General features: G+C 44.5%; 2 protein-coding genes across 4 annotated transcripts; both read left to right on the plus strand.

The window, feature by feature from the left end:
• Positions 1 to 20,202: 20,202 nt before the first annotated feature.
• Positions 20,203 to 20,772, plus strand: FERD3L (Fer3 like bHLH transcription factor). The gene has a single exon (XM_072851466.1). It carries the CDS (start codon positions 20,203 to 20,205, stop codon positions 20,770 to 20,772), a length of 570 nt encoding a protein of 189 aa, XP_072707567.1.
• Positions 20,773 to 37,974: 17,202 nt separating this feature from the next.
• Positions 37,975 to 41,494, plus strand: TWIST1 (twist family bHLH transcription factor 1). Of its 3 annotated transcripts, none has more exons than XM_072854171.1 (2): positions 37,975 to 38,898; positions 40,903 to 41,494. In XM_072854171.1, the coding sequence occupies exon 1, from the start codon at positions 38,295 to 38,297 to the stop codon at positions 38,853 to 38,855; it is 561 nt and encodes a 186-aa protein (XP_072710272.1). In that variant the 5' UTR covers positions 37,975 to 38,294; the 3' UTR covers positions 38,856 to 38,898; positions 40,903 to 41,494. The 3 variants fall into 3 exon arrangements, with proteins under 3 accessions (XP_072710272.1, XP_072710270.1, XP_072710269.1); XM_072854169.1 differs by lacking the exon at positions 40,903 to 41,494 and adding an exon at positions 39,900 to 40,199; XM_072854168.1 differs by lacking the exon at positions 40,903 to 41,494 and adding an exon at positions 39,564 to 40,196 and having other exon boundaries at positions 37,981 to 38,898.
• Positions 41,495 to 71,754: the final 30,260 nt, after the last annotated feature.

Consider the following 71,754-nt stretch of genomic DNA (forward strand, 5'->3'; position numbering starts at 1 on the left):
TCAGATGGGTTAACTGTACAGAGGAGGATGTAGCTGTGTCTCTCTCACATACCAGTTTGTTTTCTCTCTCCTCCAAGTGGTTAGGCATAAAGCTTCATCAATGGTGTATGTGACTATAAAATGTTGGGTAGAAATAAGAACTGATGTGCAGGGTTTCCTTCATGCTGGTAGCAGAGCTATATCAGCATGGTACATGCTCCCCCTTGTCTTCTTCTCACGTGCTTGCACAAGACTGGCAGAATTTTTTTACAAAGTATGTATATAATATACAGTTCCATGGACATCAGCAAAGAGAATTATATAATTGAGCTCCAGTGGTTATACACAGCCATGCAATTTAGAATTTTGCACTGAAATATCTGAAAGATTAAAATCTTGGTAAAAAGTCAAGTGTTTGTTCCTGTTTATAGAATTATTTTTTTTCCTGGAAGTTTATCTTGAACAATAATTCTGCATTCAAGGTCTGATGTGACTGTTCTACATGTAATCTCATTATCTTCCTAACAGAGAGAGTAGGAATGTAAATATAAAAGAACTATGTTTTTTTACTTAGAAACCATACATTTTGTTGCTTGTGTTTCTGAACTGTCTTGAAGCTAACCCAGTCTGTTGTGAACATTAGAATAGAAATCCATCTGGGCAAAACCTTGCTGTACAGTAGTATGAGACCCAGTTCCCATAAACTCAGTTGGTCTAGTCAGTAGGCTGCTTTTGAAAGCATGGTAGCATGTCTTTCAAGGATAAGCATTTAGAAGTTTAATTATTTAGTCTTTGGGAACAGGCTTGAGAGAGGGAACAGGCTTTGAGAGCTTGGGAACAAGCTTTGGGAACAGGCTAGAGAGCTTGTACTTCATGTAGCTGTTCTCCCTGGCACGATCCTCCTTGATATTTGGTAAGCCAGATACACATTTCTACCTACCTTGTTTACTTGAAGGCAATCCCTAATATCCTGCCTGTTTTAGGTGGATAGTGGATGAAACTATATTTGCTTATATTCTTGCTTGTGCACAGAAAAACTTCATGTGTCTCTACTGATTTGTTTCTTGACTAGATCAATTTGCATTGTTTGTGCTTTCTAAATTCTCTGGCTAGGACTTTGCATGTGTGCCAGTGGCATGTGATGCCCGGCATCCATATGACCAGCTTCTGTGATGTCACTCTGCCGTAAATCATGGAAATAATGGAAAGCGTTTCTGAATTACATCCTTAGCCAATACTAGAAACCTAGCCTACCGTTTTCCATAAAATATAGCAACTTTAGCAATTGAATATAGCAATTGAAATTATTCCTTCTGTGAAAAAGTCATTTCATTCTTGATTTGTCTTACTTTTCCCCAGAATATTCTTATTAAATTCAGATAAGCATCCCTCTGTAACAGGCGGATTACAAGGGAAGAACTGCATTTCATCCTGAGCTCGTGCAAATATTTCCTCAGTTAACACATCTCTCCATTCCCAGTAGGATTAGATCATTGTACCTCTAATATTTCACAAGAATTTGCTGCTGGTTTGATAAATTGAAAAGATGGCATCTTCTCTACCGCAAAGTCCTTTGACCCCAAAAAAAGCCATACTGTAATAAATAATAAATATACAGTACAGCTTCCTTAGACAGATTCCAAGAATTTTATATGCTGTAATTTAATCCTTAGAAAACCAGAGGATATTAAATGAACTAAACTGTCTTAGCCAGAAATCTCTGATTTGGTCTGCTCTTTGATGTTTATATCTGAAAGTCTTTGATGTCTTAAAATTGTTTCAGAAATTAGAAAAAAATCTTGACTTTGTAAATCATTTTGTGATTACATAAATGGCAATATGATGATGAATGGCACAGAGTTTACAAAAATGAATCGTTTCTCTGAATATTAAGTTAATCAAAAAGCCAAGACTGTCTAGTATGAGCTCCTAGTGCCTTAAAGATCCTTTGGCATTCCAGATGCACAATGAAACAAAAATAGTGTAGCCTTATTATGAGCACCTTTCCACATCTGCAATCCTGTTATACAATAAACTCTTGTTCTTTTGTAGCAAGATTGCACTGGTTCTTTTTTTCTTTCTTTTTTATTATTAATTTGAAACATGTGGGGAGAGGGTAATCCAGTAAGCCATAGGCATTTCATATCAGAGCTTTCATGCAATCACATGTAACGTCAACCATCTGGGTGGAAGGATAGATAGAACTTGTTTTATATCAATAGACTGTGAACGATAGCCAGGACCAGAAGCAGTAGAGTTCAAATGAATATTATATATGTATTCACATCTATGAACATAACACTAGTAGTATTCACTTAAACATAGACCTGTTGATGGAATAAACTGGGTTTGCTATTAGATAAAATAGCAAGCACTATACAATAAAAATGTTTGTTGTATTTACAACACTTGGAATGTATGGTATTGTTTGTAAGTGGATGCAAATTATACATATGAAACATAAAAGAGAACAAGTTGTATGCATATACATGTGCAAAAAGAGATTTCTATCAGCAACATATTTTTCTGATTGGTAAATAAATGCTATTTTGAAATTCCACAAAACTAGTGATTAGGTAGACAATTAAAAGATAATAATTTAGAAACCAGATGTCTGCTTTTATTTTGAGCAAAGAGAAAACATTATCTCTGAAAACACATTCGTTTATTGTTTATTTTCAAAGTGAACTTTAAAATTAAATTACAGTGTTTGGAAGAAAAAAAATAAATAGACATCTGAAAGAAATAGAATCTATTTATAATTTTACCTTTTTGATGTCAAAAGATATCCTAGAGGAAAGCCTTAGGGATATAAATTCTCAGACTTACAGTAAAGGCATGCAATTTTTTAAGATGCATAATCCTGTATCAAAGTTTTGTGAAAACCTGATAAAAATTCAAGAGTTCATGCATCTAAAAGATTAAAACCAACAACCAATGCAAACACTTAAAATTATTTACAGTCCTGTGAAATCCAAACTGCATGCATGTGGAGTACTCTGTATGTTGTAAAACCTGCAGTTCAGCCTGGAATTCTGTACAACAGAAGCAGAGAGGACAATATATGACACGAAATGTCTTTGCCTGTACAGTACAAATTAGTGAGTTTCCACTCTATGTTTAGATAACATATCACCTAATCATTAAGACAATTCTATGCTGATGTTTTCTTTTAATGTAGCATTCCAGATGTTTGTTCTCTCTTGTCTACAAGTGAATAGGAACAAATTCCAAGGTGAGAATATGAACAATGAAATTATGTTCTGGTTGGTTGAATGGTTTTGTAAATAAACCATTAAAAGAGGTACTATCTTCCAGGTTAGTTTTTTAGATAGTTAATAGTCTGACTGATGGATTACTTTTGGTTTTTTGGTTGCCTGCTCATGAGTAGTGAGCATTCTACACAGCCCCCTGTCTTTTACATTCATTACTTCATTTTAAAGAAGAACCAAAGCCACAAGCCAGCAAATCACTTAAGCACTTGATAACTTCAAGTTCTCATTGCACTTCAAGTGAATGGCACTACTTCTGTATGGATATCTATGAACACAAATAAGTGTTTTGCCTTTTAGGGACCTAATCATTGACTAAAAAGTTCAGACCTATTGTATCAAAATATTCTGCTGTATTTCATGTATATTTTCTCAGATGCTATGACCACAAATACAATCAAGAGCTTTTATTGGCCACCTATCCTAAATAAACTCTCTGTGGAAACTTTTTCAGAACCTGAGGACAAGGGGATATGCCATCTCCTCCTGTTGGGAGGAAGCGTGCTCTTTCAAAGGAAAAAGGTGTCAGGGTTCAGAACTCTGGATTCCAAGCATCACGGGATCAGAGAAATGCTGTTTGTAGGGGACATTCAGAGGTCTCTCCGACACAAAGTTTACTTTTGCTAGCACTAGATCAAGCCAGACATATCTTAGTGCTGTCCTATCTAGAAAACTTTCAAGGATGAAGATTCCCCATCCTCTCTGGGCAGCCTGTTCCAGTGTTGTACAACCTTTCTGCCACAATTAAGATGTTTTTGTCATCTTTGCATCTCCCCTTCTAGTGGTTGCAAGTTACTAGGTTGCTAATAGATCATTCCTTAGCCTCCTCTTTGTCAGACTAAACAAGCCCAGCTTCTTCAATATCTCTAGATGATCATCTTCGAAGTGCATCACTGTAACCTCTTGTTTCTCAGCATCCCTCAGGTACTAGGAGGTTCCAAACTAGGCTTTGTTTTCCTTATACAGCTTCATCAGTGCCAAGCAGAGGACAATAATAACTTTATTTCATCTGCTCCCATGCTCCCCCTAACATAGTCCAATACATGGTTTACCTTATTTGCAGTTTGCACTACTGGTTTATATTCTACCTGTAGTCCATCAGAGCCCTGTCCTTTTCAGGGGACTTTACTCATTTCCCAACCTGTACGGGTACATGAGGTTATTCTGCCCCAGGCTTAGGATCCTCATGATGTTTACGTCAGTCCAGTTCTCAAGAACCCTTGAATTAAAGTTTTCCCATTCTTCAGTCATTCCTCCTAATTAGTACTATCCACATATTTACCTGAAGACATATCCTGTGTCACCATCTAAGCTGTTGATGGAAATACTGAACAATATGAGTCCTCATACCAAATCATAGGGTACTTTGCTCATTACCAACTGGAACCCAAATCATTGATTTTACTACCCTTTTACTGTGGTGGTAAAGCCAATTTTCAATGCATCTAAGAAACTGTTCTTCCAGTTCATGCCTCCTCAGCTTCCACAGGGAATCCTTTCGGGAACAGTGCCAAAAGCCATCCTGATTACCAGGTATCCATTGCTTTCCTCCTGCCCACTCAACATGCCATCTCATGATAGCAAGCAATCAAGCTGGTCAAGCATGATTTGTCATTGTGAAGTCTGAGCTAGTTATTCCTGATAGCTTTCATGTGTTTGGAGACAGATTCCAAGGGCACATGCTTTACGATCTTTACAGGGATTAATATGGCCTATAATTCCCCGAGTCCTTCTATCACTTTTCTTAAAGATGGGTATAGTGTTATGCATTTTTGGTTGTAACAGATCTTGCTTGATAACCAGTTTTTTTCAGAGTCAGCAACCTTGCAATCACTGCAGCCAGCTCTTTCACTTGCCTTAGATGAATCCCATCAAGCTCCATTATTTTTAAACTTCTCTCAATAATACTTACCCTGTTTCTACTGCACTATTGGGTTTCCCTCCATTTGCCAAACTGCATTGGTCCACACAGAGGTGTGAGCTCAGGCTTTGCCTGTGAAAACTGAGAGAAAAAAGATGAAGTCTACTTCAACCTTTTCTGTATCATCTCTCACTAGCTGGTCTACCTCATCAAACTCACATTTTTCCTGAACTTTATTTTGCAACTAAGGTATCTGCAGAGTCTTCTCTCATCACCTTTTATGCCCCTAACTACTTTTAGCTCTGACTAGATATTGGTCTTCACATTCTTGTCCCTAAATACCAAAGAAAAGTGCTATAAACGTGTTTTTTCGGTTGTTTTCTTTCCACTTCTTGCATGTTCCTTTTGCATTTTAATTCATCAGAAAGGTTCCCGTTTAGCCAAAAGGAGAGCTGGTGAGAGGTCTTAGACTGGTCAAGTGGATGCATAAGGCTACACTGGTCCTTGGTGTTCCAGTCATCACTTTCTGACTTGTGAAGCTGAAAATGAGGAAGGATTTCCATGGCTGATGGACAAAAAGGGTTCCTGTGGCTTCATGGTGCGTTTCTGTAAGCCATCTGCTTAGGAAACATGAAAAGTAAAATGGGGAACAGTGGCAGATAAAATCTGAAAAGTCCAAGTTCTGGAAGGGACTCACTGGATCTTTTTGTCTTCTTTTCTAAGTCAGTGTTAGAGAACTTCTCTCTGCTGGGAAAAAAATAATGTTTATTTTTAAACCTTTGACTTCTTGCCCTCTTAAGTTCCTTTATTTTTCCTAGATTTTGCTGTCAAGCTTAAGACCAGCTATACAGCAGTAAGTTCTATCATTGACTGAAAACATAGCACCTGTCATTTTAGCTGCAGAATGGTATGGCAAGTTTTTTCTTCTTTTTCATCCCTATGAGCAGAACTATTTCGTAAAAGGCCTAATATGCATCACATATGGCCAGTGGGAAATGTTCCTGAGTCCTTTGTCACTGAAAAGAGCACTGGGCTAAATATGTGTCTTAGTAACTTTATGCAACTACCTAGATCTACAGTTGTTTTTATCCAATGATTAATTTTAGTTTAATTATTGATAAGATAATGGTTTTGAATATTAAAAGGCTATTAACTAGAACTCCTTGTTCTCCCAGCTTCTTTAAAACATCCTTGCTATGTTTGTCTTTGAATAATAAACCAAATAATATTAATACTTTCAAAAATACACAATGCAATTGAAACAGATGTGGTTTAAAATATTCTGAAGAAATTAACTCTAGTGCTAAACAGTAAGTGAAAGAAAAATTACAAATGATGTGATTGCTTCAGAATGCATTAAGAAACTCCCTTTCAACACAGGCTTAAAGGAATGAGTCAAGAAATCCTGGAAAAAATCTCTCATAGCAATAAAGACTAAACCAAAACCACCATGGTTAATCTTTAACATCCTAGGACACTCCTTCTGAATGAATACTGTGTACTACTGTATATCAAGGTTTTAATTCACAATGCTGATTTTCTACCTGAGCTAAGTAAAATGAGATTTATATGTGTCCTTTTTTTATTTCTGAAAAGTAGGAAAGAAAAAAAATTTGCTCAATTATTCAATCTTTCTGGAGCTAAAGTTAAAAGGGATTGTTCCATTCCTAACTTATTTTCTCTGGATCTGGTCTCACAAATGAGATAATCCCAGAGAGGTTTAGCTTTGAAAGCAAAAGTGAGTGATTTGAGTTTCCCTGCGTTTGTGACCCAGGATTACCTAGCAATTAAAGAATTAAGCTAGTAGACCAGAGATAGTGGGTTTGTTCTTAGCTTTGCAACTAATGTATCTTGGTAATCCAATGCAAATACTTGAACCTACTTCTCTTCAGTTTACCCCTTCTCTCCTGATTTCAGCTGAGGTAGAGTTAATTTTCTTTATAGTAGCTAGTGTGGGGCTACGTTTTGGATTTGTGCTGAAAACAGTGTTGATAACACACTGAAGTTTTAGTTGTTGCTAAGTAGTGCTTATACTAAATCAAGGACTTTTCAGCTTCCCATGCTTTGCCAGGTGCACAAGAAACTGGGAGGGGGCACAGCCAGGACAGCTGACCCCAACTGACCAAAGGGCTATTCCATACCATCTGACATCATTCTCAGTATAGAAAGCTGGGGAAGAAGAAGGAAGGGGGTACGTTTGGAGTGATGGCGTTTGTCTTCCCAAGTAAACATTACGCGTGATGGAGCCCTGCTTTCCTGGAGATGGCTGAACACCTGCCTGCCCATGGGAAGGAGTGAATGAATTCCTTGTTTTGCTTTGCTTGCGTGCGCAGCTTTTGCTTTACCTATTGAACTGTCTTTATCTCAACCCATGAGTTTTCTTACTTTTACTCTTCCAGTTCTCTCCCCCATCCCACTGGGAGGGAGTGAGCAAGCGGCTGTGTGGGGCTTAGTTGCCGGCTGGTGTTAAACCACGACACCTTCACAACGTGATATACTTACACATTTTGTAGGTGTATTATGTACATGCTTATACTTGCAGTTTAGACCATTCTACATGCCGTTTGAATGGAAACCAATATGAAAAGACAGAGTAACAGAATAATATTACTCTCTAAAATTCACTTACTCTAGTGTTAGCAAACATGCCATAGCCAGGACCCTGTGTCTACTGAGTAGTGGTAAATAATTGCAGGTCCTTTTGTAAGTGCTTACATAATTGCACTTGTGGTCTGGGGCTATTTTAAATGCAAGGATGAAGTTGTCTGTGATTCACCATGTCCTCTGTGCAAATGAATTGGCACTGTTGTTCCTCATCGCTAGCCTGGGGAAAATCCCTAAAGGGGCATGAGACTGCGTTATTCAGGAATTCTCTAAAGTTGGGGAAATCTGGAGCAAAGATGACCTGGGGAGAGGACATGAAGAAACTGTGTTGAGATCAGTGAGTTTACAGAATAGGTGGAGTATGAGTCCTCATTCCTCACTCTCTAGCCTTGAACATTCACTTGGGTGCATTTTTTATTTACTATTTGCTTTTAAAATTTACTACTTATGTATGGTTTTATTTACTGTTGTGTCCTCAAACCACTGTGTCCATGAGTAGCACTACAATAGTTGACACAACTTTTAGGTTCAGTCCTCCTGTGTTATATTTTCCCTTCCCTGGACAGAATTTGGAATTTGAAAAATTAATACCATCTTCAATCCCAAGAGCTCTGGGCTTCATCCGTGTGTGATAACCTTCCTAGAACTAGCTCTAGCTTCCTTCTAAATCTCCAGCCCTGCTGGTGCAGTAGGAAAAGGTTCACCTTCCCTCCACACCACTGCCATCAAGGTAGTGTGTACTCACAATTCCTGCTTCCCCTCCTCCAGCTAAGCTATGACTCTGTTTAACTCTTCCTCCCTTTAAAATATACTTTTTTGTCATGAAATGCATGAAAGATAATCTTTGCCTCATCTTCTGATAATGCTTAAAGAGCCCAGTAATGTCTGGGCTTCCCCTCTTACCAGTCACAGCAGAAATATAAAGGAAGATTCAGTCTCTGCCTGGAAGATCTTCTAATGTAGTATGTGATGGGAAGCAACATGTTTGTGATAAATCAGAAGGCATAACAGAGGAAAGCCTCCCTTTCCTCTTCATGTTGGGGAGGGAATAGGAGAAACATTTCACCTCCACAAAAGTAATGTCTGGTCTTCTTCCTTAATAGTCAGGGCCAGGCCAGGACTTTCCCAGCTATTAACATACTCAAATGCTCCTTATTTAGTTCTAAAAACCTTCTACTCATTCATGATAACTCCTACATTATAACTACTGATAAGCACCAAACTCTGCAGTATACCAAGATTTCAGTTTTGTCACAACCTAAAATACTTAGAAAATAGGAGGAAGGATAACAAGTGATGCAATGACCCACCTACAGTGAGGAGGAGAGACTGCTTTAGTGTGGATGTTCCAAAAAAAAATCCAGCATCTTGACTCATTGTTTATTTGTAATAACCCTAAAATATTAATATGTTATTTTATTTTTACCCAAAACAAATAAAATTGCAGTGTCATATTAACTATGTTGTACAAATTAATGTCTATGACACAATTGCATGTGAGTTTCTTTGTTGAATGAACAACACGACCAGGTACCTGAAAATGAGATATTTTCTTGAATTCTAAGGGAAATAAACAAAGGGAGGTCAAATAATAGTTAAAACCCTGTATGTAAATTCTCCAGTATGTAGTGAATCATGTAACTGGAAAAGACAAGCTTACACAAGATTTTGAAATAGCCGAATTCTCACCTTTCCCAAGTTTTTTCTATCAAAAAGATAGATTCTGTCATCTCAGTTGGCAGCGAGCAACATCTTCCACCACCTTTGAAACATTTTCTAAAGAAAATGCAGGTTCAGGAGCATTCAAAACATTCAATCTCATACTTGCCAAAAATATGAAAAGGAAAAACAAGACAGATGACTACCTTGTATGGCACAGATGATTAGAGATATATTAGACTGGCAATGTTTCTACTGTGAGTTTAGCATGAAAAATATTATAAAAATTCTCAGGTTAGTCTTCTTCCCTGCACACATACACATATGAATCAAATAAATAGGTTTAAAAACATATGATTTAAGAAAATGTGTTTGGGCTTCTTTACCTTCTAGCTGTTGAGCCTATAAAAAGGATATATATAACTAACACCAGCTTAAGTAACTTTAATGTTGATGTTAATATGATTATTACTAATAACATCATGAATTGTTAAAATCAATTACACTGACATTAATGATATCTTTTTATTCTGTAATCCAGTCAAAATGATTGTGTGTACGGCAAAGCTACTGGGAAATACATTGTTTTCCTCATCCTTCAAAATTCTAAAAATCAAATGTTTTTGAGAGCAGTGTACTTCTAGGTACTTCATTGAAAACCTGCCCTGATAGAGCAGATTACAAATTATAAGACTTTAAATATTCTAGATTGCTCATACATTTGGATTAGAGTGGCCAAATTTCTTAAGGATTCTACCCATGCTTGAGCTCACTGCCAGGTAAAGTTAGTGCAGCTCTGAGCTGTTGTGCCAGAGCAAGGCCTGGGGATGGATGCACTAACTGCAAATGAAAATGGGCTATATAGTTAAAGAGAGAAAGAAAAAAACCAGTGAGAAATGGGATTTTGGGGAAAAGACAGCTGAACCTAAGGAGGTAAGTAGAAGACTGAAGCCCAGGGAGGTAAGCCTAAACCATGTTCCACATGGAAACTAAGGTAACAAGCCTCTTTGCCTCAGTCTTTAATAGTAAGACCAGTTGCTCTCTGAGTACCTAGCCCCCTGAGCTGGAAGACAGGGATGGGGAGCAGAACGAAGCCCCCATAATCCAAGGGGAAATGGTTAGCGACCTGCTACACCACTTAGATACACACAAGTATATGGAGCAGGATGGGATCCACCCAAGGGTACTGAAGGAGCTGGTGAAGTGCTCACCAAGCCACTTTCAATTATTTATCAGCAGTCCTGGCTAACCACTGAGCTCCTAGTTGACTGGAGGTTACCAAATGTGACACCCATCTACAGGAAGGACTGGAAGGAGGATCCAGGGAACTACAGGCCTGTCAGCCTGACCTCAGTGCTGCGGAAGGTTATGGAGCAGATCATCTTGAGTGCCATCACGTGGCACGTACAGGACAACCAGGTGATCAGGCCCAATCAGCATGGGTTTATGAAAGGCAGGTCCTGCTTGACCAACCTGATCTCCTTCAGTGACAAGGTGACCCGCTTAGTGGATGAGGGAGAGGCTGTGGATGTTGTCTACCTAGACTTTAGTAAAGCCTTTGACACCATTTCCCACAGCATTCTCCTGGAGAAACTGGCTGCTCATGGCTTGGATGAGTGTATGCTTTGCTGGGTAAAAAACTGGCTGGATGGCCGGGCCCAAAGAGTTGTGGTGAACAGCTTTAAATCCAGTTGGCGTCCAGTCACAAGTGGTGTTCCCCAGGGCTCAGTATGGGGCCCATTTCTGTTTAATATTGTCCTGGTTTCAGCTGAGATAGAGTTAATTTTCTTTATAGTGGCTGGTATGGGGCTATGTTTTGGATTTGTGCTGAAAACAGGGTTGATAACACAGAGATGTCTTAGTTGTTGCTGCACTAGTCAAGGACTTTTCAGCTTCCCATGCTCTGCCAAGTGCACAAGACGTTGGGAGGGGACACAGCCAGGATAGTTGATCCAAACTGACCAAAGGGCTATTCCATACCACATGACGTCATGCTCAGTATATAAAGCTGGGGAAGAAGAAGGAAGGGGGGACATTTGGAGTGATGGCGTTTGTCTTCCCAAGTAAACATTACGCGTGATGGAGCCCTGCTTTCCTGGAGATGGCTGAACACCTGCCTGCCCATGGGAAGTAGTGAAGGAATTCCTTGCTTTGCTTTGCTTGCGTGCGCGGCTTTTGCTTTCCCTCCCTTGAGTTTTGTTCCTCTTTCTCTCTCTCATTGTATTCCTTCTCATTATAATTCATTATTATTATTATTATTATTATTATTATCATTATTATTATTATTTTGTTCCAATTATTAAACTGTTCTTATCTCAACCCACGAGTTTTCTTACTTTTGCTCTTCCGATTCTCTCCCCCATCCCACCAGGGGGGAGTGAGCGAGCGGCTGCGTGGTGCTTAGTTGCCGGCTGGGGCTAAACCACGACAAATATCTTTATCAATGATCTGGATGAAAGGATCGAGTGCACCCTCAGTAAGTTTGCAGACGACACCAAGTTGTGCAGGAGTGTTGATCTGCTTGAGGGTAGGAAGGCTCTGCAGAGGGACCTGGACAGGCTGGATCGATGGGCTGAGGCCACTTGTATGAGGTTCAACAAGGCCAAGTGCAAGGTCCTGCACTTGGGCCACAACAACCCTATGCAATGCTACAGCCTTGGGGAAGAGTGGCTGGAAAGCTGCCCAGCGGAAAAGGACCTGGGGGTGTTGGCTGATAGCTGGCTGAATATGAGCCAGCAGTGTGCCCAGGTGGCCAAGAAGACCAATAGCATCCTGGCTTGTATCAAAAAATAGTGTGGCCAGCAGGACTAGGGAAGTCATCATCCCCCTGTACTCGGCAGTGGTAAGGCCGCACCTCAAATACTGTGTTCAGTTTTGGGCCCCTCACTACAAGAAAGACATTGAGGTGCTGGAGCGCGTCCAGAGAAGGGCAACAAAGCTGTTGAAAGGTCTAGAGCACAAGTCTTATGAGGAGCGGCTGAGGGAACTGGGGTTGTTTAGCCTGGAGAAAAGGAGGCTGAGGGGAGACCTTATCACTCTCTACAACTACCTGAAAGGAGGTTGTAACGAGGTGGTTGTTGGTCTCAACTCCCAAGTAACAAGCAATAGGACAACAGGAAATGTCCTCAAGTTGTGTCAGGGGAGGTTTAAATTGGATATTAGGAAAAATTTCTTCTCCAAAAGGGTTGTCAAGCACTGGAACAGGCTGCCCAGCGAAGTGGTTGAGTCACCATCCCTGGAGGTATTTAAAAGATGTGTAGATGTAGTGCTTAGGGACATGGTTTAGTGGTGGACTTGGCAGTGCTAGGTTAATGGTTGGGGTCCATGATCTTAAAGGTCTTTTCCAACCTAAATGATTCTATGATTCTAAGCCCAAGAAGGGGGGACAGGAGGAAGGACAGTTTAAGAGAGAAGAGATGGGACACGTCAGTGAATCATAACACAGAAAGAGACAGGGCATTGATAAGGGCAGACCAGAGGGGATAAATCAGGTTGGATCTAATTTGACAGAAATGAGAAATGCCAATAAGTCACATTCCCTTAGTAGACAGGAACAAATCATCTTCTTCTTAATACGCTTTTGCTGCCAGCAAATATCTGTGAAATCTTCTAGAAAAGTATGCCATCTTCCCTCAGGTCCTGATGGCAGTTAATGGGGGATAACATTTGGCTTTATAGGTTTAAAGGCAGCAAGTAGCATGATGGATCTAAAGATTCCAGCCCTGCCACAGACACATATGGGGATAATGTGATGGAACATAGGATGGAAGCTTTCATTTTGCAGTTTACTTTAAAAATATCTAGCAAATACCAATAAAACTGGCATGTATTTTAAAAATTACATTTGCAGAATCAAACCCTTTAAGTTACTAAGCAAAGATGTCTCCATGTTGTTAATAAAAACATGTTCCAGATATACATTAATAAACCACTTGATTAACATATATTATATATAATCCATATAAAAATTATATACCACCTATGGAGGGGCCAAGTTCTCACAGCTGAGTAGTTTAATGGGATCTTCTTAAGGTTAAAAGGCTGTGTAAAACAAAAGCTCCCTAAAATTAAATTCTAGATAACTCAAATTGGAGCCGTCAGTTCCAATTTACCATATTGTTCTATTTGCCATATTGTTCTATTTCTGCTTTCCACCTGCAAACAGAGACAATACTTATTCAGTCCACATCTATCAAGCACACTGATATGGCAACTGATAAAGCATGAGAAATGTTTTCGAAAAGCTCATATGAAATTATTAATCCTATCTTTAAATCATGGCTTATAGAGCACAGAAAAAAAGAATGAAGGTGAATCACTGAGCAACAAGAAGGAAAGAAAACACTATTCATTATATTAGCAGCTCCTAATATGTTGAATGGGAATGAAATGAAATTCAGTGGGAAAGATACGATGTGATACTGTAATTGGAGACTATTGTCATAAATATGCATGAAGCCACAAACTGTTAAGAGGGTATTCAGGACTAGCAAGGAAAGAAATTCCGTATCCTTAGGAGAGTATCAAAGCCAGAAGCTAGCAAGGCAGTGGATGGTTGAGAAGCTTGGCAAAGGAGATCCATTCTTTAGAGGTGAGTTTCAGTGTAGGCCTCCTTGCTAGTTGCAGGAGATGCACCTGTGAACTACGAAAAATCATCTGGTAATTCCAGATTCTATAAAATGAAGCAAGTAATGTCCTGATTCTAAAAAATGAAAATAAATTAAAAAGTAGAAGATCGTACCTGACGTGTACTGTCTGTATCAGAAGATCCAAAGCTGAGTAGGTCAAAAGACAAAATGGCTCATTTGACCCAAGGTGATCCCACCAAATAAAAAATGGAGCCTACATATAGGATTCAGGTAATTAATCTTGGTCCACCATCATACATACATTTATTCTGTTGATATATAAGCAAGATCTTCAAGCAACTATAGCTTTCAGACTAACATTTCCCTGCATTTTACAATTTGTGAGAAGTGGAAGAGAAAAAAGCATTAATTAATGGCTCTAGTACATAATTACATAATAATAAAATTAATTAATTATAATAAAGACTTAGAAAAAAATCTAGACTCCTAGGTGAATAATACACATTTTTATTGCATTGGATTTTCCACAAACAATATTTATATAGCAAAATCAAGATGAAATAAGCTATGTTTAAATAACATTACATTTTTTCATGCACGTTGATAAAAAGCCAGGAAATTTAAAGTTAAGGGTGACATTCCAACCTTAATACATGCCCTGTTCTCAATCCCTCCCACCCCTAAGGTTATGATTAAGGAAAAAACTATCATTCATAAAACTTTGTAAGCATGATGAATCACATCACACCCTAACCACAGCTATTCATTTCATTTGTCTATGATTTACCCAAGATTACACTTTCAAACTTTTTCCTCGTCATTTGGTGCCGTATGGGGAAATATCAACAGTTACTTCTTTAAACTCTTCAAATGGTGTGTCATACAGCTATAAATAGAAATGAATTGCGCTTTACTGGCAGAACATACCTAGTTTTATTACAAAATACTGAGTTTTGCTAATGATTTCCTGTGTCAGGGAACAATGATGTTACTGAATGTCACATTTTTGTCAGGGAGAGCCAAGTGTGAAACCTGATCTTTGTAAGTAGGTGCTTGTATTCAGATTGGAGTCCTATTAAAGACAGGCTGTGACGCAGAAGTGCATTCATACAGTCAGATGCACGTAGGATCTGTGTCTGAAATTACTTCTGGGACCAGACTGTGATGTTTTAGCTTCACTGGATATATTCTGGTTTTAAGAACAGAACTGGTCCCTACACTGGACTAGTATGGTGGACTTCACCTGCTTTGTAAGCAGAAGGTACTCACATATATCATCAACATAAGGAATAAAGTTGATTCTTATACTGCCTATACAGGTAAAGTATTTGGGAAAAAAAAGGTTGCAGAGAATTCTTACAGACTCAAATTCTAGTCACTGCACCCAAATATATCCAGCTGTGTTTGCGCACATACTCTGGATATATATCTTACTGGGGGGTTTTTTAGTGTTTATTCATAAACTGCTAATTCTAGAGCCAAGTTTCATCCCACAGGACTGAAGTTACCTGAGTTAGAAGCCAGTAACCCCAAGTTCCTTAGGCAGTCTGTCAGGGGAGACAGACTTCAAGTGGACTGTGGAGTCCACTACAGGTGCTCACATTTCTGCAAGGCTCAGAGTGTCTCCACGATAACCTGATACTCGGATAAGAGCCAGCAGTTCATATGAGCCCATTTCTAGTATCCGTTTCATTTTTCTTAACTGATGGAGTCAATCAATTCTTTCTGCATGTGAGACCTGCAGAAGTCAAAGTGAGGTAACCTTGTCCTCATCTTCTTACACTTCACCTATCTCCAACATACCAAAGCTTTACCAGCTGTTTCAACCATCAAGACACTGCTTCCTCTGGTCTACATTAGGTTTGACTTCAACAGTCTCCTCCTTTCTGGTTTCGTTGCAAGTCACTCAAAACAGTATTGACCAATTCATCCGATACTTTTTGTTTGGCCTCCTTCAGCTTCACAACTGACTCAGACATAAACTCTTCGAACATAAACTCTATCATAGTCCAATGTTCCGTGCTTATATAATCTCATGATGCATTGAGACATCGGTGGTCTCCTTTACCCTTCTAGTGATACCACATTCAATCACATTTTGCTCTGCTTTCATCTGAATTCTACTATATTCTTCTAGTATCAAAATAACCAGTCTTCAGCTAGCTTTGCTTAAGTACTTTCTTTTTGTATTAATTCATCTGTAGTGCCCATAGTGCCTTCCTCTCCACCACTGATTGTGCAAGTGTCAAGATAAGATATTGTACAAACTGTTCATTGCCTTGCAAGTTGGCCCCATCTCCACACATATATACTGCACTGATCTGGTCTGGTCTGTCAGGAATGTAAACTGCGAGCTCAACAGGGCAGGAACTGCCCTGTGTTTTGAGGTAATCATGTCCTGATCCATGGACATCACTGTAGTTTTAAGGTTTAACAAGATCAGACAGCTACAATGTCAGCAAGTTGAGAGAGACAGCATTAGTCTGCTACACGCTACATCTATTTCTGTTATTTAGGCAGAGTTTGAGAATGATAGCAACTCTCTGACTACTAACGGATCAATTAAAGGAGAGAAGATTTTTCCCATTTTACAAGAAAACTGTGTAGACATTTTTTTCAGTTGCATATCTAACTTTTTGTGGTTTCTAGAGCAGACAGTAACTTTCAGCTCCTTGCTTACAGAGTCATATCTGATGGACAATGCCCCCTCATTTCAGCATCCCAGGATCACCACTGACTTCCAGTTAATTTTCCAGTAAAGTACAGGTCACTGTTAAAATCTGTAACATCTTAATCAGTAATGCTAAGTCATCAAAGTGGCTGTCTTCTCCTATGTGATAGTGTGGAAAATTATCAGCACAGGGACTCAGCACACAGGGTTATAAAAGGAGTAAAACTATTTCCATAGAAGTACGTTGAATTGAAATGCACGTTGCCCTCGTTTCTGCTAGTACAAAGGATATTGAATTTGTTATATAGGGAGACTTGTTAAGAGACATTGATCTTCAGAATTGTTAACAACTGGGACATAATTAGGGGTGGGCAGAAGGAGATATATTTGCTTTTCTGATAGGAGCTGTTGTGGTTTGGGTTTTAAACTCAAACCCTACAGGAGCATCAAGAATCATATAATAGATATTTCTGGAGAAAAATAATTACAGAAATAGCTGCAGAGCAGCTTGAAGATGTAGCCATCAGTGCTCAGTATCTGTAAGCATCTTGTGAGCAAATTTTTTTGTGATAAACAAGTGAAATGAAAAGGTAAGATAAGAGGCGGGTGAAGGAAGGTAAACAATCATAGAGCAAACCATATTCTTAGTTAAAACAAATCTGGAACACACGTTTGAGCACCTAATCTGGTCTGAGAAGATTTTGGAGTATCAAGCAGCCTCTCATGAGAGTTTGTCCTGCTTTCCCTACATTGTTGCATTGTCTATGCACTGAAAACCTGTCCTCTGCAGCACTGGATAGTCATTATGCATTTCCTCAGCTCCATGCTTTCCCCAATGTGATAAAAATCACCAAATATGAAAAAATGTTCAAAAATATACCTCAAATCACAGTTAATTGAGCTTATTATACATAATTTAAAATAGCCAATACTAGAGAACAATCAATATTTTAGAAAAAATAAGAGGGAAAAAAAATACAGGAAACAAAGCAGCAATTAAAAAGTCAGCTTGACAGGAGGATTCACCTTGGCTACAATTCTTCATTTTCTGCTAGGACCTCCCAGTCCTGGCTTAGTCCTGGCTTTGGTGCTTCCTTTAAGGCTTCAGTGACAAGCATACCCTGCATTAGTCTTTTATGGTTTGTTATATCGCTTGTGGTGCAATACAGACTCAACAACCTTCTCCCTTTACGTTCTTGCAACATAAAATGCTTCTGGTCCCGGTTGTCTTTGCAGTTTGTGTCCTGCAAAAATCTGAAACTAAGAGATGTGAGCAAGAGTTTCTGAAGAGACCGTGGTGAAGGGCTGCTCTATCCTCTTCTAAAAGCCGGTTTCCCACACGACGGTAAATTCGTGTGAAGATTGACACAGAGCTGACGAATTCACATTTCTCTATTCATTTCTTTCATTATCTGAAGTATTTGTATTTCCCCGACAATTTTGCACCCCATGTTGCCACATCTTTGCTGTCATTTGTCCTTAATTTATACCTCCATGTCTCTAAACCAAATACTTGCCACCTCACCTAAAAGGAGCTCAAATGAGTTACATTCCTTTGCGGATAGATCATAAATATTTATCTGACCTTTCGTCCACCGAGCGTTTTTAATATTTAGAGCTCTTCAACTTACTTTCGGATGCTCTCTAGTCAACGCTTCCCTTGACAGATGTTTTACAGCTCCTCTTTGCCTTATTAGTTCATTCACCGGGTGCTTTAATGAACGATGTGCATCACAAATAAGCACGTCTCTGAGCGACACCCTCCCTGTTCGCTAAGAAACCTCGTAGCGCTCCTAAGAATAAAAGCAGTCTCCCCGCTCCGTGCTCTTTATTTAGCCTCAGGCATGCCATTAGCTCACTAAAGCAGAGGCAACGCCGCCGATCACTGCCGCAGCAGTGGCAATGGTGGCGAGGCGACAGGATGGGGAGAGGCTGGTTGTCGGCCCGGCGGGAGGGTGGGGAGGGAAGGTCCCCCCTTGCCGCCGGGCACCTGCAGTGCCGCCGCCGCCGCTCCGGAGCTGTCCAATGTAGCTCCGCTCCCGCTCACCTTCCGCGGCCCCCCGCGCCGCTCCGCGCCGCGCCGCGCTGCCAGCGCCCTGGCCGCCCCCCGCCTCTGAGAGCCCGCGGGGCCGGGGGGAGCTGGGAGGGGAGGCGTCTTTCCCAGGAACAGGGGGTGCGTGGTTCGCTCGCTGTGTTGTAAACGGCGGCAGATCCCGGTCCGCCGTCGGAAATGTTTGCGGTCCTGTAGGCAAACAGGAAGGATTTTGGCCGAGCGGGATCCTTCGGCCGCCCCCACCCGCCTCCTTTGATCTGACGGGCTTTGAAATCCCCTTAGAAATTAGAGACTAATTAGCCCCAAAGCGAGAGTGGCAACAATGCATGACAAAGGCGAAGATTAGGCTTTAAGAAGGCAGTGCAAGAGTAATGGCCAGCCACCCCTAAACGAGCTGTGTGCACAAATCGTGTGCCAAAGAAAATCGATCCGATTCAACCTGGGTGTGTCGAACACTGCCAGGGATTGCCAGGGCCACGCAGTTTATCTAGAGCCAGTCTATGGTGTGGGAGGGTGAAGACACAAGCCCTAACCTCTTCCAGCCTCCCAAGACAAAAGCAAAACAATCCCCAACGCCCGTCCCCAAGGAAACCTTGATCAAAGAAAGGTATTCGGCGGTGTCGGGTGTACGGGTGTGTTTATATGCATTTCACGGTATTTTGCGCTGTGTATCCAGCGTTATCAGTGCGTGCAGTCAGGTTGATTCCTCTGTGCACCGCCGGTGACCGGGCCGGCTCCACCAAAGGTGTAAGAGCAACCGCTGCCCTGAATAGGACCAGCTTATCCTCGTCTCATGGGCGGGAGGAAGGAGTTTCAAAGCAAGTGCTGTGAGATTGCCTGAACCGAAATGAGCTTTACGAAGCAGCCTTTGACTGGAAGGATGTTTGAACTCTAGTCGAAGGGGGTTTAGGGGGAATGGAGAGGCGATTCCAACAGTTACTACTGGGAATGCAATATCGGGTCCCCTACAATGCTTACTTAGGCTAATGGAGGTCCTGTCATTCAGCTCCCATTGCGCTGGGATACAGGGTAAACATTCCCCGGTGACCCTCTCCGTGCAGGTCCCCTCTTCAGGACATCATTAAAAGCATACATGCACTTGCCTGACATCAATTGTCAGGCCGGCTCTCAGGGTTCAGAGATCCCGACAGAAAGCAGGAAAACAAGCCCAGTGGAGACCCGGCTCTGCGGCTGCGGGCTTTAAAGAGCCTGAAAATCGTTTGGTTGCGGGTGTGTAAGAAGAGACAAAAGTGCTCAGCAGGTAAGAGCGGAGGGTTTTGCCAAGAAGGAACTGTCCTTGATCGCTGTGACAGGATTGACTCGCTGGGGACTCCTCTCTCGGGAGCATCCACGCGTCCCCGAGGGGGCTGCCTGTCTCCTCTCATCAGCATCACGGCGAGAAATTTTACAGCCGCTCTTTCTAGTCCTGCTAATCCTGTTATCCGGGGGGTTATAAATATTAACGCCGCTGGGGCTGGGGATGGGGCACCAGATTAAGCCCTCTCTGAAGTAAGATGTCAGCCAGCCTCTTCCCAGCCCACCAGCGCCCGGGGCTGCTGGATGAGCTGCACGGCAGAGCCCCGCAAGTGCCCTGCCCAGAGGGCTTGCTGGGCGCCTCGGTGCTGGATTTCGTGGCCGACCTCTCCCTGGGCACCCCCCAGGGCCCCCCCCGGGCCGGCCCGAGCCTGGGGCTCTGCGAGGTCACCTCCGGGCCTCCCTTCGGGGACAGAGCCCTGTCGCTCCGGGAGGGGATGGCCCGGGGGCTGCCGCTGGCTGCCTTCGGAGATGGAGATCCCGAAGACGACGAGGAAGAGGAGGAAGAGGAGAGGATGCGGAGCGCTTCCCTCCTGGACAGACCCAGGAGAAAGCGGGTTATCACCTACGCCCAGCGCCAGGCTGCCAACATACGGGAGAGGAAGAGGATGTTCAACCTCAACGAGGCGTTTGATCAGCTGAGGAAGAAGGTGCCCACCTTCGCCTACGAGAAGAGGCTCTCCCGAATAGAGACATTGCGCCTGGCCATCGTGTACATCTCCTTCATGACTGAGCTCCTGGACGGCTGCAGCAGGCAGGAGGCGAGCTAGGGAGCGCCGGCGGGACAGGGCTGGGGGCCGGGCACCACCCACGGCACCGAGCAGGTGGCCCCGGGCGCTTCCCTCCTCGGGGCGCAGAGCCGTGCTCCTGCCTTGGCTTCTCACACCGCAGCCAGGACCGTGTAGGTGTAGGATGCAAAACGAGGAGTGTTTGGGGAAGCGTGCGTTGGGGGCGGGGGAAAGGAGGGGGAGAGGAGGGATGGAGAGGTTCAGTATGTGTAGATTTGCTAATATATATAATTGTTGTAAAGGGAAGGGAAAAGAAGGAAGGTCTGGGGACTTTTGGTTGTTGCTGCGTCGCCTGCTTGCTTTACAATTTTGCAGTTTGTTGCCTTGGAGAAAGGCTCGGCCGGGGCAGCAGAGCCGGTCCAGTTTGCGGAGTGGGTTTCCAGCGGATTCAGTTGCCTGCCCAGCTGCCTGCCGGGGACTAGGAAAATCTCGGCGTGTGCATTTTAACCTAGCGCTTTCTGCTTTTTTAAAAAATAAACAACTCCCTTTTCTTTGAAATCCAGACTGCCAAGTCCATGCCGTGTGTCACAGGGCCGGTAAAGCGCAACATCTGGACACAACCGTTTGTTGTCACGGTTTTCTTCCAGGGACCAGCTCTGTCCGCCCCGCAGCCTCCCGCCGCCCCGCAGCCTTCCCGGCAGCGGCCGGGCCGGCCTGGGAAGCCGTCTGCGCCCGGCTGAGGGAGAAAACTTGCGGGCTTTTGGGCTGTGATTTTGGGAGGTCAAGCGGAGACCTTTTCTCTCTCACTGGACCCCGCCCCCATGTTTCCTTGCTGCAAGGAGAGAAAATAAATAAAGGAATTCTGAAAAGCCGGAGCAGGAGGGAAGGGGGAAGCCCGGGCCGGCCGTACCCTGGGGACGGGGACAGGCTCCACCGCGGGGACCGTTCTTTTAGCGTTATCTGCTAGCGCCTGGCAGCCGCTTGCTAGCGGGGGCGAGAGCCAGGGAGAGCGGCCGCGGAGGGGGCAGCCGTGGCCGGGCTGGGCGTGGGGCAAGGGGCCCGGGGGGCTCCCCTAGCAGCCTCTCCGGCCCTTCCTGATGTGTCTCTGCCCTCCCGCTCCCCCCGGCTCTCCCTGCTGCTGGCACCTTCTCTGGCCGCTGCCGGGGGAAGGCCTGGGTCTCTCCCCGTATTTGCAGCAGCCGGGCAGCAGCCAGCCCGTTCCGGGCCCAGTCCTGCCTGCGTTCAACTTGGGAGCAAATGTCCCATCCAGGCCAGTGGTTCTGCATGACTTCGCAGGACAGATTTTATCTCCACTATATAAAATTTTTGTGACATTAGTGACATCAAGATTTACCCTGGATTCAGGCTAGCATGGCTGGGATCTAAATCCCACCCTAATATCTCTTTGATTTCTTCTCTTATGTTTTTGTCAGCTCCTGTGGTGATTCTTCTTTTTCCTCATTCCATTCACTTTAATATTATTATGAGCAATCTAATATCCTGTATTAATACTCTAATATTCTTTCTCTTTTCACTTGTTTCCTTGGTTTCTTTTTCCACTTGTTTTTGTTGACCTCCCTGACTCCACACATTGCATCTGCTCTCCAGTTGTCAGAATGCTTTTTTTCCAAGAGGCAGCTGGATAGTTAACGCAGCTGGATCCTCTCTAGAAACTGGGGTGTTTCACCTCTTCAGATGGTTTTGTGTTGGTTTGGGGGTTTTTTTGCTAAAAATAAAATGAGAAAAGGAACTAAGAATGAACAACATTCCAAAATCAACAACTGTTCACATGACCCAGACACATTTTACTGTTACAACTGTCTCAAGCAAAATGATGAACACAAATTCTTTAAGGACAGTGAAATATGCAATTCAATATTCACTTCTTAGCAATATTTCTCTATGATCTCTGTACAACTGCGCTTTCCACAGCATGATTATATATCTTTTCATATTTTTTCTTGCTCATGTCACTGGATAAAATTAGAACTCCATAGCACACAAAGTCTTAAGTTAAGAGATTCATAATATAAACATGCCTGTGACAGATAATTCAAAAATTATTGGTTTTCTCTTCTTGGTTTAATAACAAAACATTGGAATTTGTTCAAGATCCAAGGTTTTTCCATACTTGTGTTAAAGGCTAGAGAAAAGCAGAAAGAAAGTTTTACATTTTATTTTTAAATACAAATCAAAATCTGGATCTTGCATTATGAATCCTGATTTTTAACAGATCACTGGAAATTTTGCAGCAGCAATGCAGAACAGTAGTAACTTTCTTATATGAGTCACTGATTCTAAAAATAACATTAGAACTTCAAAATGCAGTTGCGGTATAAGCCAATGAACACAGTAGGCAAACAGCACAAAGTATCGAGGTGCCGTTTTGTGTTGTGTCAAAGACTTTGGAGGAGCCTCTTGGCCGCACATTGATTTATACGAGCTGAGAACCTGATGAAGAGGGCTTTAATTTTTTATGTTTCATGCCTTTCTAAAACAGGCAAAGATTTACTGGAATGGTAGTCTAGGTGCAAATTTTTCTTAGACACCTGTGTTAAAAGTGAAGCATGCCCTTATGCCCATGAAGTGTTCGGTGAAACGGCGAGATACTATACTATCACTTGGCCCATGTGGATGTGTTGAAGTCCTGAAAGCTCGGCCTGCTAAGAATATAAACAAGCTTCTTGCTGGAGCGCGATCCCATCTCCCTGAAATAACAAGACTGTGGGGTCCCTTTTCCCCTCACCCCTGTCTCAATCCAAGATAGCTGCATCCTAGTCTGTGGAGTCACAGTGCAATAAAACAGCATGTCAGGCTTGGGAAGGCAGTGAAACCCTGGCCCTAATGAAGTGAGTGCAAAACTGCAGCTAACTTCAGTGAGGCTAGGATTTCACCCACTGTATTTGAAAGGCCTTTCCCTTGCTCGGAAACCCTGCTGCCACCAAGGCTGAGGCCAATCTGTCCTTGGTCTCCCCAAAGCACCATGCCATTATCACTGCATTAAGAACACAAACTGACAGTGTCAATTACTTCTGGGAAAAGATAATAAGGGGGTTTTTAAAGCTTTAGAGCTGTTTGATCATAGCCCATTTTTAGATCCTGGTCTGAGGCGGGTTTGTTTATATTCTCTTTGCCCACTGAAGGCTGCCTTTTGGTAGAAAGTTGAGTTCCCTTGAAGCTATCGCATTACAATTAGTATTCAGACATGTAAACCAAAAAATAAGTCTAAATGAAATCATATTTGAGAGACATTTCCAAGCTTTCTAAGAGAAGTATAAATAATCAAATGATTTTGCAATCTATAGTCAGTCTGATCTTGTTTTACAGCTGCTCAACCTGAAAGCAGGTTTAAGCAAATTAGCGCTGGAAACAGAACAAAATATTATGATAGCACTGCAAACTCCTGCATCCACATTCTGACCAGCTACTATGGCCCCATGATTGGTGTTTATTATCGCATTTGTCAGCGTTTCCATTATAAACACTCTAGTGTGGAGGGTTTATAACTCAGCTATAAAAATTCCCTCCAGGATGAAACTTGATAAGTGAAGTCTTAGTCCAACAACACTTTTTTTTTCTTTTACAAACTTTAAAATAAATTAGTTTTTGAAGTCATGGGGGTACTATGCAAAAGTGATGGAAAAGAGTTTTTGATTTATTTTTGTTCTCCTTCAGATCAGTGGTGCTTCTCAAAGAGATTTTCTATGTAGCCCTTTTGGTCCTTTCAATGAACTTGGACCTTTTGGGGGTTTTTTTTAATAAAAAATAGCCAAAATACTGAGGCTTAAAATGTGACTGCTGTGCATGCTGTGTCCCCATTTTCATAAGAATTTGTTGTTTTTACTAGGCTTCAATACTACCAATCTGCAACAATGACAACCAAGCTTTTCCTATTATATACACCAGAACAGTTACAAGGATGGATAAGTATGCTCATTATAATCTTTTTGTAGCACAGGAAAAATTGTTGTCTTTTCTAAAAAGTTGCTAAATATAATCAGTTCTAATTATTTTCTCTTTAACTTTACTCCTAAAAAAGCATGCTTGTTTCAGATATTGAAATGAATATTCACATATTGAAATGAATATTCATAAAAGAATTGACCAAATAAAAATATTCAACTGCAATTGCCTTAAAAACGTAGCTGTTCAAGAGTTGCAGCTCAGATATTGTTTCGAAATTTGCCTGTATTTCATCCAGATGTGACTTCTTCCCTTCTTTATCCTAGTTTCAAGAGTAACTTTCAGTCTGGTTGGCACTAAATTTTAAGCCCCTAAAATTTTTCACAGCCACCACTCCACTGATCACCACAGTTCAGTGGTCCTTACACACCTGAAATTCCTATTCCTTCAAAGAAGTCAAAGTAGGGGAGCAATCCTATAATCTTTAGTTTTCAGTTCTGTAATGTCAATTTTCACATAAATACATACTTGTAAGGATGTAATATATTCAAATTGTTGTGTGCATTACATTATCTTAGTGTGGCTTATACATCTCTCAAAGGTTTCAGTGCCATAACTGTGACTCAGACCATCTCCTCCTACACTGAGGGATTTTGAATGGTTCCCACATAGAGTAATTGTAGTGCAGAAGGACAGGCTTTGCTATTGTCACACAGAGCTTTATTTCAAACCAAAGTAATCAGGCACTCTGAGATCCTAGGCCTGTTTATGCTTTTGTCTTACCGCTGCCATCATTTAAAAAAGAGAGATAAAGAGCCTCCTGTTGATTTAACTGCCTCTCTTTAGCTCTGAAAGCAGAAGAAAGATAATAGTTGTCCGTGTACAAATATACTACAGCAAATACTATCACTGCCTGAAAATTTCAGGTTCATGTCAGATAGATTAAGTCTCTGATCTGGATAAAAGGTAGCTTAACAAAGACTTGGAAAAGACCCAGTGATTTAGGATCATTCACTTTTTGTGTGACCAAGATGAGATATCATACCTGATGTTTTGGAGGTCACTGCTGAAACAGAGGACATTAAAAAGTTGTGACCTGAAGCCATAGCCATTATTTTGGTCTTTGATGGTGAAATGAAGGTGTGCAGCTCCACTAGCCCTTTTCTCTTCAGCTGTGAGTAATGATTACAGTGCACTTATTGCTCATATCCAGTATTGCTGGAAAACTATACTGCATTTTACAGTGCCCTGGGATTGCTACTCAAACTCTCGGGTGCTTGGCAGGGCTGCTTCTCTGTGGAAATTCGGGTGCAAAGGAGACACCAGGCCTTGCTCCCTCAGCCCTGCAGCGGGAAGGGGCCATGCTGTCTCCACGGGGTGTTTCTGGGTAAAAGGCCAGTTGCAAAAAGCACCCTCCCTAATAAATACAATGAGAGATTAGAAATAGAAATAAAAGTTTCAATACACAGACAATACACAGAAACTTTTGCAAGTGTAAGGGAAGACCCAAGAAAGCCTTGACACTCCGCTCTGACCCTAGAGCCGGCAGCTCTTTGAATTCGTCTTTTACCCCTCCACTGCTCTGCTTCTGTCTCTCCTGGTGAACAGAGGGCCCTTGCAATACAAAGAATGTCTCTTTTAAAACACATTTGTTTGAAAAATGAACGCAAAACCCGGTAGAGCTAGATCCAGCCACAGCACATCAGATTTCATGTTGCAACAGTGTGCTACATTTTCTATTAAAGCTGGCGCCAGTGATCACATTCTGCCATTCAGTCCACTCTGTGTGGTTGTATATTTTCTTAATGAGGATCTGAAATCAGCCCCTTCACTTAACTGACAGTCTGCCAGAATTATGCCATCTTTCCAAATGCAGAGATCATATGATCCATCTGTTGTCTGCAGCCATGCAGGGGAAATATTTTCCAAAGAGAAATGTGGGTTGGCCCCAAAAGTATGTAATTATCCAAATGCTGAAGTGTTTCAGATGTTTCAAGGTGCTCTTGGACCTGATCTTGGCCATCTAAGCTCCTATGAAGTCTTTTAGAATAATGTACATAACTAAGCCATTGAGTTGGCAGGAAATTTTCAGAGTACAGGAATAATTTAAAAATTATTCTTAAATAACTTTGAGCTGAATCAGAGATTTAGGACTCAGCAATATCATCTGGAACACTTGGGAGTGCTTACACTTTTAAGTAGTTGACATTTTCATTGTTAATATTATCACATATAAAACAAAAAGTAAAGAGCGTTAAGTGAATATGCAGAAAGATATTTTAATCTATTTTTAATAATATTTTAATGATATGCCGAACATTGCAGTAACTCTGCAGCATCCTTGAGTCTCATAAGTCTGCAAACTACCAGATGCAAGAGAGGTTATAGGATGATGAATAATAGTCATGGAGAAAAAAAGAAAGAGGAAGAGGAAGAGGAAGAGGAAGAGAAGAGAAAGAGAAAGAGAAAGAGAAAGAGAAAGAGAAAGAGAAAGAGAAAGAGAAAAAAGAAAAAGAAAAAGAAAAAGAAAAAGAAAAAGAAAAAGAAAAAGAAAAAGAAAAAGAAAAAGAAAAAGAAAAAGAAAAAGAAAAAGAAAAAGAAAAAGAAAAAGAAAAAGAAAAAGAAAAAGAAAAAGAAAAAGAAAAAGAAAAAAAGAAAAAAAAGAAAAAAAGAAAAAAGATGATTGAGAGACTGTGAAATGAAGGGCTATCTCACATCTTTCCCTGCCTTACTTGAAGACGTGTGGAATTAATTTCATATTACATCTGAGCCAGTTTAAATTTTCTTTGCAGATATCTTGAATGTTGCCAAATATGATTAAACTGATAGTTTAGGTCCTCATCAGGTGCCACCTCTTTGACATACAGAGCCCAAATTTTAATCATGAGCAAATGGAGCTTTCACTGAAGTATGGATAACTGTGCTTGAACTACTAAACCAAGCCTTGGTAAGATGGAGTTCAAGTCCTATTGCTGAAAACACCTTTACCAGCCCCAAGGTATTAAATTCGGAGACATGCACATGTCCATTACTTTATTCTGTCAACCATATGTGGGTTGACAACAGCATAAGTCAATTCTCACAGCTATATGTTCCACACATCCAGGAACTGAATGATTACAGTATCCCCTCTCAGATCACAACTGCCATACCTATAGACTGAACCACATTATACTGAGGAAGTTCTGCGATGTTACTAGCAAGGGGTTTGCCCTTGGAAAGAAATTAGTTCTACCAAAGCTATGATGAGAACATATGGTACTTGTCATATTTAAAATATACAAGCATATTTCCTGAAAAAAACAGAGATTTCTCATATTCTTTTTGAGAGCAGTAAAAGCATGAATCTTCAGTGTCCCATTGGCCAAATCCTTTGAAGGATCCAGGGCATAAGCCAAGTCTTTGACTGGAGAAGATTTTTGAGTATAAGGTCAGTGGCTTTTTCCTCTAAGCTGAAACGATATACTAGGTAGCTGAGAATGGCACAGAAAGTGAAAAGTTCTAATGACACGTCCTTCAACCCTGCTTCCCCTCCCAAAACACAGTTCTCGTGAAGCTATGTGTCATTAGCATTATTTATTGGGAGGGTTCCTGAATCACTTCCATACCACAGAAGCCCCCAGTATCACCCCAAAGATGCAGTGTGACCTCAGGGATGAAAAGAGGAGGCTTTATGTCCAAAGTCTTTTCTTTTGCTGAAAACATCCAATGACACATTTTCAAATTACCAGGAAGTCTACATGGAGATTCATAACGTTTGCCCTGTAGCAGCATGGTGGAAATACTGGTGGCACCGTGGACGTTTCCTAGTCAGTGAAAATCTAGGGAATTCAAGCTACGTTGGCTGTGGTTTCTTTCCACTCTATGCATAATGCTACTACTACCTGTAGGGCGCTGCTCTCCTGATGTTATCTGGTGACAACATCTCCTGATGTTATCTGGATGGTGATGTTATCTGCATCCTTTTCCATGCCACTGCTGTTATTGGGGAGTCACTAATCCATTCCCTTCAGTTTTGGTGTCCTTGCAGTAGCACCTATTCCAATGTGGATTTCAGATACCATTTCCAAATGCTCTTGAGCAAAGTTTAACGGCAACTTCTTGTCATGTAATATTTTGCTAACCTCTATGACTTAGGGAGCAGTGGAAATCCTTTTTTGCCTCAATGAACAGTTTGGGAGGTTACGTGTGAAGAAATACAATGGCTCCCATAACCACAAGGAACGAAAAAGCATCTTCTATCTCTTTATAGCAGTACAGCTTGCTTCTGATCTACAGTAGGTCTGTGAGAATATGAAGGGCTGTTTCTTGTAGTGATAGCTGAGTGATTGTACCGCCTTTTTCCCTCCTGTCTATACGCCTTTGGGTTGGCCCCTTACCCTTGACGTGAGCAATTATGAAGTACCTCCTATTATACATCTGATTTAGCATTAAGAACTTAATTTCCTAACAGTGTGTCTAATCTTTAAACATGGTTATTTTTCTTCTTTTTTGGATGAAATTTACTACCCACAGTGAATTCTGTGCGGAAATGGTAAGAGTTAGACAGTTAACCTGCCAGCTACACTAACAAATCAGATAGTTTGACATTCAGACCAGACTATTAGTTCCTGCAATGAACTGACAACATGAAACCACAGATGGAAGGATTTGGTGTTGCAAAATTTTACCTGCCAAATTGGAAGCTACGTTGTCCTCTCAAAAGAGACAGCCCATTCTGGGATGCGTCTTTGAGAAGGAGAATGTGGCAGCTGTTTCACTTTGTACTGCAACATGACACAGTGTTATAGGAAAGAAAATACAGAAAATTATCTTAGTTGATTGAAATTAAGCCAAATGACAGTGTGCCATACCACAGCCACTCAATTACATACGTTGAATGTAGATAAAGTTGTAGTTACCCATAATGGAATCTGGCCAGAAGACAACATCATGAGTCTTTCCAAGACACTAAAGGATCTCCACTGACCAAAAGTTTAACATGTTGGCTGATAATAACTAGGTTGAAGGCCATTTGGGGATAACCAAAATAGATAATAAATGTCACTGTAGATAGCATATGGCTGTAAGCCATTGCAATATAATTGATCAAACTTCTATCTCTTTGAAAGGAATGACGACCATTTTACTGTCAAATAATCCCCATTCAGCAAAAATTCCTGCAGACATACATCATTCAAATTACCCAAACCTCTGATACAATGACTACAAGGAAGCAGTGCCGTAAATACTGTGAGGCTGTAGTTTGTTTTTATATTGCCTGCTTTTTTATTAAAAGATATGCTGTTAAATACTATGTATTGTTGTAGAGAAAAGGATCACCAACTGAAGGTATAAACCCACTGTTTTGTAATAAAGCCCTTGCTATATTCCACTGCATATTCTCTGCCTTTAAATTAATTACATCTGCTGTCACCAAGAGCTGCATCAGCCCATTTGCAAAATGTGTAACAGCAAAGAATAACATTAGATCAGACATCAGAAAATTTCATAAACTTCTTAAATATGAATTGAGACATAAACCTGAACATATTCTAGTCAGGAGAGTATTTTGGAATGAAGCCTCTGCTCTGACTTTGAAAACCTGAGCCATATCTTACTGCTTAGGGTCCAGCCCATAAATGTACCACCAAGCTCAAATAATCTTTGTGCTTACTAGGTCAGCGTACTTTAACAAGATTTCTACCGTGAAGCAAAATATGGATGTTTTGAAGACTGAAAACAAATTAAAACCTTCATGCAAAGGATTATTTTTTAATCATGGAAAATCCCACAAATTCAGCGTTTAGGATTCCTCACATTAAGGAACAATGACTGACCCTTTACTCCAAAGGCAGCCTCTCTTAAATATTTCTTTTTATTCAACAATACTCTCAGGCTGGACCTGTTTTCATTTTTACTTTATTTAAAGTTTAATTGACCGATTTTAGGGCTTGATCCAAAGCCTACTGAAACACTCCCCTTGACATCAAAGGACTTTGAACCAAGTCCTTAATGAATGCAAGTACAAATGTTCTAAAAGGAGAAACGAATATTTCTCTGCTTCTGACATGAACTATTTTTAGTGCTGCAAGGTCAGATAGTAGATTTTGGCATGAGAATATGTTTGAGATAGATACTTTTCAAGGCAGAAGCTGAAACAGTGTGGTATTATACAGCATAGATACAAATGCAGATGCTTGTCTGGAGGTCAGAGTACATAGATAGATGGACACATACATACATATATGCATACACACATGAACAGTGAATGTGTGTTAATTTACTTTAACATTGTAATAAACTACTGCCTCTTCTGGAAAACTGCCCTCGGAGTTTGGTAGCAAAGATTTGTGCGCTAGATCAGCTTCATTGTGTGACCTTCTGTATAATCTTTGGTCAGAAATTAAAACTAGGATATGGACCTATGGACACATCGATCTCTAGTGACCAAGGTGCCCTGACTAATCATCATCCTGTTTTCTAGAGGTGTGTGAATGAGACTGGGGCTGTAAAATGAGTAGTAATGGTGTACAGTAGAACTTTAAGCATCATAGCAGATAGTCCACAGCACAAAATAATTATAACCTCCCCACTTAGAAAGAAATACGTAGACTTTTATTCCACCCAGACTGCCTTTTTCTAAAAGGAAATGCAACCTGGCAGAGATGGAGATAAACCCCTGCTCCCTCAAAAAGTCTTCTAGCTCTAGGTAGTGTCCTTGGAGGTAAGGTAACTGTGGAAAGAATGAGTGTTCACCTCTGTGAACCTTCCCTCTCCAGGGTCCCCTCCTCTGCATGGCTACAGTCAGCCCCTGTGTGGTCTCGAGGTGGGAGGAGGAGGAGATGGATGGGTTCCAACTTGCAGACCTGGCATTCAATCAGGCTACCAATCAAAAAAACATTTCCATTTGCCTAGGAGAGCATATGTGTATGTTAGGACAACCTTCCAGGCCCTTTCCCTCACACCAGGCTTTGCTGCCTGCCTCAGAGGTAAAGGAGAGCCTATTACCTTGTGTAATGAACTCCTATGGGGCTCTTGTGAGTCATGGTTGTTTCTTACATGACCCTTTTTTCATCTTCTTCTCTGAGATCCCAAGAGCAGCTGCAAGTCTAAAGGAGACCACACTGAGCAGGAAGCACAGGGGGTTCTTCCCCAAGGTGCAGACATGGCTAATGAGGGAAAAGCCCACTTCCATGCTGAAATTCTGGCTCTAGGATTCTAACTCGAATTGCATGAGCTGCAGGAAGAGTTTGAGTCCACCCCTAGGAAGAAGGCTTTGTGGAATGCTTTATCCATCATCTGTGCCCGAGGTGCACCCTCCCCCACCTTGGAAGAAAAAGCAGAGTTTGTGGCTAAAAAGGCCTGAAGTTTTATGGCATTTCCACGGGCCATGTGTACTGAAAGATTGAATATATAGATTTGAGTAATGTGTGGGAGCAGGAAGAATGGAAAAAAGTTCAGGAAAGATGGAAGAGATGGAAAAGCCAAAAATAAAAAAAAAATCAAAGGAGCTGAAATAGCAAATAAGCTCCATTATTAATATAAATAACTATTATCCCCTGGAGTGTAGATAAGCTTGTTTTACTAAGCAGTCTTTTCAGATTTAGACATGAAACCACATAAACAAGACCCAGAGCCGTAATTAGGGGCAGAGCTCTACCACAGCATTAGATATGTTGATCCCTTGCAATGGGAAGGACTGGTCTTCTCTGGGTTGGAGGAGAGGATACCACTCAGGCTTCCGCCAAGGTACTCATGCTCTTCTTAAAAAGCCCCATCCACTGCCATGAATTATTTCTGGAGCTGAATAAAACATATAAAATAAAACATTTTGTATTAAAACATCTGTCGCAAATCATTTCAGATCTTAATTTATTAGGCCACCTGTCTCCAGTGTGGAATTGCTTGTTTGATAATGGGACATCGGTATTTTTTGGCCATGCACTGAGGCGAAAATTGGGAAGAACGGCCGATGCGGAGCAAACCGAAGCCCTGCGCGCCGGGCGGCGCAGCGCTCCCTGCCGCCAGCGCAGCCCCGCGGCCGGGCGGGCAGAGGCGGGGGCGGGCTGGGGCGCGGGGCCGGCCGCGCACCGGCGGGGCTGGCAGCACTGGAAGCAACGACGCTGCCCTTCAGGGCCGTTAAAAAAAAGCCACTGTCACATCCTCCTGTGCCAGCAAGCCGTCAGGACTTCTAGATGAACGCCCGCATCACAACGAGCTTAAAAAAATATATATATAAATGATTGTAGTCGTTTTGACAATGAAACTGATTCCTTGAAGGATTCCCGTGTTGTCCTTCTGTTTTCCAGAGCTTCCAAACGAAGCGAGTGGCAAAGCGCCGCGGGCTAGAAGCACACCAGGGGGAAGTGTCCGTGTGTCCGCGGAGCATCCGTGTGCCGGTTCGCCCCCGCTGCCCCGGGGGGGCGGCCGTGCCGGTGCGGGGGGCGCAGGGCGGGCTGCGGCGCTCGCGGGGCTTGAGCCTGCCTGAGCGAGAAAAAACACTCGGGGCTCGCTGAAACGCGGAGGTTTTGAAGGAATCTGCGCCAACAGATCCGGGAGCGGGCGGGCAGCATCTCACGCCGGTGAAACTCGGGTGAAGGGACTTGGGCTGCTGCAGGAGCACGGCGGATGCCCGCCTTGCTCTGCCCGGGGCGGGGGAGCGACGTACCTGGGAGCCGTGCCCGCCGCCGCCGGCCGGAGCGGGGACCGGCGGGGAATCGTGCCCTCCGGTGGCCGCCGGCCGCACAGCCCCGCGGCCGCGCTCCCCCGCGGCGCGGCCCCGACGGGCGGCCCCGCAGCCCCAGCCCCGCCGGCGGAGCCGAGCAGCACCGCGCCCACCGCCGCCAGGCCCAGGTAGCGAGGCTCCGTTAAGTGGCGCTTGGCAGCGCTTCCGCGTCCCTGGTTGTATGAGCTGCCGCGGTGAACAGGAAGAAAGAAGGGAAAAGAAGCCGAAAAACGGGTCCCGCTCTCAGACCCTTTATATATTCTTTCTGCCCATTTGCTGTGGCGCTGCACAAGTTTGTGCCGGGCACGGTGAGAGTTCTGAGCTCGTCTCCTGGTGTGCGTTGAACACCGAGCAAATTACAGCATAAATGTCAGTGTGGAAATCTGCTGGGTGCTCTCTTGTTGGCCCTTTTGAAGGGACTGGGTCTCGACCAGGCTTTCACCTAGCATCTGTAGGAATTAAAATGCCTGGCCATGGAAATTAGTGGGGAAACTTCAGTTGATTTCAGTGGGCTTTGAAATAGGTCTTAAAGGTACAGCTTCTGAGGAAACTCCAGACTGAAAGCTTCCACATCGAAAACAGTCAAGCAGCCTGTCTCTAAGTGTGCACGTAGGTAATAGTACATTGCTGAATATCCCAAGAAATCCCCACCAGTGAGAGAGTTTGGCATTTTACCACAGTGAACAGCCTCTGAGAGATAAATTACAATGTGTGTATGTGCATGCCGTATGGGGAATGCTGAACAGCCTATTGCAACCCAGTTGTAATTTTTGTATATGCACATAACACATTGGTGAGCAACATTGTAGATGTAACCACCAGATCTTGTGCACATTAATTCTTAAACTTCTGCACTGATTTGGAGACAGGCAGACAAAATCAGACCTTTCATTCATTCTTAAACAAAAATCAAAGAAGGAATCAAACTGTTGGCCTACTCCCCTCAAAAGCTGTGATGTTTCTGCCTGGCTAAGGCAGACCCTGCTTGTCCCAGCCTGAGAGTGACTCAGCTGACGGGTGCCTACACAAGGACCAGCATATAGTTGGGGGGATCCCTTCCAACTGTTTCCCTCTGATCAGCCATGACCACAATGATCATCACAGCCCAACTTGTTCTGTCATTCTGCTAAGCTTATTCCTCGTTTCACCTTCCCAGGAGCTTGTCATTTGTTTAGCTCCCTGTTCACACCCATACCTGTAGTCTAGGTGGTTATTTTACCAGTGTTATACATTACTGCACAGATGACAAAATGCTGGAGTTATCTATGTCCTGACAGTGCCCCATGTAAGGGCTGATCCCACAGCACACATTTTCCTGAGCTGAGGCCCAGGGAAGCTTGCAGGAATGGATCTGGAAATATCCCTGGAAAGGCCCTGGAGCTGCTTGTAGCTTTGCTTGCCACCTCCAAAGAGCGAAGCAGGGTTGAGAGCCTGCTCAAGGAGCCAGGGGAATCCTCACGCAAGACATGCCTATGTGTAGCAGAGAACAGGACATGGCATCCTTCATCCCATGCTCCAGAGTGATCTGTGGGTCTACCTTAGTGGCTTTTGGGGGTTCAAAACAGATGGTTTAACACTGTATGAACCACACACTGATTACTGTTTTAGTGTGGAATAAAAAGCCTCCACCTCCAACCCCACCAGAGCTGTATATTTCAAAATAAACCAAAGTTGAACTGACTTTCTTTCAACTCTGCACAGTCCCTGCTCCCCTTCCCTCCCAACGCACGCATATGCATGCACACTGCAGAAGACCAACTGTACATGCACACACCCCCACAGAAACATACCTCACACATAAACACAACAGTATGTCTTTCTCTCTCACACAGACCCCCAGACATGACTCTCTGACACATCCACCCTCCTCCAGACACACCTCTACACCCCAGCACAAGGCAGGGTTGCTGCCCACCAGCAGCCCTGGGGGATCCAGGCGGGCTCCCACAGCCAGCCCAGCAGCAGGTCCCCCAGGCCAGACCGCTCCCACCACAGCTCGCCTGGCCTCTGCACTCCTGTGGTGGGTCTTGGCAGTAACAACGTGGGCTTAGTTTCCTTTGCTCCAGAGCACGTGAGTTGTGAGTCGAAGGCAAATCAAAAACCGAAACTAAAATTATGGGGTTTTCTATGTAGTCATGGCTCATACAGAGTGTGCAGGTCCCAGGTAGCACCATATGTGTTCTGCTAACTGCTGCTGGTTGCTTTTGCTGCAGTTTCCACGAAGAGTAACTGACCCTAAACCCAACCATCAACCCCTCTTCTCTCTCTTCAAGGTCACTCCCTCCCTACATTTCTCTGTGTTTTCTGGTTGTCCAAACCATTAAACACTCCCTCTCCACCTGTCCTTGCCTCTCCCGCACACCGCACACCCTCTCTGCACACCATCCTCCTGCCCCATGGCAAGCAGGTGATGTCCTGCATCCCACTCAAAGTTCAGCTGACCCAGACAAGCTGTGCCTCCTCCCGTAGCACCAAACCCTCAGGAGACACTGGCCCTCCCTCCCTTCTTTCAGGCAGTGGCTTGCTTCCCTTGATTTTGCTGATACGGGGCTCCACCATCCAGGCATAGCCCCAGCGTCCTGTTCCCAGCAAGGTAACAGTTCCCAAAACCAGATTTGGTTTTGCACTTTGATGTTTTTTTTCTGTAAGAAGCAGGGAAGAGAGAGGAAAGAGGGGAAGAAGGAAGGAAGGAAGGAAGGAAGGCAGGAAGGAAGGAAGGCCCCCAGAGCTGCCTACAGATGCTCACCACCACTGTTTCCAACCTTTGCTCTGTAACGACACTGCTCAACACCCCGGAGGAGCACCAGGGCTCTGGGCACAGCCAAAATTATTGGTGAGAGGGAGGTGGAAGGAGATCCAGCTCTTCTTACCTTGGAGGCAGCAGCTACTGCCAACACATGGGAACCCCCGAAGCTTCGTGGTGTCAAGGTGAGAGGAGAGTCCTATGGGTCGCAGCACACACAGCAGGGACAAGCTGAAAGCCGGGGAAGCTGTGCTTGCTCACCGTGGGGCTGGGGCCGGCATGCCTTCCCTTGCCTGGTAAGCCAGTGCCTCTTTCCTCCCCTGGTCCTGTTTCCGGCTGTTTCCCAAAAGACAAGGTTTAGGGCAGACTGTTATTTGCTCTCATCGCAGGATGGAAGACTCAAGGAGGAAAGCTCACCCGGGGAGCGGCGGGGCAGCTCCGCCTGCGGCGGGTGCCCGACGGGCGCTGCGGCGGGGAGCGGGGCCATCGGCCGCGCCGGGCCGGGCCTTCTGCCCCTCGGCGGCGGCTGCGCCGGGGTCCTGGCCCCTCGCAGCGCCCGGGATGGGAGGCCTCTGGCCGGAGGACAGGGAGAGCCCAGGCAGAGGGGAGAGACGGCTCTTTTCCCCGCAGCAGATGACAGCGCTCTTCCAGAAACCTCGTCTTTTTCGTCCCTGGGATTTATCCCTTCTCTGCTATTTCGTTCGCCCTCTCCGACCGCCCTCCCACCTCAGGCACAGCCGGGGACCCGCGGCGCTGCCCCGGCGCTGCCCGCTCTGCCCCACGCCCGGAGGTGCCCCGTCTAGGCGGCCGCTGCCAGGCCGGCAGCGCAGGCGTGCAGTCCCCTCGGAGGGAGCAGCAAAAGTGCATCTCCCCATTTATTAAAGGATGGCAATTTCTGGCTTTCCCTCCCAGGCGTTCCCCGTTTGAATCTGAGCTGTTGTTCAAAAGACACACCACCTGCTCTGTGCTGCCAGCGAGCGGGGAAGGAGGCACAAAGGCGGGGGATGGGGAGAAATAGCTTTGGCTGCAAACATGAAAGACGATTTAAAATAAATAAGCTCGGTTCCCAGGAAGTGCCGGACTCGGGCGCCTTCAGGGAGGGCGAACTGAAGTGAGCGGTCGGTAGGCACAGAGCGTGGGCAGAGAGGTCTGCACACCCTCCCGTCTCCCGGTATGCCAGGTTGGGGACGCGGATCCTCCCGGGTTTCTCTTAAGACGAGCTCAAGGACTGGTGCGTATGTACGACGCCAGTGCTTAGTTTCCCCGCTGCTTCCACCTCTGAAGATGGCTTTCTCCGAGCGCAGTCCTCCAGCCTGACAGGACAAGGCTGTGCCGTCCCCCCTCCCCAGCCCAGAAATGTGCGGCTCCCTCGGAAAACCAGACCCCGGCGGCGCTCGGTGATGGGAGCGCGGTGTGTGCGAGAGCGGGACAAAATTAGGATGTGCCTGGATGCTGCCCCGCGGGTAATTTCCCTTTCCTCCCTTTCGCTGCAAGCCGTGCCCGCTGCGGCGGGGAAAGCCCGGGAGATGCGGGCTGCCCCCCGGCTGCTCCGGGCAGCCGCCCCCCAGCGCAGGCACTAAGCGGCCCGCCGGCCCCTCCGCAGCAGCGCAGGGGGGGCACGGGCACCCCCATAACCTCCCGCCCCGGCCCCCCAGCACCACCCCAAAGCCGAGTGCGAACCGAAGGAGCCTGAGGGAGAAACCGCGAAGAGGGAAGCCGAGAAAGGGGTTGGGGTAAAGATGTATGTGTGTGTGGGGGGGGAGGCCAGATCACTTGTGAATGGCTTGAAAAAAATAATTGGGGGAGGGCGTGGAGGGGGGGAAGCGGAAACTTTCCTATAAAACTCAGCAAAAGTCCCTCCTCTCCACGTCAGGCCAATGACACTGCTGCCCCCAAACTTTCCGCCAGCAGGAGCTATAAGAACCTCCAAGTCTTCAACTTTCTCCCAATCCCAGACACCTCGAAGGGGCTCCAAGGAGGGATCGGGAGGGATTTTTTTTGGTTGGCGTTTTTTTTTTTTTCCTCTTGGATCCTGATGCCATCCCCCCTCCCCCCAAAGTGAGGTCCTCCCTCCCTCCCTCCCTCCTCCTCCTCCTTCTCCTCGCAGGCCAGCGAAGCAGCCGATCAAGGGGGAGCTGGCGGGTTAGGTGCCCCCCTCTTCTCCCTGCCCTCCCCCCCCTCCCGGCCCGCTTCTCGCGTCTCCCCCCAGAGATGATGCAGCAGGACGAGTCAAACTCGCCAGTCTCCCCCGCCGACGACAGCTTGAGCAACAGCGAAGAGGAGCCGGACCGGCAGCAGCTGCCCAGCAACAAGAGAGGGGGGCGCAAGCGGCGCTCCAGCCGCCGCAACGCCGGCGGCGCCGTCGGGGCCGCGGACGAGCCCTGCAGCCCGGCCCAAGGCAAGCGGGGCAAGAAGTGCGGGGCGGGCGGGGGCGGCGGCAGCAGCAGCGGCGGCGGCAGCCCCCAGTCCTACGAGGAGCTGCAGACCCAGCGGGTCATGGCCAACGTGCGGGAGCGGCAGCGCACGCAGTCGCTGAACGAAGCCTTCGCCGCCCTGCGGAAGATCATCCCCACGCTGCCCTCGGACAAGCTGAGCAAGATCCAGACCCTCAAGCTGGCGGCCAGGTACATCGACTTCCTCTACCAGGTCTTACAGAGCGACGAGCTGGACTCCAAGATGGCAAGCTGCAGCTATGTGGCCCACGAGCGGCTCAGCTACGCCTTCTCGGTGTGGAGAATGGAGGGCGCCTGGTCCATGTCCGCATCCCACTAGCAGGCGGCGTCCCCCACCCGCATCCCCCCGGCAGGAGCCCTAGGTAAGGCAGGGACCCCGAAACCGGCGGCGAGCGGGGCGGGGGGGGAGCTGAGGGGCCGCCGGCTGCGCCGTGGGCCGGCCACGCGTGGCCGTGGGGCGAGAGGGGCCCTCCCCGTCCGGCGGGGCCTGGCTTCCAGGGCCGGTCGGAGAGCAGGGCGGCTGGAGGTGCCCCCCCCGCCCCCGCCCCGGCGCGGCCCGAGGCGCGCCCCCGGTCCCGCGGGGCCCACGCGTGGCGGGGCGCTGCCGGCGGGCGGCGGGGGTGGGCTGCGGGCGGGGAGGCGGCGGCGGTGCGGGTGTGCCCCAGCCAGATGGGGCCGGCCTGAGGTCACTTTTTCACCAAACGCCGCGGAGCCAGCGGGGCTGCTGGGACGGTTCCTGCTGCTGCCGCTGCTGCTAGTATTTTGAAGTGAATCCATGTCCGCCCGTGTGCTTCCCGACGAGCGTTCCCTACCGCCCCAGCAGCCCCCTTCCCTCGGCTCTGACACCGCTGGCTGCCGGGCCGGGGTGTCCCACGGTCACCGCGCCGCCCGCACGGCAGAGGCACGCCTTTCTCCCGCCTCTGTTCATGCCCCATGCGTGTACTTCCAGAGACAGAGAGGTGTAGGTAGATGCATGTGTATCTTTCATTTCAGTAACGAGTTTTCCGCCCTCTCTGGGTTTTTGCAGATGACATTGTTCCCACAGAAGGAGAAAATGGACAATCTAGAGACTCTGAAGTTGGATACGATTTTTTTGGTCTTGTCTAAAAAAAAATGTACCAAGGATTTCTTGGAAATTAGAAGAGCAATATCCAAATTCAAAGCAGGGCGTGGGGAGCACTTAAGGAAAGAGAAAGAGACAAGGGCTTTGGACAGTGACTACCCTTTGGGCGTCGGTACAATCCACACATCTCTGCATTCTGATAGAAGTCTGAATCGTTCGATTTTTTTTTTTAATTTTGACGAAGAATGTTGGAATTTAACTTTTTTTTTTAATTTGCCTTTTTTTGCATGCATTCCCAAGAGGTCGTGCCTATGAGCCACTGATGAAAGGAAATACATTATTGTGGACTTTCTTCATTCTTGAATGAAACCAACCAACCAACCAAAAAATATCCCTGTAGAGATGAAAACCTTTTTTTTTTTTTTTTTTTTTTTTTTTTTAGGGGGGAATAAGCTGGGCTCAAGCTGTTATATACCCGGTTCCTAACTTTTTTATTATTATTATTTTTCCTCTGAGAAAAAAAATAAACATTTTATTTATTTATTGATGACCCATGTTAAAATGCAAATAGATCCGGTGTCTAAATGCATTCCTATTTTTATGATTGTTTTGTAAATATCATTGTATATTATTTTTCTGCAATAAATAAATATGATTGAAATTTTAATAACCTTAAAGTTTGGTCTCTCTGAGAGCTCAGGGTTGGAACTGGAGATAAATACCTGCTTGTTGAGCTGTAAAGACACCCAAGAGAGAGGGGGCACTAGTATAAACAAACCAGGCGAAAAACGCAAATAAACTAGCTACTGACAGACACAGGCATGTTATTTACTGAGACAGCTTTATTATTCTGTGCTGAAGCTCACTGCGTTTGGGGGGGAAGATATTCTCTCTTCTCTCTTTCTCTCCCTCTCCCCTTTTAATCGTAATGCCAAGCGCCGCGGAGTTCCGCGGGGAGCGGAGCTTTCGCCGCCGAGCTCCGGCGCTGCCGCTGTGCTTTGCCCCCCAGATGTAAGGCAGGAGCAAGGCCCGTTCCCCAGCCCCCGGAGCAGGTATTTTTGCTGATATGCCTGAGAAAGAGGCATCGGGTCTAAACAGGGATTCGTCCCTCCACAGGCAAAGCGAGAGAAAGTGAGATTTAAACAGGGAAGTGTCTAGCGAGTGGGGTTTTCCGGTGGAAGTGATGTTTGACTGCTCTGCTCTCTGGGGTTTTATATAATATATAGACTAGCGATCACATCTTTCGTTGTACAAAGCACGGAGGGGTACGCTAACCCTCCCTCTTCTCCTTTTCTACACGTAGGGCGCATGTTGCCTCTGTTTCTTCTCACGATGCCCTCCGCGGGGTCCCAGTCTGCGGCGAGACCCCAGTTGTAAGAGAGAGGAGACCTCCAGCTCTGAGGGCTCGGAAGGAAGGTGAAAAGGGAAGTTGTTCAAACCAAAACAAACCAACCCAAAGCCAGCCCAAGCCCCAAGCCTTACAACCGGGCAGCCGGTTCCGCCTCTGCTGACACTTGCTCATCCCCCAGCGCCTCGCAGCCGGCCCGTGCCCGGGGAGCGGCGCCTCCTGCCCCTCCGCGGCTGCGAAAGGTGCGCGGGTGCGCAGGGGCGTCCGCCGCGGAGCGCCCGCCCCGGCGCTGGGAGCCGAGCAGAGTCCCCCGCGGAGACAGGGACCCTGCTGCCGGGATTCAGCCGGTGTCTAGGGTAAATAGGATGGGGTGTTTTTTCAAAACAGAGCCTGTTTGCATAGCCCAGGTTGAGTTGACTTTATTGCCTGAATGTTTTTGTTTCCATATCCACATATTACCGTCTATTGCTGACATAACAGTATTATGAATTTAATATCGTGCATATTTTAGGCCAGTGCGCAATGTTTACAGTAGAGAGCCCGCAGCGCTTGTTTGCACTGCCGGATTAGCGAGGACTTGGAAATTGGACGGGGGCTCTGGTGGTCGCGGCCCTCCGTGATGGAGAGGAGGGGGAGCCTCTGCGAGCTCCTGGGGGGCCGCTGCCTCCCCCCGCCGCCCCGGCACCCGCAGATCCCTGCTCAGCGACTCGCATCTCTCGAAAAACCCCGCTCCGATGCGACCCGGCTACCGAGGAGGAGGAGGAGGTAATGTCTGTCCGCGCTACTTCGGCTGCAGCGAAAGCGAGGGGCAGGGGGAGCCGACGCGGGGCTTTGGCCGTGGGGATGGGGGGGGTTGAGGGGTTGGGGGTGGTTTCGGTTGTTCCTTTTGGGGGAGAAATCACACCGGGGAAAGGGGGAGAACCGCCCCACGTGTAGGAAGAAAACAGGTTCGGAAAAACCCGAGATGAGCTGCTCGGTGCTGAGGGGAAGGCGAGTTTCGTGGACGGGGATACCTGCGAAATCTAAACGAGGAATCAAGTGCATTTTAAAAACCCTGGGCCGAGAAATCCGGAGCAACTCCGCTTGATGGACTCAAACCTGATCGACTCTGTTGCAACCAGCGAGCGGCCTCTGGCCCAGACTGTGCTAGCCCTTTCCAGCAAACTGAAGCACCCGGGTGAGAAAAATCCCCAGTTCCTGTCCATGGGGCTCATGCCACCGTCGAGTCTCCCCCCCTCACCCCTGGGTCCCCCCGGCCGGGTCCCTGCGGCCTCCGCAGCCCTCCCCGAGCAGCCGGGCGCTCAGCCGGTGCGCTTTCCCGGCTCCTAACCGCTACCTTTGCTTCATTTTAAAAAAAAAAAAATCATTAAGAGGAGATAATCCTGATTTAAAAATACAAACGTGCCCTTTCCTGGGTTGGAACTGGGGACTGCAGAGGCCTGGTGCTCCTAGGGCTAGAGCCAAAAGCGATTAAGTCAGAGTCAGGCTTACTGGAGGAAAAAAAAAAGTATATTAATTTGTCTTTTGGGAATTTTAAACACTCTTGCAATCAGAAAATGAGCTCTGCCTTTGGAAGTCCTGGCTGATTTTGCTTCTTTCTCCGAGACATCAGTATGTCCCGTTTGTTCGCAGACAAGCAACCCCGAGCGGAGAAGAGGTCCGGCCCAAGCAGCTCCCTCGTCTCATCATCGCCACGGCCCCGGCCGCGCCGCCGGGCCCCGCGGAGCGCGGATCTGGCGGAGCGCGGAGCCGGCGGAGCGCGGAGGCGGCGGGTGCCGGCTCTGCCCGGCCGCCGCGGGTGCTCGGCGCTGCGCCTCCTGCGGGGCGGCGGGCGGGGGGCGCCGGCCGCGGGCCCTCGCACATTCCTCGGTTTGGCAGGGGCCGCCCCGCTGCTTTCTCCAGGCCGGTATCGGGTTCCTCCCAGGCGTATGATTTCACTTGAAGTCCTGCCCAGGAGCCCTTCAAAGTGCGCGCTCGTCCCGCTCCCATGATGTCAGGCGGTTTTCCCTGCATCTGTAATTTTAAGCAAAACAAACAAACGCGCGGTGGGGGGGAAAACGGGGGGGACACAGAAGTCACGGAAACGCCGGGGAAAGCGCGGGGGGAGAGGGGCTCACCTGCGGCGCCGGCATCGCGGGCACCTGCCGCCCGGGGAGAGCCACCGCGGGGCTCGGCGGCTCCGGGAGCGACTCCCGGGGCAGGGGCTCAGCTCCCGGCGCCGGCCCCCCCCCGGCCCGGCGCCGCTCCCAGCCACCCTCGGTGGCTGCCCCCGCCCGGTTCAGACGGCTCTCCCTTCACCTGCCCCGCTCCGGGGAGAGCGGGAGCGCTCCGCCATAAATTAGCGTCTTTGGGAAGAGGTGGTGGTGGTGGTGACGGCAAGTCCGGTCCACCCCGTAGAGGGATCCGGGAGGCTAAGGCGAAAAAAAGAGGCGCACACATCCACATCCCACCAGGACTTGTTTTATTTGCTGCACAGCATAACCTGCCCGCAGTAAATATGGCACAGGATGTATTTTACATTAACTTCTGCACCAGCTTCTTTCGACTTCAGTCCACTTAGTGTTCTTGGCAAATCAAAGCACGTGTCCTTTGAAGAAGGTGTGTAATTGGAGTTTAAGGCATGTATGGAATTCCCAGATGTCTATAAAGTAAGAAGGAGCATTTGGCAGGTCACTTGAAGGTGGAGCAGGTTAAAATCACTTGTACAAAAGTCCCCCTTTTCTTTTGTAAAAGCCAACAGCCGGCCATTTATAAGGACCAAGTGATCGAGATTGCGGGAGGCTTAGAGCAGTTTTACAGAGCAGGAACAATAAAGCTCCGGAAACATAATGATGATGATAACACTCGCCTAAAAATCCGAAAGAAAACGCAAAACAAAACCAAATAATCAGATCGGGGGAAAAGCTCTCCGTTCTCCCAGTAATTCCCCGACTCCTCCGCCCGCTCAGGAGCTCTTGCACCCCTCTTATTTAGGTAGTCGTCACGTCTTGGGTAGCCGACACTTCCCTGCTCTTTTCATAAAAAGGTGGCATTAAATTTGTGGGAACTTTACGGAAATTCTCTTGTTCCCTGCATGGACACGGGCAAAAGAGGACGCGTTTCACTCCAAAATAATCCCGACGAATCACACTGGAATCAAGACGGCTACAACGATAACAGTAGCAACTACTAATAGCAGAAATAATAACGGAATCGGTTTGGGACAATTAAGCGCTCATCATCTGGCTTTGGGAGCTTTACCAGTGCTCGTGCAAAATATCAGCCCAAGCAAGACCGCGGGTTTGCTTGGGGCTGCAGCAAATCCCGTTTGCTGCCGTGCAGAAGTCCCGCCGCGAAATGCTGCGGCGGGACGGGGACCCGCTCTGCCCTCCTAATGCGGGGAAACCGGGAGGTGGGGGGGCGGGGGGAGGATGCTCTTGGGAAGGGTCGGGGTCGCCCCCGCATGTTTAGGCTTGCTTTGTTCTGTTTGGGACGAGGCAGAGTCGTTAAAGAAGCAGTCAAGAAAAGAGCAATACACACGGCTGCAGCCGTGGGGGAAAGGGGAGCTTCAGAGGGGAAGGGATTTTGACATGTGAAAAGTTAAGCAGGTACCTGAAGGGGGTTTATTTTGACCAGATGTTAGAGCTTTTATGAAAATGTCACGTGAAACGAACAGATGTACAACTTGCAAATGGAGCCCCGCCTTGTAAATACTGGGAAGAGAAAAGCTCACAGAAAATCAAGCGTAAATCATTCCTGCCATTTTCTATATGTGTGTGTTTATACATAGATATACAGTATGTAGGTTCTATTTAAATATTGCTTTTTATTCCTCTGTTTGCGGAAAGGAAAACGCAGCTGTTCGGTCCAAACTTGCTATCCTCTTCCAGTGTGCCTAGCCAAAGTCACTTTCTCCCTTCCTCCCTTTTCTTCCTTCCTTCCTTCCTTTTCTTCCTTCCTTCCTTCCTTCCTTCCTTCCTTCCTTCCTTCCTTCCTTCTCTTTTTTCCTTCCTTTTTTCTTTCTTTTCTTTTTTCCTACTTTATTTTATCTCCCTCTTTCTTTATCTCCCCGTCTCTAGCTCTCGCTCTCATTCTTGCTCTTGCTCTTTCTCTCTCACTTTCTTTTCCTGTCTCTCTTTCACTAAGCCTCTCTCCCTTTTCTTTTCTTTTCTTTTCTTTTCTTTTCTTTTCTTTTCTTTTCTTTTCTTTTCTTTTCTTTTCTTTTCTTTTCTTTTCTTTTCTTTTCTTTTCTTTTCTTTTCTTTTATTTTCCTTTTTTTCTCTTCTCTTCTCTTCTCTTCTCTTCTCTTCTCTTCTCTTCTCTTCTCTTCTCTTCTCTTCTCTTCTCTTCTCTTCTCTTCTCTTCTCTTCTCCTCTCTTTTCTTTTCCTCTCTTTTCCTCTCTTTTCTTTTCCTCTCTTTTCCTTTCTTTCCTTCCTGTCCTTCGACCCCCTCCTTTAGTCTCGGGTCCGTTTGATCCCAAGGAAAGTATCGGATCTCTGCTGGGAGGAGAAACTGAGACTAATCAATTGCCTTCTGTTTGAAGGTGGGTAGAGACTTCCTAAGAAGAAGAGCAAAGGAGAGCCTGGGCTGGCAGCCCCGAGACCTCCGGGCGGGCGAAGGCGGGCGGCTCTGCCCGGCTCTGCCCGGCCCTGCCCGGCTCTGCCCGACGCTCCCGGCCCCGCACCCGCCGCCGGGGAGCGGGGCCGCGGGCGGAGGGTCCCCCTGCCCCGCTCCTGCCCCTGCCCCTGCCCCTGCCCCTGCTCCTGCCCCTGCCCCTGCCCCTGTCCTGCCCCTGCCCCTGCCCCGGCGGCGGGGAGAGCGGCAGCTCCGCGACTCTCCAGGAAACGAGAAGCTGTCCCCGGCTTGACGTTTTCAGCAGGGCGCAGTCAGTCCTTCGCTCGCTGCAAGCCCTGCGTTCCTGGGTGGGTTTTATTCTTTTTGTACCACTACTGCTGTTTTCCAGAAGGTCCTCTGGCTTTGTAGTTTCAAAACTGTGGCTCGCCTTGCACCCACGATGCCCGTGGTTACCACTGTCGCGGCACGCTGGCAGGTAGGGGGGCGGAAAGTAGTCCCTGTGCAAGCCCAGCAGCCCGGAGGCACCAGGCAGGTCGGCGAGGCGCAGCCATTGCCAGCAAAAGCCCCCCGCTGGGGCCGGGGGCGGGCTGGGGGCTCTGGGGCTGCTGCAAACACCTGCCTCTGCTCTGGACGTTTCCTTCACAAACCATTTCGATGAGCTGTAAACATGCCTTGCTTATTTCTGCGAAACTATTTGTGCAAGTGGGTGTCCAGCTATCTTTTGATGTATTAATTTTGAACTGCGGTGGAGGCTTTTATAATAGGTACTTGTATTAATTAATAGAAGAGTTCTCACTGAACTTCGCCAGACAGAAATTAATTCAGTCTTTATTTTTCTTTTTATGCAAATGTTTTCCAAGGTAAAAAGGCTGATAATAAGCACACTAGTTTTGAGAATGACAATGCAGGCATATATAATGGAGATAAATAGACCGAGGTGCTACCCATAATCTATAGCATCAGTCTAAAAATCCCTAGGGATTCTTAATCTAGATTTATTGCCTTTGAGTCCCAATCACATGATCCTGTAAAAACGTTTAAAGTGAATGCAAATGGAATTTTTTTAAAAGAAAAGACTAACCGTGGAGTCCTTTTTCCTTTCTATACTGGATCATTATAGATCATCATTGATGACCATCATCGATGCTATAAATGACGGACTCGGGATATTCAGCTGATACCACAATTCTCAGCAAAAGTCGATCTGTCTTGTATTCTTTCATGCAATTCAGAAAACAACGGGAGAATGGTTTTTACATTTGTCTCAGGATTTGAAAAAGAGTAAGGCGTGTGAAGTACATGTTCTGGGCACACAGACACCATGCACACGCACATGCACACTCGCTTCTGAACCCTGGAGCTATCAAACATGTTTAGTGACTGAGTGAGATGCTGTCTGCGGAGAGGTTGTTGATGTAGGAGCCAAATTAGTGTTAATTTCAAACAGGCGGCTAATTCCTCCACGGAACCTCGGCACTTTCAAAGTGCTTTGCTGTGCTTCATATTTAATTACTTGCGATAGAAAATATATCCATTTCCCACGTAGAAAGGTTAGCTAATTAATTAGGTCTTTCTTTCTTTCTTTCTTTCTTTCTTTCTTTCTTTCTTTCTTTCTTTCTTTCTTTCTTTCTTTCTTTCTTTCTTTCTTTCTTTCTTTCTTTCTTTCTTTCTTTCTTTCTTTCTTTCTTTCTTCTTTCTTTCTTTCTTTCTTTCTTTCTTTCTTTCTTTCTTTCTTTCTTTCTTTCTTTCTTCTTTCTTTCTTTCTTTCTTTCTTTCTTTCTTTCTTTCTTTCTTTCCTTTCTCTCTCTCTCTCTTTTTCTTTCTCTCTTTCTTTCTTTCTCTCTTTCCACCCTCTCACTTTCTCTCTCTCTTTCTCCCTCTCCAAGCATCCTGGAACACCTTTCAACTTCAAGGTTTTACACCAATATAAACCAGATCCAGAACAGACTCCCTTCCCCCTTCCCCTCAGTCCTCAGATCTGAACTTAAAACATATATCATAGATCAGTTTTCATCCAGCGAATTTAGGCATAGTCCTCGACCTGTATTTTCAAAGAGATTCTGGGCTGGAGTCTGCAATATTTAATCCAGTCAGCTATTAAATGTCCTCCGGCTTGAATCAAGAATTTAAACAGGCATCTGTGCTGGGGATAATGACAGTTAAAGCAGTTTGGGGTATAGTGTGTGTGGCAGAGGGGGGGAAACGGACAGAAGGACAACGATTATGTCTTTGATTTGGAAAATTCCTGAGTTTTAGGAGTTCTGTCAGAGTACTGGTGGGGGAGAACATGAAAGAAACCCCTTTGCTCAAAGGCATGGCTTTAATGGGGAGAAATAGTCCTATTAATACCTGACAGTGCCTGACACTCGCCTTTTCTTCTGCCTGCCCAGCAGTAACGTGATACCCGCTCCCCCCAGTGATGGCCAGGCCCGGTGCGGGCAGCCCGCTCCCCGCGGGGGACCCGGCTCGGGCGGACGGGGCGCTGCGCCGGCCGGAGGGCTCCGCCGGGCGCCGGCGGGAGGGCTCCCCGGCCTCTGTCCCCGCCGGGAGGGCTCCCCGGGTCCATCCCCGCCAGGAGGGCTGCCCCGGGTCCATCCCCACCGGGAGGGCTCCCCTGGTCCATCCCCGCCGGGAGGGCTCCCCGGGTCCATCCCCGCCGGGAGGGCTCCCCGGGGTCTATCCCCGCCGGGAGGGCTCCCCGGGTCCATCCCCGTCAGGAGGGCTGCCCCGGGTCCATCCCCGCCGGGAGGGCTCCCCGGGTCCATCCCCGCCGGGAGGGCTCCCTGGGTCTATCCCCGCCGGGAGGGCTCCCCGGGTCCATCCCCGTCAGGAGGGCTGCCCCGGGTCCATCCCCGCCGGGAGGGCTCCCCGGGGTCTATCCCCGCCGGGAGGGCTCCCCGGGTCCATCCCCGTCAGGAGGGCTGCCCCGGGTCCATCCCCGCCGGGAGGGCTCCCCGGGTCCATCCCCGCCGGGAGGGCTCCCCGGGGTCTATCCCCGCCGGGAGGGCTCCCCGGGTCCATCCCCGTCAGGAGGGCTGCCCCGGGTCCATCCCCGCCGGGAGGGCTCCCCGGGGTCTATCCCCGCCGGGAGGGCTCCCCGGGTCCATCCCCGTCAGGAGGGCTGCCCCGGGTCCATCCCCGCCGGGAGGGCTCCCTCAGGCGCCCCACCAGGAGGGTTCCCCCGCCCTTCCCCTCCTCGGGGCCTCTTCTTGAGACCTTGGGGTGGACGGGCTTGGGAACCCGACGGTACTTCAGGCAGATAAATGTTTTGCTTTTTTTCCCTTTCCTTTTTTTTTCCTTCCCCTGTCAGCTCTTGAGCCGATGGCCAGTTAGACTGAAAGATGGGGTTAGGGATTGGGTGGATTCCTAAAATCCTACAGGGTTTGAACCCAAGAGCAAGAAGAGAAGAGCAAGGCATGGGGAAGAGGCTCAGCTTTTGACTTGATGAAGCACGTGTCAGATTCTGCAGTTCAGGCAATTAAAACTCGCTTCTGATCAAAGGGCTTCATAAATCACCAGGAGAAGTGAACTGGTCAGAGACAGCTGTCTGCGTGAGCAAGCGGGGGGCAGCTGCCTATCCCCACCTTTCGGACACTGTCATCCACTCCCACTGCCTCCGAGGAGTCTCGCTGGGAGTGGATTTTTCCTGCTGTTTTATGGAGGCTTGTTTTATTTATGGAGGCATTTCAGCAGGAAAAAAATATATGGAGGGAGTTCACGACCACTGATGACTATCCCAAGGGCAGAGGTGCCACAGCATTTTCTTTTCTGATCAGAGAAAAAATGCTGGATGCTGAGGAAATAGTGACAAAAAATATTTCCCTTATCCTTAAGAAAGAAGCACGAGATGTCTGATTCTCTGTGCTGGGCTCAGCCCCAGGACAGCCCTGAGCACAGAGAGGGGGAACTCATGGCCAGGAGCTCCTGCCTCTGCCCTCAGCTGGCTCCACTGCTAGGACCTGGGCAGTGAAAGGGAGAGGTGGAGGGGAAAGGGGAAAAAGGAAAACGGTTTTGTACTTGAGTGAAGGCAAAGCCCCTTAGTTCTTGGAGCAGGGCACTGGAACCAGGGAGTTCATGCAGCTCTGTGTGTGCCAGCCCCTGTCTGTGAGTCCTGGGGTGTCAGGAACAGTCCCGCCATTCAACTCCCCACTAATACATCTTCTCATGTCAGACTTGGTGTATTATAGGAGTTTACAGCTTGAGGGGCTGCTCTTTGATATTGGAATTTAGGGGTGAACCTATAAGTGGTCTCAAGGCGCTTGTCAAATTTGAGTGCTTTTTGGTGTGATTTATGGCAAAAGGCTCCTTTCTGACACTTCCAGATGCCAAACCTTTCACCTTGCAGAAAACGTGCTTGCAATAGCCAGGGTGAGTTTATGCCTGCTCTTTAAAACAGCTGGTCTGGGGTAATAAGGTGGGATGCAAGCCCAGTAAGGAACCTTTTTATGAGATTTGCCAATGGTTCAAATGGTTTCTACCTCCTTCCAGCATCCAGGCTATTCACTGACATGCAACACTGAACCTGTCCTATCCATCCGGAGGAATGCAAGACACCCTTTCTCCCTCCAAATCTTTCCTTCAGATTGACTTCTTAAGTTGCACTTCAGTCAGCTTGTCAACCTTCCTTTGCCCTGTTTGTCATTTGGCCAGCTGAGTCATCAGGAGTCTCTGGAGACCCTTTTAAATACAAGGCTTTTCAGAGATTTCTCTGGACAGAGGGCAACTATGGAGTGAGAATCTGAGACAGGAAAACAGGGGGCATTCATCTTCAGAGCACATCAATCACCATGAACTCTCCCAGGCTACTCCAACAGGCTTGGGATTCCCTCGCCAGAGATGAGTCACAGATAAATTACCAATGGCCCACAGAGAACAAAAGGTTTGGCCAAAAACTGCAAGGGGATGGGTGTTCTCCAAGAAGTAGCGGAAGCCTTGCTAACACATGCCTCTCGATGGATGGTGGAGCCTGATCTGCATTCCTGGTTCTCATGAACAGCAGGAAATAAAAACAAAAATAGATTAAAATTCACTATGTGGTGACTTCTTCCTTGCATTTCTTGGCAGGTGGACTGAGATGTTTGGTCTCACTAAGACACAGAGACACTTTTCCATCTGAAGTTGAAATAGCCCTCCTCCCAAACTGAATGCATCAGCAAAACCAATTAACATTGAGCTTGGCTAGGGCTAGGTGGGGAAAGGACTATCACCACGTTAGAGTTAGCATTGCAACGGCAGCTAACTGGCGTCTGATCACTTCCTCTATGGAATGTCAATATGATCCAGTAAGGCTTATTTGCTAAGATTCTTCATTGCTGTGATCAACTTATGCAATATGGAATAAAAACAACAAAAGAGGAAGAGAGAGAAAGAAAAAGTGAGAGAAAGAAGAAGAAAGGGAGGAGGGAAAGAGAGAGAGAGAAAGAAAGAAGATGGAAAGAAGGAAAGAATGAGAGAAAGAGAGAAAGAGATAAAACAGAGAAAGAAAGAGGGGAAAGAAAGAAAAGAAAGAGAAAGAAAGGAAGGAAGGAAGGAAAGAAGGAAGGAAGGAAGGAAGGAAGGAAAATAAGTTTTTAAGAGATTTTCCTGAATACAGAATTAGCAGTGTCTGGTGCATGATTGTCAGCATTTATCTGAAAATTCCCAGATAATACTTGTTGCCTGCGTGTAAGGTTAATGGGAAGGGGAAAACAGACCCCTCTGATTGCATCCACATTATTTCAATTTACAAGTGTATCTGCTTCCTGTGGATGATAAATGGGTTGAACCCATTTTTTGTTTTGTGCAGAACTGATCCTGTTGCTTTGAACCCTAATCAGAACCCCGACAGAAACGTTAATATATGTAAGACTGGCAGTTTGACAATCTGCTGTTTTAACGAAAGACAACCTCGCTCCTCTCTCCTATCCTCTGTTGGCCAGCCATATCGAAAGACTTAAGATTGCCTTTGTCCTGCTGCATGCATATTTTCCATGGAATGAAAAGAAACTTCCCCAAAATTCAAACCTATCAAATGTTTAGCATCTGAAGGATATTCATCTTTAGGAGCCAGGCCAAAAAGTCAATAAAAATTTAATTATTTCTGTAGCATATGGGAGCACTTACAAGACCAAAAATGTGATACTGTGTATTGGTATTGGGAAGAAATTCAACCATATATTTCTATATTTGCTGGTCAAGACAGTGTCCCCACCAAAAGGCAACACAAGCCCCTGAAACTGCAGTTAATCTTGATAGAGTTTCTAAAACTAGCATATAAACAGGTCAGTGATCAAGGGAGTGATTACCTGCACCTCACTTAATGATAGAGTGGTGCTGAACAACTATATGCAGGGAATAACATGTGTTTATCATTTCTTTGTATGGTCAACAGGAAAAAGAATACTTGTATTGATAAGATTCTTGCTGTCTGAAATGAGTTATCTCCCCTTGTAGATGCAGCTATGGGAAGAGAGCAAAAAAACCCCAAACATTTTCCTGAAGAAACAGAAGGGAAATCACCAATTCTAAAGTTAAAAATAGCTTCAATATATTAATCATTAGCAATGTCAGGCAGAGGGATGCTCCTTGGAGGGCTGATCTAATGGCATCAACTCCGTGAGAGTCCTTCATTTCATTTCTTGGGGCAATGGAGCAGGCTACTACTGAGTTATTTTAGCATATTCCAAACTAGGTGTTAGATAAAGGATAATTCAATCTGATAGAGGTAGGGGACTGACATGGAACAGCCTGAGAAGGCCTTTCTGTTATTGTCATATATGACTCCTTTAGCAAGACTTGCCATTAATCCCAATCTAAGCAGTGACAGTTTTAAACGTGAGAACCACCGTTTCAAGTGGTACATACCAGAATATGCTGAAATAAAACCACACATCCATGCTGTCACTTTCATTATTTTAATTAAGAAGAATAACTATATGAGGTACCTAAACCTATATACATTTAAATTACACCCTATTTGTCTATCTAACCTGAACACATTCATACATTCAAGGACTCAGCCTTTGTTCATTTCCTTTGTCAGTCTCACCAGCTCTTTGGTCACCAATCTGCTTTCTCTAGGATGATTTGTTCCTGCGTTTATATATGAAATAAATCTCTTCTTCTTCTTCTGCCTTCCCTTTTTCTTCTTTCCCAATATGGAAGAGGATATGAAGCAAAGTTCTAAAAAGAAAAATTCTGGAGCAGGGCTAGATTTATGTCACATGAGGGTAAAAAATACAGTTTTCCATTTTTTGTCCAAATACACCACCTGCTTCTCTTATTCATAGGTCCTGGATAGCAGGTATTCAAACAGTTATGTCTAACTGGAAAGGACATTGGCTACTGCCTGGTTACTAACTGGTTATCAACTTCTTATTCTATGGAGACTTGTGCAGTTGGAGGTAGGGCAACTAGAACATTTTGGCTTTATAGGCTCTTAGGTATAAAAAATAAACTCTTTTTTTTTTCTTTTTTTCCTTGCACTGTTAATCCCTTCCTTTCCCCCACCCCAAACTTGCTTGGTGGTAGAGTGTAGTTTAAAGGATTTATAGGTATTAATTTGTAACCTTTTACTTCATTCATACACAGCTTCACCATCACTGAGTAATGCAGACATCCCAGATGAATACCAATACCATCATTACACTCCACCATAAGTTTATGTATGTTTTATGCCCTAACGGCAGACAAAACACTTAACATCAGCCAGGAAAATGAGGCAGTCCAAGCTTTTTCAAAGTTGAGTCCTATAATTCCTGCAGAATATAAGCAAGTTCTTATGGATTAATAATACTCGCCCACTTTGCAGGATTGTGGGAGGCTTACTTCGTTAACCTCTAAATATTCTGAGTATATCAAATGGAAGATGTTACCTAAGTACAATGTATTAAATTTTTTGTTTCATTGTATAGCATTATATATACACCATATAGTTTAACTGCATATAATTACATCTCTATAGAACACATATACACCTACGCCATTGATTATATTCCCACTGGTGTAATATATGAAGATGATTTAAACCAAGCAGTCTTAATAGATGTTCATAGCAGACCGTGGAGAAGAGTGTGCCTGCCATTCTTAATATTTGCTTTTAATTCCTCATCATTAAAGATTTTGAGTAAACTAGATGCCTCTATATTAATATTACATTAGTAATAGTAAACATGTCGCCCCCTTAAAATCGACAATATTTAATTCTTTCTTTTCTCTCAAAACAAAATGAAAGCTAGTTCAGTCTGAGCCAGCTAGACTCTGTTAAGGTTACCTTTATCTGTATTGCTTGTAAACTAAATATAACCTAATGGTCCCAAGAAATTATGGACTATTATGCCTAGATTTTTTATGGGAACAGTCAAGCTGCATGCTACACTTACTGGGTCAAGCACTGACCTTTTTGTTCACATTGAGTAGCATTTCGCTCTATAAATAGTCCCACCAAAGCCAATGGAGCCATTAATGAAGTAAGGAGTTACTCACTGTGAGTTGGGATCCCAGAACCGCCTGCAGTAGTTCTTGTTTTTAAAAAAACCTATTAGTATCTGCAAGCAATGGTAGGCTTTTGACAAGGCAGAATGGATTTCCAGTGTCAGTGAGGAAAAAGGATTCACAAAGTAGAATGTGACTCGTGGAGTGAATTTTGTACCACATGCTGCCAGTAATAATATGTCTTCCAGTCATACATGAAGTGAATAATTTTTGCAAACCGTGATGTAGCAAGGGAGATTGTGACCTTTTTAACTTCTTTCCAGCAAAAGAACATGGCCTGTCAGTTAGCAACATTGGAGCTAATTGTCCATGAAATGAATTTTAAATTAACTGTTAATTTTTAATTAATTTAGTAATTTCTCTTGGGAAATCTTCAATAATTCAATAAAGTAACATTTATGTAACTTTCTAGACTGGACATTTTGCAGCCTCATCAAATACAGTTAGTTTGCCTTTTCCAATGCAGACTATAGATCTCACAGCTGTGTTAACAGAATAACATCCCTCTCAAAAGCTGTAGCTGAGAGATATGAGCTGGTGTTTATTTGAAAGTCCATCCACTTCTTTTCTGTTTTAAACCTCTTCTTCCCATCGCCACTGTTAGGGCCAAGAACAGCTGTATTGTGAAGAGAAGGATCACAATCTCAAGGCAATGTGCAGTTTTCTTGACAACTTATACACTGCACATCTTTATTTCATTCAGCTCCAACAGAATGCATGGGAGAACAGTGCAAACAATCTCTTCCTCTATTCTCACCTCTCCTTTAATTTATGGTAACATTTCTGGAGTGAGGCACCTACAGAGCAGTCCTGAAGATGTCATTGAACTAGTAGAATTTTCTCCTGTACTATCCCAGGAAGTATCTCGAAAATGTTATGAGAAGACCAAGCAAATTCATTTTCAGTCCTGCAGTTTAATGCTGATGCATTTGGTCCCTCTGGGCATCAGTCAAGGTAAATCATGCCAGCCTGTCTTTCCCAAGCTAGAAGCCAACAATTGCTTCTGGAAATCTGCTCTGAGAGTGATGCAACCAGAGTTTTTAAATGGTGCTGAGAACAAAGCTGGTATGAACAATCCTCAATATATCTGACTGTCAGTACTGCCAAAAGATTTAGCCTCCTGAAAAAAGTCTTGTTTTCTCAACACTTACTCTTCTTACCCAAATGTTCACAAGTAAGGAAACAGAGACTTTGCTATTCCCAGCAAAATAAGCTCTTCCCTGGGGCTATGACAAACCAATGACAGTTTCTTTTCATTGCACAAGCCTGGGTTAGGGACATGGGCAGGAGTTTTGCCAAGGCCACCTGCCCCAAGTCAGTTAGCCAAGCCTTGGGGACCTGCAGAGAAATGACCCACTGACTTTTGTGGGGTGCACAGTAGGCGTCAGGAGGCACACCACTGCTGTAGGAGGGACTCCACAGGTTCAGTAGTCCTAATGCCTGCATGGTCATCTGTCCCACAAGGGCTGTAACTGGTGCTTTCAAGCCTTGCTGTCAAACCAATTACTGGAGGAGACTGGTCTGGGATAATGAGTCTAGCTATTGTCCAGCCACACAAACTGTGAATTTCTAAGCTTCATGGATTTTATCTGACAATATCAGCTCTTCACTCAATTTTAGTAACATTTCTGCTGCAATTTCAGGAATCAGCTCACCCCTCTTTCCCCTCTATGTGAAAAGCCAAGTAAGAATAATCAATTACTAGTGGAAACAAACCATTTTTTGATGCAGCATTTTTGTTATTGCTTGCTAGTTTGGGACGTCTCCTCACAAGCTGGGATAAATTTGTTATTCAGCAGTTCATTTTTATGGGATGTATATAAGGGAGTGGGGGCATTGTTTCAAAGTGTTTGCTCATACAGCAGACAAAAAGCTTTTTGTACTGATATGCAGAGATGATGGGCACAGGTTGTGTTTATTTGCTACTATGCTTTGTAAAGGTATTAATCATCAGCCTCATACTGAACTTTCTTTTTCTGTGTGTAACATCAAAAGGGAGGTTTAAAGCTCTATAACCTTTTCTCAAGAACCCTACTCTTGAGTATTTCTGTTTCTTGTTTTGCTTTGTGGTCACTAACCACAGGAGAAATTTGTCTTTTTTACATATGCTGGAAATAATTTACTGCCCTTAGAAATATTAAACCACAAGAAACCCCCTACATTAAAGTAACATTAAGGGCCTGCCTAAAACCCACAAAAAGCCAGGAAATTGAGAGTTAAAGCTGAAGCTCTGATCTGATACTCCAGCCTTAATTTACCTCATAGGGTATAGGTACATCTGGTGTCTCCAGTGAGGGAGTGAATGTTGCTGGGTGGAGTAGTAAGCATTTTCTGTAGCACCTAGATGCAACAGCCTGAGTGAAATACAAATTGACTAAGAGTGAATTTGCTAAGGGTGACCCCGTTTTATACTCAGATTAATTTAGTAGGATGAATGGCCACATGGAGCCTCTCCACAGCCACTGCTAACTTTACCTCCATAGCCTGTTGGCTAGCTTTCCTCCTTTAGCCTGCCCCAAACAGCTTTTGGTCAGGGCATTCTCCTAACTTTAAACATGTTCTGCTGGGCAAATGATGAGCTACTTCTAAGGTTTGCTTTGTTGCTCGCAAGGAGATCTCAGCAATCACTCAGTTGGATTTGCTCTTACCCTTCTCTCCTGTTCTGGTTCCACTGTACTTTGTGTGCTCCACAAGCCTTTACCTGCCTGAAACCCTGTCCCATCAATAAGTGCAACAGAATCTTCTGGACCAACCACAAAAAGCTGAAGGAAAAGGATGTTGAAAACACCCAGAACACCTATGCACACTGGTACATGCAGAATTAATAGCAATAATCAAAGCATAGAGATGTAAAACATAAGATTAAGGTCTAGGGAGCTGTTGGAGTGCCATGTGATGAATCCATGGAAGTTAATGCAGGGCAGTGAGAGACAAATCTTTGTTGTCTGGGTGCTAATGGGTATTACCATTGTCTTTTCTCACCAGCTGAACACCACTGTCAGTCAACAGGAGGTACCTGACCAGGTAGTACCTTTAGGCACGTCCTTAACTTTCTAACAGGACAGATGATTATTGTTAAAAAGGAGGGGAAAAGCTCAAGGTAATTTCTCACTTGAGAAATTTTCAGCTCACAAGGCTTTTTTTGTCACTACAGCCTAACTTGCCTTCTGGAATTTGCTGGCACAGGAGACTGTGGAAGCAGACAGTATCAGTAAGTTCAAAAGGATTAGACAAATTCACAGACAATATGTCGGTAAACAGAAACCTGGTGAGCGGTGTACCTCAAAGATCTCTAATAACAGCTGTGGATGCTGAAGATGTACAAGGCATATGTGTGCCAGACTCACAGTTTTGTTGTCTCTGACATCAAAAGTAGGCTGGATGGACCACTGCTCTCACCCAACAGGGCTTGACTCATCTTATTATTATTGAACTGTCCAAAATGGTAACAAATGATAGTTTCATACTTAACCCTTATTTATTCTTCTAATTTCCCTTGTGAAAGACTTTTTCTTTTTGATAGATCAAACCTCAGGCAAAACTACTGAGTAAGAGCTGTCATAACATTGCTCTGCCTCAGGAGCTGTGCCACAAGGAAAAGAGCACACGGCCCGTGCTTCTCTTATTCTGCTGAAGAAACACTACCTTGCTCAATCTGTTTTGTATTTAGATCTAGGTACAGCACAGTCCTGTCCTGCTGCATACACCAGCTTTGCTTCTCTACCAGCAAGCAAATAAGGAGAGGGGAGAGGCAGCAAGAAAGTGGAGCTTTGCTTCTTGTCTTTCTTTGCCAGTCAGCCAGAGGAAAAATAAACTATTTTGGGAACCATAATCTGGACCCACCATGGAGTACTTGATACAGTTGTTTCAGAAAAGCAGCTTGTTTGGACCTGATAATAAGATAGTGCTGCTCATATTCCTTTTTTCAAGATTAAAACCACCAGTTCATTGAATGGTTCAGCGAATTGGGTAGGTTCATCTTCAGATTATGAGGTAGTCCTGGGACTCTTGAGCAGGTACCGAACTGTAGCTACCTTCCTCTTTCTGTGTTGCTAACTGAGAGCAAAGTCTCAGTTACATGGAAAGCTGCCCCTCAGAAATACTGATATAGGAAAGGAAATGTCACTGTAAAACCAATTGAGACTCACTGAGTTCTTTTTTAGTATCAACAAAAGCTGTTAAACGACATATGTATCTATTTAGGCCTATAACCAGTTAAGTCAGGGGCAAAAGTTATACTGTGAACACAGTCTAGACCAGTGGAATATTATAACTCTAATATTCTACCCGTGGCCTAATTTGCAGTGAAGGATGATTTTATTAATGAAGTGAGAAGTGTGGGAGAATTACGAGAAAGCTGACAATTACAAACCAAAATTCCATTCTTTTACAGCATTTATCTTCTATAGTATATTTTCAGCAGCTTATCTGTGACAATCAAGTTGCATGAAGCTTTTTCACCATAATAGTGCAACTTTCCCAGATGTTTGACATGGAAGTCACCAGGGCTGAGAGGATTTAGTTGCTGAGATCAGATGAGATTGGTGCATGGAATGTAGCCAAGCTGGAAGAATTTGTAATACCTTATGCTATCAATGACATTACCTCTGTGCTCTCTCAGACTAGGAGGCTGCTCACTATTAGGGTAAAGGTATTCACATTATTAGTTTGAAGCTTACACATTTTGCCACACACTGATAATGGAGAGTATGCTCACACCAGTGCTTTAACTCTTCCTCTTAGCATTATCTTCTGCTGGGTTTTTTTTAAGGTTTTCAAGAGGCAATAATCCTAAATACCACGCATGGAAACGATAAACTGCTTGTTGTGACTTTACTTTGAACAAGTTCTCCTGCAGAGTATCATATTTAAGTAAATTGCCATAAAGTGCAGCGAGCAACACAATCATTCACATTCAAACAGAGCCTTTTGATCATATTCTACAATGCAATCAAGAATCACATGAGAATTCAAGTACGCACCAACCTCATTCAATGCTAACTAGGTGAGAGAGAAAGGAGGATTAATTGCGGATGTCAACTAATTGGCTGATGCATTAGCATATAGAAACTTGCACTAGTTATATGTAATAACTGTATATAATTGTAAAAGGCTCATGTTCACAGTGCTCTGCAAATGTATGGTTACTCACAGCTGAAAGATTATTAACATTGTTTCATGTGGGTACCCCCCCCCCCCCCGCCCTTTTCTCAGATCAGAAAAAGATTTGGAGCTTTTAATCCACAAGGCACATTAAGGTCACCAATCGAGAATTGCTAACTGATGGGTTAATTAGGGAAACTTATAGACTCTGTTGAACCTCAGCCAATAATTTAGCTGATAGACTTAAGCAGGGCAACAGATGTGGAGGTGGAACCTCTGAAGGAATGCATGGCACTGGCAGAGCACTATCTCTGCCCCTATTTAAGTGACAAGTGGAACAGCAATACAACAAGGAGGTGAGAACTGACGCTGCCTGAAAATATCCCTTGGTTGAAAAAAATGTGCACATTAGAAAAGAAATGTTTGTTAGGGAGAGTATTCATCCTGAATTCACACAGACACAGGAACAGCCGGCAGTTATAATCTTGACCACTGTTACTGCCACTCATTTGCAAATAGCTTTGTACACTCCTACACGAAGTCCCTTCTTCAAGTGCTTTCTCTTCACTCTCCTGGAAGGTAGTTCTCTCCTTTCTTCCAAACCCAGTCTCCAACTTGTATTTTTCAAATTTGGTTGCTGGAAATTAGCCACTTAATGCTGTTTTTGTTAAAGTGAATCTGGAAATAACAGTTGTGTCTAATGCTCAAAGTAAAACCTTTGACTACATGATTCTATTTTCCCTACATTTTACTTGACATCTCCAGTTGTGCAGGCTATGGATGAAATCCTGAACTAATGGGAGTCACTAGTAGGACTCCCATCAACTTCCACAGCTGGTAGAGTTTGGACGGACAGCGTGAAGCATTGATGAATATTCTAGTGCAAGGAAATAGCATTGATGGGCTCTCTTCTCCCATCTTTTCCTTACTCTTGGATATTGTTTGTGCCAGTTTGGGAACATGTGCTTTGAGCTCCAGCCTTCAGGGGATAGGAAGGCAGCTTCCACCATCCTGAATCCTACCTGAAAACAAACAGAAAAGAGGGATACCTTTCATAATGTACTCTTCCTTCTACTGGGCAGTGAAATAAAGTTTGTAAAGGAAACTGCCCATCTAAGAAGCCTGGGCTGCTGAAGTGCATCATCCCCCTGAACTCTGCTGGAACAGCCAATTACTATGATTTAGTGAGTTACCTGAAGGAGACACATATCCACCATTGCTTTCCACTAGTTCTTTGCTTTGTAGTGTCCTTGTACTGTTTAAAACTCCTTACAGTGGAATATGCCTAGGGAATCATTGCCTGAAAACACCACAAACTTCATTTGCCACTTCCCCTCTTGTTGAGAGAAGGAGAAATGGAGGTGGAATGAACCTCCCCTGCTAGCCTGGCTCTTGTTTTCCATCCCTAAATGAGATTGGCCACATTCAGTCTGGGCATAAAGGGGACAACTGCTTAAAAGTGGTTCCAGGACTCCCTCCTAGCAATGCATCATGTGGGGATAAGAATGGCTCTGCTTTTGCAGAACCGGTATATAATAATTTTTTAGGACTAATATACATCCCTTTACCATTTAGGAATGAGAAGCATGGTGTGGAAAGATTTTCCAGTTTTCCAGCAGTTTAAATCTCTAGCTCAGCTTGGGGTTCTTCTTGGCTTTACTTTATGTTTGATATAGGCATTTTTGGGCAGGCAAGGAATGAAGGTGGCTGTATTCAGGCTGCAGTCAAATAGGCAGTTCTGGCTGCAGTTGAGTTTGGTCACAGACTACCTCTTTCTGTTCATCTTTGTCCACTTTCCTCAGTCCTTATCCTCTTCTTCTTTGCTTCTTTACTCTCTCATTGTGCTTGGAGGAGGTAAAAAATGACTGGAGTTTAAAAAATTAATGGATCAAAAGTGTCCAAGTGAATCAATATTTTTTTTATGGCTACATCAGAGACTATATACACAGTCATGCAGGTAGATTTTAGGGAGCAATAACCTCTGGAGAAGGAGAGGAAGAGTGGCTGGGCATAGGCTCAGGAACAGCTGTAGTAGCACACTTGACTACAACTTCATTTCCAGCCTCTGGTTCAATGGGTTATAGAAGGCACATCTGGCACTGGATATATTCCCGTTGACCTCATGGGGAGGAGGAGCTGATCTGTGAACGATGCTGACTTCATATTAAGCCCTGTTCTTGAAAGCTAGTGCAAACCAACTGTTTTCTTGGAAATAAATGCAAATATGAATTTATCTGAGATTTCAAGACTGATCAGTTGTGAGAACTTGTGAACCAACAGAATGGCATGTTTCACATCAGAACTGAAGTGTATATGTATGTTTGTGTATATATATGTATGACAGCTTAAGGAAAAGGGGACATAATTGTGCTTCCTATTGGGTGGTGCAGAAGGAGAAAAAGATCTTGATTGTTCTATTATCTTATTTTTTGGCAATTTTAAATGTTGCCATCCCTGATGTATGCTTGGCTCCCACCCTTCACACTTATATTTGGTTTTGAGATTGGATACATTTGAAATTCTATCCACCTTTCCTTGATTGTGCTTAGAAGTTTTTATCAATTTTTAGTTCAACATTTAGTTCCTTCTCTCCAGGAACAACACCATTTTCTTTTTAACTGCTACTAAATTTTTTAAACTTGAACTCTATCCCTATCTTTCTGTTGTGACAAAAAAGTTTTATTTCTTCTGAACTGAATGTCACCTAAAGCAGATCAGTTATGAAAAGTCTATCTATCCTGCTCCTGTTATTGGTGAGCATCCCAAATCCTTTGTGGTTTTGCTGCCTGCTTTTCCCTATGAGGAAATTGAATCAGAAAAGCTATTAGGCATCAAAAGAGGTAGAAATACCTAGGAAGATCTATAAAACACCTGAACTGAGTACATGTCTAGCACATTCAAATTCTTTCATCTGCAGATAAAAGCAGTGACCTGGCTTTAAAAATTTAACCATAAGATACCTGTCTAAAGACAGTAGAAAATTTGTGGCAGAGAAAGAAGTCAAACACAGCTGAATGAGACTCTCGAGATAGCCCCTCTCTGGAGACAAGATGGTAAAACTTTGATGCCACTTTGCAAAAGGTGGTTTGGATGCAACCTCTTGCATGCAGATGCTCTTTAGGTACGTCACAGGCATCCTTTGTATTGGTGGCCAATCTGTGACATCAGTATTGGCTTTTCACTGCCTATAGAAGAGGAAAAAAATTCTGGGTATGCTAGGGCCAGGGCAGAGGACTGGGTGCATTTTAAGGTGTTAGAAGGAGCTGCTGAAAAGACTAGAAAGATCTGATACCTCTCTTTCTCCAGCCTCCCTGGGAAAGGGTTCAACATCCCAAGATGCCAAGTATTAGACTTCTGTCTAGACTTCTGCCAAGTATTAGACTTTCTTAGAACTTACTTTTTCAAGAATCCCGGCTTCAGTGGTGTTTCTCCAAAAGGTAGCACTAGTTAGGGTAAAGCTTTGGATTCTCTGCAGGGCCAGTATTTAGTTGCCTGGATCTATACGAAAGAAACTTCAATAAATGAATGAGATTTCTTGACTTTCCTTGCTTTCGTTTGGTTTGGTTTCACTTGGTTTTGGGAATGTTTTCCTGAAGAGTTTTATTTGCATTACTGTGGCTTAAATCCTGCCACATTTTGATCATTAACCCTATTCTGAACCTCTGTAGCATCTTGCATATCAAAGAAACCTGCCCAAATATACTTCATTTAGAACATATAGAAGAATCACCCTTTCAATAAAGACGACCGCTTACACAAACATGAAAGAGTCTATTCATCCTAGTGGGTGTTTGAATTCCTTGGCACTAGCACCAATACTTTAGGGTGTTTACCATGCACTGCGGATGCTTTTCCTCAGTACCTCGCATAGAAGGAATATGTTATAGCCTAGCTCTGGTGAGTGGTTAAGGACCATGAATACTTTCTCCCTGCTGTTCCTTTCTCTCTGCAGTCTCAGTCCTAGCTTCAGAGGCAGATGGAGGCATAGAAAGAATGACTAAAACCCTCTTCAGCTCTAAGAGACTACATGAGATGGCAGAAACAAACACCACTTTGCTGAGAAAGGCCCCAGAACTTTTATGAGATGGAGTACACAGAGAATCTTAAATAGCCACTGGAACAAGGGGTCTTCCCTTCCCTTCCCTTCCCTTCCCTTCCCTTCCCTTCCCTTCCCTTCCCTTCCCTTCCCTTCCCTTCCCTTCCCTTCCCTTCCCTTCCTTCCCTTCCCTTCCCTTCCCTTCCTTCCCTTCTTCCTTCCCTTCCCTTCCCTTCCCTTCCCTTCCCTTCCCTTCCCTTCCCTTCCTTCCCTTCCCTTCCCTTCCCTTCCCTTCCCTTCCCTTCCCTTCCCTTCCCTTCCCTTCCCTTCCCTTCCCTTCCCTTCCCTTCCCTTCCCTTCCCTTCCCTTCCTTCCTTCCCTTCCCTTCCTTCCCTTCCCTTCCCTTCCTTCCTTCCCTTCCCTTCCCTTCCCTTCCCTTCCCTTCCCTTCCCTTCCCTTCCCTTCCCTTCCCTTCCCTTCCCTTCCCTTCCCTTCCCTTCCCTTCCCTTCCCTCCCCTTCCCTCCCCTTCCCTTCCCTTCCCTCCCCTCCCTTCCCTTCCCTTCCCTTCCCTTCCCTTCCCTTCCCTTCCTTCCCTTCCCTTCCCTTCCCTTCCCTTCCCTTCCCTTCCTTCCCTTCCCTTCCCTTCCCTTCCCTTCCCTTCCCTTCCCTTCCCTTCCCTTCCCTTCCCTTCCCTTCCCTTCCCTTCCCTTCCCTTCCCCACATAAAGAACAGAGGAATATGGATGTGTGCCTCAGTAAAAAGTGGAGCATGGACCTTTCACACTTTGCATAACCAGATGGAGCAGAGAGTGAAAGAGATTAAAACCTCCCCTGAGCAAGGCAGTGCCCTTAGGAAGGGAAGAATGTAGGACTGACGGCTATCAGCCCTCATAAATCCCCTCTTTGTTAACTATTGAACCCTGGTATCCTCCAAGTTTTCTCTCACACGCCCTTCAGCCTTAGTTCTCCCTGCTGTGCCCTGGGTTGCCACAAGTCCTCTTCATGTCCTGTTTATCCTGCTCACTCTGTACTGCAAGTCCTCCTCCTTTAAACTTTTAACTTACTGAAGAACAATCATGTGCATCATTTATTTTTAATCCTCTGAGCTTTTGCTGGGTTTAGATTATTTTACTATTGTAACTAATGCCTTCTTTTGTTCAGATTTCTCCCAATACTCAAACATTCAAACAGACCCCGAATAGGTAGGAACTGTAAGTACTGTGTATTACCTATCCCTCTGAGATGCAGAGGATCCATGGATGCAAAGAGACAACAGCTTGCTGCCTACTCAGTTTATGCAGGCACAAGGTAAGTCTCCCAACTCACTCCATAGCAAGACCTAGTTTTTCTGGAATACCATTTTCTATTTCTTTCCCTGAGGAAGCTGCAGAAGCAAGGCACTAAATAACATAAGTAGTGGGTGACCTCACCTGTTTTCAGGGTAGTCATTGTGACTCTCTTCTCTTGCTCACCTTAGCCAGAGAAGAAATCAAGAGGTAATGTGGTGTAAGAGCTTGCTATTACTAATTCCTTTCTTTAAATGGCTGCAGACCCCATCTCACAACTCTTTGGGTTCACACTAGATTTCACAGTGATCAGAGATGGATGTTAAAACTATAAGAAAAACAGAAATAATTTCCTAACTCTGGAACACTGCTCTAATATCCCTAGTCAATGTTCTGCATTGTTTTCTTTGTGGTATGGAAAATTTCTTGGAGAGAGAGGAAAAAGCTGAGCATGCACTGAAGAGTTCACTTGAAACATTTATCTTCCAAATCTAGGGTATCACTGGTGGTCAGCTGTGATATTATACATAAATCTACTGCAGATGAAACTGAGAAAAGCCTTTTCAATATTGTTTTCAGCTAAAGTGGTGACAGAAAACATTATGAATGCAATAAACAGAAAGAGAGGGAAATGCAAGCTTATACAGAAAGGCAGATTTACATTTTTCCCAGCTCTTCGCCAGCTAACAAAAGTACATCTCTGACTCTGGGGTCCACTTTTATTGGAAGTTGCTGCAGCAACCTTGCTCATGCATCCGGCTAAATTTGGAGGTTGCAATAACCTTCCTTTCCCCCTTGATATTAGAGAAGCTAGAAACATTCTGGAGACGCACTTTAAGCAAAGGAATCCCTCAAATGAAACAGGTGTTGAAGATGAATCATTTTATTTGACAGCTTATATCCCTATAGCCCTGACTGGAAAACCTGTATCCAACTGAAGAATAATAAAATTTTACATTCTTTTTATCATATTGTTTTATTGATCCCCATCTTGTAGGATTGTTAGTTAGTAAATCTTCATGTTTCCCTTTCAAATGAGGATGCTGTGAGGAAACATTTTCTATTTATTTTCGGACAGTGGAAATCCTGATTAAAACTCTGTTCCTTTCTTTAAAGTTCTCATCTCTTCACTCCATCTTTGACCCTTCTCAAGTGCCCATCTCCTTGGTTTGCTCAGAGCTGCTGCCAATACTTTAATCTCCTCTCACTACTGTAAATACATACCCAGAGTAGAAGGTTGCAATTTCCTTTGACTTGAAAGTCACACTCCAGCTATTTACCAAAAGAAGTTGGTGGCTTTAAGGCAGATCAGCTAAGGAAAGGTCATGGTCTCACCCTGTGAGGGTATCCAGCAGGGTAACCAGTGGGGTATCCAGTAATGAAGGACAAGTGTGCTTCTGAACAACTGAACATCTCTCACACCAGCATGTGAGGAGCCCAGGCACTGAGCTGGGAATACAGGGAAAGCCAAGATGAGTCCTGATGGTGAAGTTGGATGGGAGCATCATTACTACTGCTGATCCCCCTCCATCTCTATATCATGTAATTGATGTGAGGGAGTATAGCCTGAAGCACAAAAAGATGGCACTACAGCCATCTAGCTGTGTTCAGTCACAGGGAACAGCGTGATGAAGCAGCCACCAGGATCTAACACCTAAATGTGAGCTAGGCATACATGCGTTTAAGAGGGTTGCAAACTTCTCACAGAATTTCTTTCCACAGTCCTGCTGAAGAAGCCAATGCTTTTCTGACTAGCCAAGGGGTGTGACCTTCTATGAGATCCCACCCAAAATTGCATTCATTTGGCCTGTGTCATGAGCCTGGTGACTGTTGTGCGGCAGAGCAGCAAAGACTTTGATCCGCTGCTTGCATGGGAAAGAATTTGAATGCATTGAACTCTTTGTAGAAATGAAGTTTTCTTGGACCAGCCTGAAGGTTTGCTGGGCATAGTTCCTTCCCAGGGGGTTTTCTCTGATGTGAACCAGAACCATCCCAGCTCTAGCTCTAATAACCTAGTATATTTTACTTCCTTCTGCACTTTAACTTTTAACACAGTCACCTTTTTAGGTCCCAAAGCTGCAGTTGTACCCCTGCTCACTAACCCATGGAGCAGCTTCAATAGATGAGGTATCCTTGAGGAAGAGCAGATCATACTGTTGCCCCCTGGGGTATTTCTAATCTGGAAAAACTTTAAATACCAGTTTTGGAGCTCTTCCACTGCGTTCGCTTTGTAGGGTGCTGAGACCATCTCACAGATACCTTAATGACTGCTACAAGTATTCAGGCCAATTCTGACCCATTGTCAGCTACAGCGTCCCAGCAAAAAAAAGTACTTCTCATAGAAGAAAACAGAAGAAATACATAAACCAGATTTGCCTAAGTGCGATAGATATAGTATGGAAACTACAAACTTCATCAGCTATTCATTGTGTTTCTAGGTGTCTTATATAACAAATATAACTCATGAAATGGACTCAAGACATTGTGGCTGACTTTGAAAATTTAATTTAATTTTTTAAGTTTAACTTTAATCTTTTTTAAAGATTAAAGGCTACTTTCAGTTTGTTCTTTCTTTCTTTTGAAGGGGTTGAGGGACCTCTAGGGATTCTTCTAAAACTACAAAGAGCATCAGAATGACTAAATTAAGGCAACTTCTGCTACAGTGAAGTGAAAGTATCAGGAAGAAATATTGTTCCAGCTTCTGCAATAAGCAAGGGTGTTTCTGGTGAGATACAGGATAGAGTTTCTCTAAAGCTCTTTAACTTGCATTTGGAACAAAACTTTGATTGGAGAAGAAATCAAAGAATTAATCAACATTTTTTTCCTGTACCAAAGGGACTCCAAAAATTTGAGATGTCTGTGTCAATGTTTAACCTCACAGTAACAATATTTTAGTGTTTTCAGAGGGGCTGGGGGATGTTGGAGGCAGATGGGGAAAGAAGTGGTTTTGGCTCTTAGGTTTTTATGTGATTCAGATGAAAAAGAACCTGGATCATTTCTCTGTATAATGTAAAATCTATTTCTTCCTTTTACTGCATGGCATACATCCCAAGCTGCTTAGAAGGTGCATGAAGGGAGTACAGATAGTGAAGAGAGGTCAGGAAAGGTATCTACAAGGATGGAAGCTGTCAAATGAACAAATTGCATGTATTTTCCTCTATGCAGTATACACATAGGCTAAGAAACCAAGAAAAGAAAGGAAATCTTTTAGCATGCTTTGTTTCTCATATCTGGCTTCAAAGCCAAATTCAAATGTTGGCCAAAGAAAGTACATAAATTCTGGGGCCTGTTCAATGGGAGGTAGTGATCCTTTTCAAATTCATAACTCCAAAAGAAAACCATCACTCACAGAATGCACTCAATTTGGTGAAAAACATTCTTTTCAGCTCTATTGAAAAAAAGAAAACTCAAAGAGAGAGAGCTAAACCACGTTGTACTAACATATGAAGACATACCAGAAGTGGAACTAAGAGCAGCTTCATAGCTAAGGGGTAACATACTAATGAAGGTTATCTTGATTTGGGTTATTGCTTGGCTACAGTGTCCTGATAGATTTGCATAAGTAAATTTAAAATATTGTGTTATATTTATTTTGGAACCCCATGTTGAAGAGAATTAATTTCTCTAAAAGGAGTGCATTTTGGGAACTATTGTTTTCATAAGATAAGGTTTTTCTTGGCTAAACCAATGTAACACAATAAGCATGGTCACACTGACTACCACTACCTAACCTGGTTAACACCATTGCCTCTGTATTTATTTAATTATTATTGCCACTTTATGGAACTTTCATTAATGCTAGCAGTGCGAAAAATCACCACCCTGTTGCCAGGGTCAACAGTCATTTATGAGAACTTGGTCAGCTTCTGTGAGTTAGTGTTTGGCACACATTTAAGAGTGTTTACCCCCTGTAGTTATCCTCATGTTTTGACATTTCTATTGCAATTTTCTTCTAAAAAACCCCATTCTCATTGGGTATCACTTATATCAGAAAGTAGCCTGAAACCAAACATTTTAAAGAGGTGTGTGAAATGCAGGTTAGTCAACTCTGCTGTGAAGATGGACCAAAAATTAGCTATAGGAAAAGGTATGAAGAATTCACAAGTCTTTCCAGCCAGCTCACACATGTTCAAGGAACATAAATCCCTTTGTAATTTTGGAATGTTTCACTTCATAGAATAAATGGATTAGAGACTGGATTAAAAAATGAAATGCTGAAGTGTGAAGTCACGGCCTCTGTGCTGACGCCTATTTGCTGAAAATTCCATGGAGGCCATAAGACTGCCATTCTTCACACCTGCCTGCCTCTGAATGGCCTCACGTGCACTTGGTGACATGCTAAACTGCCGGGAACACCTGAGAAAAGAGATCTCTTCATGGTCTAGACATATCATGGCCAACCCTCAGCTGAAGCTTGCTGCATCTAGCTGCACACCCCAAGAGTGTGGCTGGACCCTCCTAGGGCTGGGGCATGCAATTCCTGAAGTCTAACTTCAGGGAGGTCAGGATTTTCCCTGGAGGAAAATCATCATCAGACTTTACATTCAGTGGAGCTAAAATACTATATACAGCTAAGAATCAGCTCCCCTATTGTTTCGATTCCATGATGGTACATATATTCATAGCTGTGGTATGTACAGAGCTAGAGATAGACATATATGGAGCATTATAGTATTCTATGCTCATGTAATTTGGCATTTGGATGGGTAGCTAACCTAAATACAGCCATGGTAGTTTGGCAGATATCCATCTAATCTAATTTATCTTAAAATACAATTCTGCTTTTTAAAATGACTTCATTAAAGTAACATCTTCTGACTCAACAAGCTCATCCTCTCTGGGTACTTGGAGGCTTAGCTGCTCTACTTTAACAACTGAAGTTTATTTTTGTCAATCATGCTCTTGACAGTCCTGCACTCTGAGGAAGAAATGATTTTGTAGAATTCTGGGAAGATGTCTGCAGCTTGGTAATTTCCAGATTAGTTCACAAGTGATTGGAAACCCCTGCACACACCTCATTACCCCTGCAGGTTCAACTTTTTAATGTGAAAACTAAAGCTGTTATTTCTTGCACATGGACCATATGTAGGGGAAAAGCCAATTCAGAACAAAAAATGTTGTAATAAATTACTTACACAAGTAAATTACTCACACTCTTTCTCTCTTCAATGACATTTTTCATTTGAGAAACTATTCCCTAACAGGAATGAAGTGGTCACAGTCTAGCCTTTGGTTAAAACACCTGTAGGGCTGCTTTCTGCTCTGCTCTGAGCGCCATGAACAATATTTTAAGCAATGCTGAAAGGAGTGGAGACTGCTGCTCCATAACTTAAAGGTGTTTTTGCCACAAGTGACAGTTTTAAATATCTTCTGAGTAAAACTGTGCTTCAAAACCAATGAGCAATCACCATGTCCCTGCAGAACAATATAAACTGATTCAGTAATCAGAAAGGACAAAGACAATAATCTGTCTTCTTTTAGAGCACAGAAGACTTTCCAGAACATCTCTGTGAGTTACCATTCTATTATCCCTAAACTCTCCTCTGACTTCACAGTATGCTTTACATTCCCATCTTTATTTTACATTTTCAAAACAATTTCAGTTGAGAAATAAGAATTGACCAAATGTAAAATGGCTGAAGTCTGCTCTTCAGATTTACTGCAATAAATTGCTGCAAAATACATTTGAGGGCAAAATGATGCACAGAGATATAAACAAGCAAAAGCACAAATCTAACTTATATGGGAATATTTTATCATGGAGGGCACACTAATTAGATCAGATGAAGAAAGCAGACCGAAAAGTGAGCCAATAACATTGCTAATAGTGCAACTAAATGTATAATCCAAGCGACAGGATGACAGAAATGGAGCAAGAGACAGATACACAGATAGAAATGCAAGCAGTGCTGTTGTTCAGCCAGGTTTGTTACATTCCCATGGAGACTCATGTTTCACATGCTAAGAGCCACTACTCCTCTCCTATACACATTAAAACCACTCACTTATTACAGACACAGATACAAACAGCAAATCAAACACCTTTGGAAATAAGTCAGACATATTAATATGTCAGGGATAGCTGTCTTCAGTAGTGGGGTTTTGTTTCAATAATAAATCCCTGTGGGAGATACAGACATCCTCAGAGTTTGGACATTTAAAGTCTGAGTCCTCTGGAGGTCTTATTCACAGCTGACTGTAATAACTAGAGAATTATTTCTATTTCAGTAGGTTTTGGTCAGGCTTTTGACATACTGCATACACGAACATTAATTCTAACTAAAACTCATGAACGTTAATTCTAACTAAAACTTTGCTCCTTTAAAACCTATTTTCAGGCAAGCTACCCTATGGAATGTAATGGAGCTGTTTGGGTAGGAACCTCCCAAACCTCATACAGGAGCTAGAGGTTTCTGTTGATCATAGTAAAAGCACTCAAAAACTGCACGTATGCAGAAAGGCTGGGATGTTGTACTCTACCGGTACCGCAGAAAGCAACAGTTTGAGTAAGATCCTTTTTCAGATGCTTTCATTCTGCTCTGCTTGATTGGCTTATCCTGTCTGTGTGTTGCCACACACCATTTAGAAGGTCAGTTTGTATAGTTGCTTTCTTCCTGTTCCCTATTACTGTTCACCCTATTTTTCACCAGCTTTCAGGCAACTCTCTTTCCTCCTTGGCATTAATTGAATAAGCAGAGTTCTTTAAGGATCTCTCTCTCTATCCAAACTTGGAACAAACTATGAGTCAGGAAACAGAATAATTAGTACCTTCTGCAACTACAGAAATGGTAGCAATGGACAAAGGTGCCCTGATAGAACCAGAGATTTTGGAGTCAAGCTCTTTTAACTGCTATTTCACTGTCCAAGCAAATGTTTGATTGTCTCTTCTTTTCTGGTGTATATTAAAGCAGAATAAAAGTAAGAAAAAATAACTTCTGTTCCAAGACTGTTTAAGTTGACAGAAGTTTTTTCTAGCAGCAGGTTGCTTTTGTAGGTAAAATATGCACAGATGAGCTCTTCAACTTTGCATTAGCTATTATTGGTGCCAGGCGTCTAGGGAGAAAAAGTGACTTTCCCCCACGGTTCTTCCAGAGGCAGAATGACAGACTAGGATCAAACCACTCCACCTCTGTTCCCATAGAGGTTCTGGATTGTTAGAGGAATAACTTTGGAGCAGCTAACATAGTCATCCACAGTGGAAAAAGAAACATACTCATAAACCCAAAAAACCAGGGCAGCTCTCCTAGTGTCAACGGGTGGTAGCAGGAGGTGGCTCTAAAAGGAAGTCAAATGCTTTAGTTTATTGCAAGAAGTCCTTTTAACTTCACACTAAACTGGGATGGAGGCATATACCT

The sequence above is a fragment of the Ciconia boyciana genome, chromosome 2 (genome assembly GCF_034638445.1).
Source record: "Ciconia boyciana chromosome 2, ASM3463844v1, whole genome shotgun sequence".
NCBI classification, from domain to species: Eukaryota; Metazoa; Chordata; class Aves; order Ciconiiformes; family Ciconiidae; genus Ciconia; species Ciconia boyciana.

Bases quoted from the DNA above. Each gene is read 5' to 3' on its own strand.
- FERD3L (XM_072851466.1), top strand. From the start codon at position 20,203: ATGTCAGCCAGCCTCTTCCCAGCCCACCAGCGCCCGGGGCTGCTGGAT.
- TWIST1 (XM_072854171.1), top strand. From the start codon at position 38,295: ATGATGCAGCAGGACGAGTCAAACTCGCCAGTCTCCCCCGCCGACGAC.